This window comes from Myodes glareolus, chromosome 7, assembly GCF_982192425.1.
Source record: "Myodes glareolus chromosome 7, mMyoGla1.1, whole genome shotgun sequence".
NCBI lineage: Eukaryota > Metazoa > Chordata > Mammalia > Rodentia > Cricetidae > Myodes > Myodes glareolus.
Window position 1 is genome coordinate 56986729 of NC_142032.1, and position 61583 is coordinate 57048311.

General features: G+C 47.0%; 2 protein-coding genes across 2 annotated transcripts; one reads left to right on the forward strand and one right to left on the reverse strand.

The window, feature by feature from the left end:
* Nucleotides 1–18776: 18776 nt before the first annotated feature.
* Nucleotides 18777–36226, forward strand: Npas4 (neuronal PAS domain protein 4). The gene is made up of 10 exons (XM_087908219.1): nt 18777–19067; nt 19362–20380; nt 28405–30922; nt 31665–31816; nt 32002–32104; nt 32221–32494; nt 32679–32788; nt 33124–33259; nt 33391–34820; nt 35485–36226. The coding sequence occupies exons 3-10, from the start codon at nt 30748–30750 to the stop codon at nt 35511–35513; spliced, it is 2409 nt and encodes an 802-aa protein (XP_087764345.1). The 5' UTR covers nt 18777–19067; nt 19362–20380; nt 28405–30747; the 3' UTR covers nt 35514–36226.
* An 11985-nt stretch (nt 36227–48211) lies between these two features.
* Nucleotides 48212–51271, reverse strand: Mrpl11 (mitochondrial ribosomal protein L11). The gene is made up of 5 exons (XM_048458390.3): nt 51067–51271; nt 50602–50697; nt 50142–50235; nt 49897–50056; nt 48212–48478 (listed from the first exon to the last, which is right to left on the reverse strand). The coding sequence occupies exons 1-5, from the start codon at nt 51187–51189 to the stop codon at nt 48373–48375; spliced, it is 579 nt and encodes a 192-aa protein (XP_048314347.1). The 5' UTR covers nt 51190–51271; the 3' UTR covers nt 48212–48372.
* Nucleotides 51272–61583: the final 10312 nt, after the last annotated feature.

Consider the following 61583-nt stretch of genomic DNA (forward strand, 5'->3'; position numbering starts at 1 on the left):
CAGAGACCTTGTGACTCAAGTGCTTCCTGTAATTCCCACATCTCAGACATCTGGGATTAAGTGTCCAATACATGAATTCATACAGACAATACATGAATTCATCCAGACAATACATGCATTCATCCAGATAATACCACTGTTTTAGCTTCTTCCAGCTGTTCATAGATCTTCCTGTTGAGATCTTAGACTCGGAGGAGGAAGGCTCAGTTTTGATTTATTTTCTGTACTGTTTCCTTCTACAGAGTAGGCACAGTTGGGGCCTGGAGAGATGGCTCAGGGCCCCAGAGGTGGTGCTGTTCTTGTAGAGGACCTGAGTTCGTTTCCAGCGGCTGGATCAGGTAGCTCACAACCGCCTGTAACTCCAGCTCCAGGGAATCTGATGCCCTCTTCTGCCTTTTTTAGACTCCTGTATTCACATACACACACTCACATACATATCATTTAAAATATAAATGTATTTTATCAAAGACTGGTGAGATGGCTCAGCAGGCAAAGGTACTTACCACCAAACTTGATGACCCAAAATCCCAAAAGCTTCTGACCTTAGGAGTTTTGGGTAAGGGAGACTCCGTATGTAACATCTTCCGGGCTCCCCAGGTCAGCCCCCCTCCTGTCACTCAGCACAGAAGTTGTGGGGTTGTTGGTTTTTGTTTTTTGTTTTGCCATAAGCCCCCTCAGAATATAGACAGATGTTGGGGTGGGGGTGTCACCCATTCTACAGTATTCTTTCCCTCATCCAAGTTTTTACTTTATATATTTTCAGATTAGCCATGGCCCCAAAATATTACATGGAAAACAAGCAAACTTTCAGCAAGTTCTTTTCAGCTTTATGTATTTTTGTTTATGTGCATAGGTGTTTACCTGAACATGTTTTGCATGATCTGCATGCAGCATCCATGGAGGCCAGGAGGGGCTGTCAGATCACCTGGAACTGGAGTTACAGTTGTGAGCTGCCATGTGGTCGAACCCAGATCCTCCTGAAGAGCAGCCCGTGCTCAAAATGGCTGAGGCTTCTCCCAAGCCCCAAGTTTTTTGTCGTTGTTGTTGTTTAAAGGAAGATCTTTTATAATTTTTAGACATCTATTCATTGGTGTGTGTGTGTGTGTGTGTACCTATCCAAATTGGAGATCTCTTGATTTCTTTTGCCTGCTGTCTCCTAAAATGGTCCTGTAGGTGTTGCCTGTGATCGCCGCAGGGTGGCAGTCTATCATTGGTTTGCAGACTGCAAAAAAGTCTCGGTTGTCAACCTCATTCAGGAAGGCCCTAGAACTCTCTCAAGTTTTAAGACGGAATAAGTGTGTTAGAAAAGAGAACCTTGCAGAAAGCAACCATAATGCTCTGCCATCACTTTGCAAGGAATATTAATACATAAACGTCCCACGGATTCAAAATTGCAGCTGAGTTGGACCAGGGCAGTGGGAACCTGAGCCTGTGTGAGCTGTGGGAATCTCCAGCAGGAAGTGTCACAGGCATTAGTTCCAGTCAATTCCTTTGCTTTAAGGGCTACTAAATCAGAATGCTGTTGTCCTTCCCCTGTCTATTTGTTGAAACCCTCATCACCAATGTGATGGTGAGGGATGGGCTGGGGTTTGGGAGGTGATTAAGTCAGGGGAGTCAAGAATGAAACTTTTTTTTTTTTTTTTTGAGACAGGGTTTCTTTGGGTAGCCCTGGCTATCCTGGAACTTGCTCTGTTGACCAGGCTGGCCTCAAACTCAAAGATCTGCTGGATGGCGACCTGCTGTCGTCACTGAGTGGGGAAATGGAGTCTATTATTTCTCTGTGTTGGTGTCTCTGACACACTGGGAATATGCTTTCTCTAAGTAATAGCAACCTGGCGAGAGAGCCTGCTCATCCTTGAACCTCGCGTCCTTAGCGCCTGTCTTAGTTCTGTTTTCTCTCATTTATGGTTGGCTCATATAGCTTCTCTTCTCTCAGTGACAAGAGATTCACTAAGTTTAAAGGTGTACGTCACCACAACCGGCTTTAGTCCATCTCTTAAATGATTTTAGGCTGTCAGCCTTTGAGGGGAGAATGCTATGAGGACCAGCAGGGTTGGGGACTACTAAGAATGACCCCTCTCTCGCATTCTGTTTTGGATTCTGCCGTGTGTGTGTGTGTGTGTGTGTGTGTGTGTGTGTGTGTGTGTGTGTGTGAGAGAGAGAGAGAGAGAGAGAGAGAGATCTTCCTCTAGCCGTGTTTCTTCAGCACCCCTATTGAAGCTGCCCTGGAATTCACTTGCAGCCTCCAGTTCGTGAAGATTCTTTCATTTCAGATCCCAAGTGCTGGGATTCTAGGGTGAGCCACTGTCCTGGGCTCAGTGACTCAAAGGAGAAAGGCAAGCATCATACCTGAGGCCAAAGGGGGAAATGTACTTAGCAGGTGTGAGCTGCTTCTCAGCTGAGTTGTTCTCTGGGTTTAGCAATCTAACTTCAAAGGTGGTGGAGAAATAAAGTGTTTTGTGTTTCCTTTTTTAAAATATTTATTTATTTATTTACTTACTTACTTATTTTAGTCTTTTTCTAAAATGGGATCTCATTGTGTGGCCCATGCTGGCCTGAACTCCCTAGGCAGGCAAGGGTGATCCTGAGCTGGCGCCCAACGTGGGGCTCGAACCCACGACCCTGAGATTAAGAGTCTCATGCTCTACCGACTGAGCTAGCCGGCCCCACATGTTACATATGGTGCCCACGTGGACAACTGAATCCACAGAAAGCTTGGGAAAGCTTGGGATCGAATAGAGTAAAGCATGTTTTGTTGATAGCAGCAATTTCTCGGGTCTACTTTGCTTGCTAGAGGCAAGCAAGGCTCTCATATAAGAGAGGCTTCCTGACTCAGCTTTAGCTGCAAAACCCTGCAGCTCTTTTAAGAGGTCCTGCCACAAAACATTTAAACTGTGTTGAGGAAAAGCTGAACGCATGCTTTTCGGTTTTCAGCCATAGCAGGAAAAAAGCTGCGCTGTTTTAAAATGCTGGCTGTCCTGCCAGGGCAAACTCTGACTCTTTCAGGCAGGCAGTCCGACTGAGTGTGGTCTGTGAGCAGAATGCTGCAGCTTGCTGGCAAGGACCTTGAAACGCCATAGAGTTGTGGCAGTAAAAGGCTCCAGTGGTACCTCTACCATGAGTCTGGCCGTCAAAGCCACGGTTTTAGACTCATATAGCCAAAAAAAGAAAAATATACAATAAAGAGAGATTCAAAGAGGAAGAAAACCTCTAAATGGTTTACAGTGTGTATATGCAGGCTAAAAGTTAAAGTTCTTAAAGTTAAAAGGAAAGAAAGAGAGTAGTTGGGTATGGTGGTACACACCTTAAATCCCAATGCCTGGGAGGCAGAGGCATATTGACCTCTGTGACTTCAAGGGACAGAGGTAGAGATTGACCTCTGTGACTTCAAGGTGTGGTAGCACACACCTTTAATCCCATTGCCTGGGAGGAAGAGACAGACAGATCTCTGAGTTCAAGGTGTGGTAGCACATACCTTTAATCCTAGCACTGGGGAAGCAGAGACACGTGGATCTCTGTGAGTTCAAGGTATGGTAGCAAACACCTTTGAGCCCAGTACTGGGGAGGCAGAGACAGGAGAATCTCTGTGAGTTCAAGAATAGCCTGGTCTACAGAGTTATTCCAGGACCAAGATATATACAGAGAACCTGTCTCAAAAAGCCAAAAATTAAAAGTAAAATTAAAAGAAATAGAGGTTGAAATAAAGCTGCATAAAGATGAAAAATACACAGAGAATCTTGATACTGTATGTTATTATGCTCTCTTTGAATTGTTTAAATGCTGAGGAAAAAGAAACAATTGCTAAAAGACTTTTGTTTATAAATGCTGCTGAACTAACCCAAGATAGACATTTTGAAAATACCTTGGCTTCAAAACTGAAGTCAAAAGGTATGTTACTTTGGAGAAGAGATTCTGCTTTTGTTTCCACAGAAAATGAGAGGCTATGGATTTATTCAGAGTTAAGAAAAATCATCTTTGACCAAGGGAGGCCACCTGAGAAATCGACAGGAACAGATGGCCCAGATGACAGAGTTCTACATCCAGAACTGATTCAAGACTACAGCCTGAGATGATCAAGACGCCCAGGATACTTCAGTCAGGACTTGATTATAACTCTAAGTTTTCTTTAGGTCCCCATAAGATTATCAGCGCCCCCAACCAGCAGGAAGTAGCCTGAAATACTACGCCCACATTCCCAACAAATGGATTATGGATATTTTCCTTTGTTTAAAAAAAAAAGAGGGAAATGGTGCGGGAGAATTATCTGTATTCTGTCAATCATATTTTAATAAAACGCTGATTGGCCAGGCAGGCAGTATAGGCAGGAAAGCCAGACAGGAAGTAGGGGTGGAGCAAAGAGACTGGGAGTATTCTGGAAGCAAAAGCTCTCTCTCAGCCATTCCTGTACAGACCACCGAAGAGGCAGCATGTAACTTGCCCAGCAGAGAAAGGTACGGAGCCATTATGGCTAACATAGATGAGAATAATGGGTTAATATAAATTATAAGAGTTAACAAGAAGCCTGACCTAATGAGCCAATCAGTTTATAACCTTATGGAATCTTGTGTGTGATTTTCCTTGGGACTTGCTGGCTTGTTGGGGTACTGGGCAGGACAGAAACCCCAACAAGCCAGCCCCCTCGTGTTACATATGGTGCCCAACGTGGGGCTCGAACCCACGACCCTGAGATTAAGAGTCTCATGCTCTACCGACTGAGCTAGCCGGCCCCACATGTTACACTGAGCTCCTGCTCTTCCTGCCTCTCACTCCCAAGTGTTGGGGTTACAGGTAGGGGTCACCACATCTCACTTTAAAGTTAAGAGTTTCTGAGCCTGGAGAGGTGGCTCAGTGCTTTAGAACAGTTGTTACCTTCCCAGAGGACCAGAGTTCAGTTCCCAGTGTTCATATGGAAGCTCACACCAACTCCAGGGATCCAGCACTCTCTTTCGTTCCCCGTGGGCACCAGGCACACACATGATGCACATAAGAACATACTCAGACAAACACTCACATGTAAAACAAAAATGAATCAAAATTAAAATAATTTAAATAATAAAGTTAGATTTTAAGTGAAAGTTGCTATGGTTGGATAGGAGTCCTTCAAAGTCCCATGTGGTCACCAGTCTAGGTCACCTTATTGGGAGGTAACAACTTTTAGGACATGGGGCTAGTAAAAAGAAGTTACACTAGGGAGCTGGAGAGATGATCCAGTGGTTAGGAGTATTGTCTGCTCTTCCAGAGGACCTGGGTTCAATTCCCAGCACCCACATGGCTGCTCACAACTGTCTGTATCCAGGGGACACAACACCGTTATACAAACAAACAAAAATAAGTCATTAAAAATTAAAAGATATCTAAAGAGAAGAGTTACATCATTGAGGGTATACTTGAGAGAGTTGGGGGGCCAGGCTATCCTAGCAGCTGACAGAAATCTAAGCGAAAATGGAACAGAGCTAAACAGACAGTCCTCAGAAAAACCACAGCCTTCTGCTGGCTCAGCAGGTGCTCTATGGCCCCTTGGCTGGCTCAACAGGTGACCCCAGTCTCCTAATAACTAAAGATAGTGTTCCCTACCCTGCTGCTGGAAGGCCCCTAACCACTAGAACCTTTCACCAATCAGTCCCCAGACTAATCTTTCCTGTAAATGGAGACTGTGCTTTTGTTTTCAGGCTGCCTAGACCCAAATAATCACACCACACAGAAACTATATTAATAATACTGTTTGACTGATGACTCAGATGTATTTCTAGCTAGCTCTTACATCTTAAATTATCCCATTTCTATTTATCTGTGTATCACCATGAGGCTGTGGCCTACTAGTAAGGTTCCAGCAAGGTTCCGACATCTTTCTCCTTCAGTAGCTACATGGGATCTCCTTGACTCTACCTACTCTCTCTCTCTATCTCTTCCAGCCTGGCTATATTCTCCCCTGCCGTAGGCCAAAGCAGCTTAACCAATTGATAAACAAACATTCACAGCATACAGAGGAAATCCCACATTACTTTCCTCTACCAATCAGCCCCAGATTAATTCCTCCTCTCTGGAATTCTCCTAACTCCACTTAAAAGGAGCTTGTGACCTTTTTTGGGAGTTGCCAAGTGCCACCCCAATGCTGGAATTAATAAGGCACTCTTGTTACTGCATACATGAGATGTTGGTCTTCTTTGGGGGCTTCTCTCAGATCCTAACACACTCTTACTACTGGACCTGACACCCTACCATGTTTCTTGATTTGTCTCCCTGCCACCATGAGGTGAAGAGAACCCTGTACCTCCACTATGGCACATGGAGTCATCCTAGGCCTAAAGCAATAGGGCCAAGCAGTTATGGACTAAAACCTCCAAAAATGTAAACCAAATTAGCCTTCTGTCCTTGCAAGTTGCTGTTACGACTTGGATGTTAAATGAAGGCTTGCTCCCTGATGTAGCTGTGTACAGAGGTGGGACGCTGGAGGATGATGGGATTGTGAGGGCTCTGACTTCAGACTGGCCTGGCCCGCCTGTGCCCAGCTCAGCGGGGCCCCGGTAGATGGTGAGGAGTCAGAGCGGGGATATAATTGGAACACGTACTGGCGCACATGCCCTTGAAGGATGTGTTTTCTTCCTCTCTTTCTGCTTCCTGTCCGCCGTGAGCTCAGCAGCTGCATTCCACCTCACCCTCCCTGCCGTCCTGACTCTCTCACCACAGGACCAGAAACAGGGAGCCAACTGTGCACCAAAAATAAATCATTGCTAATTCCAGCTGATTCCTCGGGTATTTTGTTACAGCAATGGAAAGCTGGCTGACGTGGCTGGTTACCTCAGCCTTTGGTCACCGACGCAAAGCTGAGTGACACCCTGGGCTGCTCGTCCAAAACAAACCCATCCAGCATTTGGTGGCTAAAAATGGTTGAGATGGAACTGATGATGTGTTTCACCTACAGAGAAAAGATGCCAGGGACACCAGAGTTACAGCTGGGAAATGGTGGGTGACAGACCACACCTGAAACCAGGTGGGGTCAAATATGCCAAGCAGAGTGCAGACCACATGGTGCCCCAGATAGTGCCAAGGATGGTGAGTCACCAAGAAGTGCCAGCAGTGCTGTGCTGGACTTCACAGCAGATACGCTCTTTTATGTATCTCCTGCTATATTGTTGCAGAGTGGAGACCCAAAACTACTCAATGTGACCAAAGTCTAAATTGAGATTCTGTCTGTATTGAGCAGGCTGGGGACTGCCTGGATACTGGTGCCTCTTACAGAGCAGCCTCAAATTCATTTTACAGGAAGCTTTTAAAGGCAAAGAACACAGAAAAACTACATCCTGGTTGGCAGTTGCTGGGGGAAGTAAAGCAAGCGAGCAATTTAACATAAATCAAAAGGCATGCCATTAGCAGGGCATTGCATCTCTGATATTCTAGAGCAGGCTTCAGGTTAAATCTAAGATGGCTCTAGCTGAGACAAGATGGAGGAATCTTTACCTTGTTACATTATTGTGCTCAGTGCATTGAGGAATGCAAAGAAGAAGGTAGGCCATGGTGATTGGCAGCTGTAGTTAGAGATTAACAATAGCTAAAACCTTAGGAGCCCTCAAGGAAGTGCAGACACACGCAGGTCCTTCCCTCGCCTCTCTTTCCTTCTTACTTTCTGGTTGAAACTGGGTCTTATTTTGTGTAACAGGCTGACCTCAGACTCCCAGCAATCCTCCTGACTCAACTTCTCAGTGCTGGGATGATGGGCAAGTGCCACCTGCCTGGTTTATGTAAACATTTAGAATGGATCATCATATCAATAGGTTTATTTAATCTAAGCTTAAAAAAAACCTACTGTATTCATGGTCAGGGCAGTTTATTTAATGTGTACTAAAAACTACTGTGTTCGGCACTTGGGAGGTAGAGGCAGAAGGATGAGAAGTTCGTGGTCATCCTTGGCTACAGTGGTGGCCAATCTTGGTTGTCAACCTGACCTCAGCTAGACTCAACTAAAACCCAAGCTGCTTGGCACTTGCATGAGGGGGTTTTCTCAACTGGACCTTTTAGAGGTGGGGAGACTCTCCCTAAATATTGGCCACTCCCAGGAGATGTGGCCAAAGTAAAAGGAATGAAGGAGGAAGCTTTTGAATTTTGCCTGCTTGCCCTCACTTTTGCTACTAAGTTCATCTCTCCTGTTGCTCAGACATTCTTTTCCCTGTATCAGAACCATCATCTTCAGGATCCAGCATAGGCCGGAGACCAGCTGCTTTCCAGGAACATTACAGGGCTGCTGAGCATCCAGCCTCAGGGACTAGTGAATGTGTACGCGTGTCCCGCGCTACCGTCTTGCCAGCAAGAACCACGTGGTACACATAGGATCCTTCTGCAGAAAAGCTTTATGTCTCTTGGGAGCTAGAGCATAAGCCAACATGGCGGAGACCCAGATAAGATGGAACCCATCCCTTATATAGGAAACAGACCCTGCTTTGGACGTGTCACTCTTTGATTGGTTCACTGCCCATTATCCCTGATGATGCCTCGGGAGTAGGCAGGGACGCAGCGGTAGAGAGTTACCAAGCACGTGCGCTGGGATTAAAGGCGTGTGCTACATCACCTTGAACTCACAGAGATCTGCTTGTCTCTGCCTCCCAGGCATTGGGACCAAAGGCGTATACTACCACGCCTTGAGGTCACAGAGGTCAATCTGCCTCTGCTGCCCAGGCAACAGGACTAAAGGCGTGTACCGCCACACCTTGGGGTCACCGAGGTCAATCTCTACCTTTGTTCCTAGAAGCAATGGAGAATGTGGTCCGGCCCTCCACATACGCGCATGTTTGTGTGTGTGTGTGTGTGTGTGTGTGTGTGTATACATATGTATATTCATTCTATCAGTTTCTTCAGAGAATGTTAACAACACCTACACAGGAAGTTTGAGGTCAGTCTGGGCTAGAAATTCTGTCAAAAGAACAAACAAAAATCCCAACATTTATTGTGATCAAAACAGAATGTGGCCCAACAACTATGAGAAGTTAGCAGAATAGATTACAATACCGTCTCCATTTAGATATCTAAAAATTTTACATATAGTAAAACACTTTTTTGGCATTTAATTTTATTAATTTTTCCAGGCAGCATCATTTCTTGAGTACACCGCATACTGGACAGCAGGTCCAGGGCTCCAGTGCCTGTAACATGAAGGGGCCGGCTTGTTGGGGTTTCTGTCCTGCCCGGTACCCCACAACCGGCAAGCCCCAAAGAAAATTACACAGAGATCTCCATAAGTTATAAAACTGATTGGCTCATTAGCTCAGGCTTCTTGCTAACTCTTATAACTTATATTAGCCCATTATTCTGATCTCTTTTTGCCATATGACTTGGTACCTTTTTTCAGCTGGCAGGTCACATGTTGCTTCTTCGGTCGTCTGGGCAGGACTGCAGAGCGAGTTTCCTGCTTCCCAGAATGCTCCCATTCTTTTTGTTCCACCTCTACTTCCTGTCTGGTTTTCCCACCTATACTTCCTGCCTGGCCAATCAGCATTATTTAAAACATGATTGACAGAATACAGATAATTCTCCCACACCACTTTCCCCCCCTTTTTTTTTTTTAAAAAAAAAAAACAGAACAAAGGAAAATATCTATAGTCTACTTTTTGGGAATGTGGGCGTAGTATTCCAGGCTACTTCCAGCTGGTTGGGGGCACTGATAATCTTATGAGAACCTAAAGAAAATTTAGAGTTATGATCAAGCCCTGGCTGAAGTATCCTGTGAGTCTTGATCATCTCAAGCAGCAGTCTTGAACCTGTTCTGGATGAAGAACTTAGACATTTGGACCATCTGTTCCTACTGAAGATTTCTCAGGTGGTCTTCCTTGATCAAAGATGATTTTTCTTAACTCTGAATAAATCCAGAGCCTCTCATTTTCTGTGGAAACAAAAGCAAAATCTCTTCTCCAAAGTAACATACCTTTTGACTTTAATTTTAAAGCCAAGGTATTTTCAAAATACCTATCTTGGATTAATTCTGCAGCATTTATAAACAAATACCTTTTAGCAGCTGTTGCTCCTTCCTCAGCATTTAAACAATTCAAAGAGAGCATAATAGCATACAGCATCAAGATTCTCAGCGTATTTTCCATCTTTATGTGGCTTTATTTTAACCTCTATTTCTTTTATTTTTGCTTTTAACTTTTGGTTTTTTGAGACAGGTTCTCTGCATATCTTTGTCCTGGAACTCCCTCTGTAGACCAGGCTATCCTTGAACTCCCAGGGATCCGTCTGTCTCTGCCTCCCCAGTGCTGGGATTAAAGGTGTCTGCCACCACACCTTGAATTTACAGAGGTCTGTCTGCCTCTGCCTCCCAAGCCTTGGGATTAAAGATGTGTACCACCACACCCAACTACTCTCTTTCTTTCTTTTTTTATTTCTAAGGACTTTAAACCATTTAGAGGTTTTTTTTTTTTGAATCTCTCTTTACCGTATATCTCTCTCTTTCTGACCATGTGGGTCTTTAGTTTGCTAAGGAATATGGAGAAGGCAACACTCAAAAGCTCCTATGGCATTTCAAGGTCCTTGCCAGGAAGCAAGCTGCAACAGTGTTTCCATAAACAACATTCAAAAACTCCTATGGCTTTTCAAGGTCCTTGCCAGGAAGCAAGCTGCAACAGTGTGTCCATGACCACCTACTTGAAAGAGTCAGAGTTTTCCCTGGCAGAATGGCCCAGAAAGCCAGCATTTTAAAACAGAGCAGCTTTTTTCCTGCTATGGCTGAAAACCGAAATGCTTTACTCTAGTCTTTCCCAAGCTTTCTCAGGCTTTCTGTGAATGTAGTTATCCACATGGTTGCCATTCAGTAACATAAAGGGGCCTGCTTGTTGGAGTTTCTGTCCTGCCTGGTTCCCACAGCTGTTTAGCCCCAAATAAAATCACACAGAGATCTCTGTAAGTTATAAAGCTTATTGGCCCATGCTACTTATTAGTTATGACTTATCTTAACCTATTATTCTGATCTATTTTAGCCATGTGGCTCAGTACCTTTTTCAGTGGAGCAGATCACATCCTGCTGCTTTAGTGATCTGGGCAGGAGTGGGAGGAATTAGGTTCCTCCTTCCCAGAATTCTGTTCTCATTGCATCATTTCTACTTCCTGTCTGGTTTTCCCACCTATACTTCCTGCCTGGCCAATCAGACGCCATGGCTCTCCTACCCGAGATGGACATAGGTTAGAATCTTTCCTGGTAAGCCACCACATTGTGGTGCTACACAGATTATTAGAAATGGGTTAATCAATATGTAAGAGTTAGCCAATAAGAGGCCAGGTCAGTGTTTAAAGGAATACAGTTTCCATGTTGTTATTGCGGGTGAAAGGCTAGCCGTGCGGAGCCGGGCGGGACAAAAGCAGGCCTGCTTGCCTCATCACTACAAGTGCCTGCAGTTTAGTATTATTTTTCACACATGAAAATCACATAAGCAGTGTGATAACTCAAAGGACTGTACCATCTCCCTAGAGCAGCCTCCTGCTGGTACTTTGTAGCAAGGCCCTGCCCACAGACCCTTCCAGCTGCAGATCTGCGCTGTCTCCTGTGTTCTGGGTTTGCCAGACAGATTGAAATAACATGCAACCTCTGGGGTCCCTTGCAACTGTGGTGTGCATCTGAGAGGAGAAGCAAGAATGTATTTACAGCATGAAGTTACAGAATGTTCACTACCACCCTGGGGACCCTTGAAAGATATGGTGTCTCTGTGGCTCTATCCTTGGCTGTCCTGAAATTTGCTGTGTAGATCAGGGTGGACTCAAACTCACAGAGATCTGTCCACCTCTGCTCTTCCAGTACTGGGACTAAAGGTGTGCACCAGGAAGACCCAACTAAATGTTCACAATTAAAAGGAGACAATTGAGCAAAACATAAAAGGTCCCTCAGAATCCTCACCCCAACAATCATACTCTATTTTTTTCCTTTTCCGTGACGTGGCATCTTACATATTCTGTCCATTATGGGGTTTGTCTGTCCCTAGTAAAACAAGAGTTCTTAAGGGTGGAGACTTTGATCTGGTTCACATACTATGTTTGAGTGTCTCGAGCAGGTTCTTGAATCATATAAATTACATGATTGAATAACGTCTTTGCATTTGCATATGACACATCTTGTCTGACTCTGTTTGTGGACAGGAATCCACTAAACATTCATATTGTGTGTGAAGGTGCATGCAGAGGTGAGTGTACACGTGGAGTCGGAGGGAAATGTGGGAAAGCTGGTTTTCTTCTTCCTCCTGGGGGTCTTGGAAATGGAACTTGGGTCTATCGGGCAAACACCTTTACCTGTTTAGCCATCTCATTAGCCCAACCAACGGCCTTTCATTGTCCTTGAAATGTGAGATCTGCAAGTTACGTCTTTGCTTTCTTCTTTCATGGGATCCCTCACTTCCCTTTCATGGGACTTGGCATGGCTTTTCTCTTTACTTCCTACTTTTTCCTCTTTGCTTTTTCTTCCTTCCCTCCTTCTTTCCTTTCCCCTCTCTCTCTTCCTCCCCTCTCCCTCAGTCTTGATTTTTCAAGACAGGGTTTCTCTGTGAAACAGTCCTAGCTGTCGTGGAACTCACTCTGTAGACCAGGCTGGCCTCTAACTCAGAGATCTGCCTGCCTCTGCCTCCCACGTGCTGGGATTAAAGGTGTGCACCAGCACTTCCTGGCTAGTATCTTTCATATTTTAATATTTGCACTTTTTCTCATCTCTTCTATGGCAATACTGGCTATGTTGGATTCATTTTTGAATCCTTCATCACTGCCATTTTCTCTACAGCCACTGACCACTATTGTTCCTTGTTATTTTGTCTGGATTTAGAAATAGGCATCTTGCTCAGTTCTGGTCAAAGGCCTATTAGGAAGAGTTTGTGGGGAAGGGTGTCATTCAGGGGATTGTAGAAAGTAGATGGCATGTCAAATGGAGCAAACAGATGATCAACAGGTACACCAAGACAGAGAAACAATGGTCAAGCTAGCTATAGCTGACAACCTCACCATCACCTTGGCCCAAACCTAGAAGAGGGAGAGGGCTCCATAGATAGCAGATTCTGGCAGGAGCTCTGTGTCTGAGGGAGGAACAGCAGGATCCACAGCAGCCCAGCAGGAGTGGAGCCAGTGTGGAAAAGGCCTCTGCTTTCCTTTTGCTATGCAGGCTCGTAGTGATGTGAACCACATCACCCTGGGACAAACAGTCTCTTGCTGCTACTGGACAACTTGTCCACCAGAGCACTGAGCACGGAGTAGGTCTAGAGATACAATGTCAAATGGTCAGTCTGCAGGATCTTGGAGAGAAAGTCTTCCCCCCCCCCTTTTTTCCCCCAAGACAGGGTTTCTCTGTGGTTTGGAGCCTGTGCTGGAACTAGCTCTTGTAGACCAGGCTGGTCTCGAACTCACAAAGATCTGCCTGCCTCTGCCTCCCAAGTGCTGGGATTAAAGGTGTATGCCACCACCGCCTGGCGAAAATTTCCTCTTTTAAGAAAGAGACCTGGGAGGGCCAGAAGAGATGCTCATCAAGTAAAAGTCCTGTGGCCAGGCTAGACAACATGGGTTGAAGGTCCCCTGGCCAGGCCAGAGATACAAGGATCCTGGAGACTTTCTGACCAGCCAGTTCAGTCACAACTATGAACTTCAGGTTCATTGAGAAAACTTGCCTCAAAAAATAAGACAGAGGGCTGGAGGGATGGCTTAGCAGTTAAAAGCATGCCCTCCTTTCCCAGACGACCCACATGCTGTTCCCAGTACCGACATGGTGGCTCACAACTGTCTACAACTCCAATTCCAGCAGTCCTGACGACCTCTTCTCGCCTCTGTGGGCATCAGGCAAGCACATAGTACAGAGACGTGTGTGCAGGTCAAACCACTTTACCTTTCCCTGCCCACACAACACAAGGAACAAGTGACAGAGAAAGACACAGATGCCAACCTCTGACTTTCCCATGTGCACAGAGGGTTGCACCTGAACATACATACACAGATCTGCTTAAAACAAGTAACCACCTTTCCTTCATTCAATGTTGTAAAAGTCACTTTGGGATAGTTCTCTGATACTTGCAGCTAAAGGCATGACACATGGATATTGCCAAACTGCTTGTAGTGAGGTATAGCTGCTGAGGATTACATTCTGTGGGTTCATTTTTCTCTACTGTGGATGGCACTAGTGAAGCCTAATCAGAATTCAGAACCCATTCAAAATATTTCTATAGGTTTAAAGTGGACCATGGTGGTACGTGCCTTTAATCTCAGCACTTGGGAGGCAGAGACATGAGGATCTCTGTGAGTTTAAGGCCAGTCTGGTTTACATGGTGTGTTGTAGGACAGCCAGGGCTACATAGAAAGGCCTTCTCTCTCTCTCTCTCTCTCTCTCTCTCTCTCTCTCTCTCTCTCTCTCACACACACACACACACACACACACACACACACACACGTAAACGTGGGGGGGGTTCAGTTGCTTACTGACTAGCCTGATCATGAATCTGATCCCTGGAGTCCATATAGTGGAAGGAAAGAACCAATCCCTCAAGTCGCTCAAGTTGTCCTCTAACCTCCACAAGAGCACTGCAGCAGGTGCTCTCAGACACCGACTAAACAGACAAACAAATAAACAGCTGCAAAACTGTATTTAAACTATTGGCATAAAATATTAGCATCACACACGAGACAGAATAACAACCCCACCACAAGTCAAAGTCTAAGCAGGGATCCTTCACGGTCAACAAAATCGGCCAGCTGGGGAAGCCATCAGTCCGCGGCGGATTAATGAAATCCATGCTATGTGCTTCGTCTGTGTACTGTCTTCTGAGCCGGCTCTGGGCTACACCAGCCATGTGCCAAGTCAGCAGGGTGTGAGAGAAGCAGTACTGTGTGGGTCTTATGAACTGGCTTCACAAGGGTTGTAGCTACTTGTCCCTTGTTTCACGGGGACAAGCTCTGGCGAGACCACCAGAGAAAGAAACAATGTAGAGGAAAATCCAACCGTCTTATCCTAGACTGCCAGGAGAGCCTGCAGCAGCGGATCTCCATACATCTGAGAGACCCTACGAACATCCTAGCTGATTTACAGGCTTATGTGCACTGAAAATGGATAGACTTTTAAGCTATAGTATTGGGGGAAGGGTATCTGTTAAAAAGCCATAGCTACCTGATACAAACCCCAATAACTAACATATCTGAACGTCTCAGTGCCACAAAGGTGACTCGCTAACTGTAGATATAATATGGAAAAATCGTCTCTCATCAGTAGTCTACAACGTGTTGGCTCATAAGGGTTGGACTGTAAGAATTTGCTGGACGTGGCTCACATTGACAATGCTTAGCCCAGGTCCTGCTGGTAGAAACTAGAACTAAGCAATCCCATACCCTTGTGATATGGGTTGAATGCACGATGCCCCTCCGTCATCTTGGGCTCAAGTATTTGAACATTTGATCTCCAGCTCATGGCTGTTCTGGGAGACTGTGGTACCTTTAGGAGGAGGAGTCTACCTGGAAGAAGCCCATGCTATGGGCCTTTGGGTTGCAGTGTGACACTGGTTCCAAACTCTAGGGTTCCTGAGATGACACACTGTAACCAAAGCAATGAGCTGACCCCACCCTCATTCCTTCCCTGCCTTGAATTGGTGTTCTGGTTTCCTTTCTGTTGTGACAAAAATACTCTGACCAAAAGAAATCTAGGGGAAGAGTGGGTTTATTTCAGCCTATACTACCCCACTCACAGTCCATTGTTGAGGAGTCAGGGCAGGAACTCAAGGTGGGAACTTACTGCAGAAGCCTTGGAGGGACACTGCTTGCTGGCTCACTCCAGGGCGCATGTTATACAACCCAGAACCACCTGCCTAGAGACAGTGCAGTTCATAGTGGGCTGCCCCCATCAATCAACAATCTAGACAATCCCCCACAGACACTCCCACAGGCCAATCATATCTAGACAACCCCGCCATGCACACAGACATGTCCACAGGCCAATCAGATTTAGCCACTCCCACACACATACACAGACATGCCTACAGGCCAATCAGATCTAGACAACCCCCCCACAGACATGCCCACAGGCCAATCAATTGTGGTTCTCTTCTCAGATGACTCTAGGCTGTTTCAATTTGATAAAGTTAAATAGGACAGACTGTAACCCCTGAGACATGGACCAGAGTAAATACTTCCTCTTTGAAGCAGTCTCTATCTTGTACTTCATCAGAGCAACGACAGAAGTTGCTACTGGTAGGCCACACTGAAAACCTGGGCATGGGGCAAACTGGGAGCCTCAGCAGAAGAGATGGGATGCTGGTGGAAAATTACACTTGACCATTAAAATTCAAGGGTGATGCTTACCAACTGATGCTAAACTGCAATGTCCTTGTAGCTTTTTCAAAGCCAGTAGATGTCCCAGAAGACACTCTACCAGCAGGCAGGGAAGAGCCATAAGAACAACTGTAAACACAACCCTTACAAGAGAAGCTGTATTTGGAGCCAGAAGATGCCTTCAGATGGAGGGAAATGGGTCAAGGGAAATGGTAGGAAAGCATTCAAGAGAGCCCACCTGGTGACACACCTGGGGATGTCTTGATAAAGTCACTTCTGAATGGATTTTCACAGCCTTCCAGAATTGGTGGAATGTCCTCTTAAAGAAGAAAAAGGAAACAAAGCAGAGGCATCAAGGCTTAAAAAAAGAAAAGAGTTCACTACATTGGTGTGTTCCCTTAATAAGGTAAGATGGCTTCTGATAGAACTTGGAAGTACAGGGTCTGCCTCGTGAGTTCAGTTAGTGATGCAACCAGCCCCTCGGATTCTCTTCAATAGTTTGAGTCAGAATGTGGCCATCCCTAAATGCATGAGTTAAAAAAAATAAGGTGGGAAGGGCTGGAAGGATGACCCAGTGGTTAAGGGTGCCTGCAGCTCTTGCAGAGGACCTGGGTTCTGCTCCCAGTTCCCCATGACTACTCTCAACTTTCTGTAACTTTAGTTCTCTCTGATGCCCTCTTCTGGTCTCCATGTGTACTGCATATACATAGTGCACATACATACAGGCAAACACTCATACATATAAAATAAAAATAAATACATCTTTTAAAATTAAAATATTTTTTTTAAAATAATGGGGAAGCTAGGCATGGTGGCACACATCTTTAATCCCAGCATGCAGGAGGCAGACGCAGATGAATCTCTGTGAGTTCGTGACAAGTTTGATCTACATAAAGAGTTCCAGAACAGCCAAGGCTATGTAGAGAAACCCTGTCACAAACAAACAAAAAAAAATGGGGGGAAATGCACCAAGGCAAGCACGAGTTTTGACTTTCTATGAAATCCCACTTTAAAACTTAACTAGATAATAAATACTCAAAGCACATGGCCAAAGTTTACAAATTGAATAATTGTGACTATATACCATGATGCCCCAATACAAGCTAGTAAGGACAAGCTGCCGACATCCAGATGCCCCAATACAAATATGAGCTAGTGAGGACAAGCTGCTGACGGCCAAAGACTTGCATAGAGTCAGTGTCTCTGCCCGAATAGCAAAGAAGTGGTGGACCGTGGAGTAGTTACCCACTGGTAAGTGGGCATGTCTGTTCAAAACATCGGGTGGAAGGAGGGGCCCTGTAGAGGGTTCGGGAGAAGCAGACAGGTAAAACTGCAACACAACAGCATGGGAATATGTCATGTGGAGCGCGGAGCTAGAGCTCTCCGTCCCTCTTCTGACCAGGGCCATGTTTTTATGAATAAGGGGTTCTACAGAACTCCTCATTCTCTCTCCTAAGGGGTAAGGTCCCACAGGAGTGGTGGACTTCATCCAGTTTTCTTATTCCCCAAATTCTGAGATCAACAGTCTAGAGATCCAGGCTCCCTCCTCTCCAGCAAACCATTTCACTTCTCCCAGTCAATCTTATCTGTCAAACGAGAATGATTTTAAAGAGTCCCATCTTGCTTTTCCCAAGAACATTTGAGGCTGTTCAAGAGCCGTCCATGTGAAAGTAAGAGGGTCACAGGAACTTTTTTATGTTGTGTGAGTTCTGGGGACACCATCCTTTGATGCTGTAGATTCTTGGGCAAAGTTCTCAAAGATTCTCTCAGCCTCGATTTTTGTCCCCTGTAAAATGGTAACAGCAATAGTAATTTGCAGTAGAGAGATGATTTGAGAGTGAAATGAAGAAGTATGGAAGGGTGCTTACCATCGTGTTGTCTGACCTTACCTATGAATCCCCTCACAGCGTCCTTCATTGAATTGTCCAGTAGCCTAGGTTTTCTCTCGAGCCAACGCTAGAGGGCGACATAGACGGAAGAAACTCCAGCCACAAACACTTGCCGCAGCTTCATGAACAGCCATGCAGTGGCGCTAAGGCACAAGCTGTCAGGTTTTCCGCAGAGTTCGGGAATCTGAGAATTAATTGAACGAGGGAAAGGGGAACCCTGGGAACAGAGGAGCCCTGAACCATAAGGTCAGAGATGCTTAGGCATAATAGCCCCTGGGCCTCTGGAACACAGTAGGATCACTGGGGAATGAGTGGGCCCTGGCACGCTTTCCTTCTGGTTGTGCCTGCATCCCTTCCTTCTGCATCCCTGTTAGCTGATACGCGGAGGGAGTGTGCGTCTCTGTGGACTCTTCTGCTTGTTGAAGCTCATTCATCTGTTACCGCGGCACTCCGTTGCCATGGCAACGTGATGCAGACGGAGGGGGGTGGCCGGGAGGAGGGAGGCCCTGCGTGACGTCTGCACTCCTCGCAGCTCATCTCTCGCGGCCTCCCAGTTCTTGCCTATTTTGGAAGAGAGCCGCAGCCCTTCTGCTGATGCGCGCGCGCTGGCGCCTTTTTAAGGCAACTGGCAGAGTGGCGGCTTCGCCAGAGCTCAGGAGCTGCCCCCGCCCCTGAGCGGCGGAGTTCTGGCCGGCCTTGAAAGACCCCCGGAGCCATCGCCCCACCCCATTCTCATCTTAATGCCCTCCACCTTTGAGGGGACATTTCAACCTTGGAGAGAGGAGGTCTTGCCCTTAACCCCTCATCCCTTGCCCCCAAGAGGTGAGACTCTTATAGAAACCTTGGAAGGAAACAAGATGCCAGGCCTATCCGTGCTTGGAGATCCTACAGACAAGGCCACAAGAGGGACAATGCCAGGTGAGGACCTCACGGCCTTCGGGCCTCCTTTCAGCCCCTATTTAGGTCTTTTATTCCTGGGCCTCAGCTTAAAGTAGATTGGGATCCCAGGAAAACTCGGACCTCTCACTAAACTGAAAGGCAAACTGAGGCACAGGGAAGAGTAGTGATTGACCAGTCACATGACTAGTGTCTAGGGAACATAGGCCTGAGACCAGGGAGCCTGGCTTCCTGGCCCTGGGAGAACCCCCTATTTCTTAACCCTGCAGACTACTGATACATTTTGTTCCTCTCCCTCCCTTGCTCTGCACCCAGACAAGGGCTAGGCAACCCCACCTCCGTACCAGCTGTCTCTTCTTCCCCAGCAACATCCAGATCTTAGGTGGGTTTTCTGGACCAGTGGCCTTTCTGGACAAGCTTCTGACCCCATGGACTCCATGGCCAGGATGCTACTTACAAACGTCTGCTTCCATTGAAGACTTCTTGCAGCCCACCAGCTCTCTGGAACATTCTGGAGTCAAACCTCTCCTCAACTGCCTGCAAATGCCACTTGGCTTCTGGATGGAAATGTGGCCTGCTGGGCACTGGCAGGAATCCTCAGAACCATGTGGACCCAGCCCCTTGGACCCTTTGCCCAGTCCTGATGACACCTGACAGAGGACACCATGATGTATTGGCCATCTTGAGATGGACAACCAGACGTTCTGGACCAGGGTTGGGGAGCCAGAGTGGATCTGAACTAGATTAACATTTGGGGTTCTGGGTGTAGCACCTAACCCTGGAACCTTGAATGGTACTTCCAAGGGGCACCCATTGCCAGGGCCAAGCCTACAATGCACAAAGGGGTAAACTGAGGCAGTCTTCAAAGAGACATCGTTTGCCAAGTTCACAAGGCAAAGCAGTATATTTGTTGCTGAGATTACAATCCAGAACATTGGCTCCTGACTCCAGAGGCCAGCCTTTGATTGACACACAAGGTCACTGCTCTATGTGAGCCAAAGATGTGTTTCAGGATCTACTGTCTCCAACTTGGCTGTGGCTCTTGGGTTACTTCATTCTGCACCAGCCTTCAGTCACCCAAGAGAGATGTCCTCAAAGGAGCGCCCTCTTCCATTGGGCCTCTGAGAGTCTCTGAAAGTGGGTTTTTGGGCTAGACTGTGGGGTCCATCTATGGCTGCCTGAGGGACCAAGCAGAGAGGATCTTTTTCCTTCCACAAGACTGAAGTTAAGGAAGCAGAGACAGTAGTTACTTCAGGCTCAGGCTGGGCAGACCACCCTCGGGATAAGCAGGGTCCTGTTTTGTGCATTTTGGACCACATCAGACTCCTCCAATGGTGAGTCCCCTAATGAAGTAGGTACAGACCTGTAAGAATGGCCCTGGTTGGGTTGGATCTAACGAGGGAAAAAGCAGTGAACCATTTGCTTTCCCCTGAGCTACAGCCTTAGGAAGTATTTATTTCCCCAAGTCCATACAGGTTTGGTGTTCAGGGATCTCAGGTGACTCTGCTCACCCAGATCCGAGAAGCATAGTCCCCTGGAGACTTCAGGCTCTTTCAGACCCTAGCACTGGGCACATGGGCTCATTCCCACCTGAAACTGGGTTTCAGCGTGCAGTATTCCAATTCCAAAGCCTGAGAGGTGCTGAGTCAAGTGGGACTAGGATACAGAGACACTCAGGAGGCCAGATAGAGAGGATAATACTCTAAGGCTAAGTGTACTGGTAACCTTTCACTTCAAATAGGGAAAGGGAGGCCCAGAGAGGAGAAGGGGCTTGCATGGTGTCCCCAGTGGGCTGGTGGCAGTTAGGGCTAGAATCCTTGTCTCCTGATCCTTCTGCCTGGGGCCCTTCCTCTGCCTCAAACACAGTCTGCTGGCACTGAGGCTAAGCTCACTTCCTCTTCATCTCAGATCTCTGAATCCTTGGCAGAGGAATCCTCAGCCAGGGCTGGGCCATTCAGGAGCTTTCCCCTTCACCAGATGGTCCTTTCCTCCGCAGCTTCCTGGTGTCCCCTCCTCACCCACACAGTGCTCATCCTTCCCTAGTTCCAGAAGCTTCTCCAGCAACAGACCAGAAAGGCTGCTTTTCTGCTTCTTGCTATGGTTCAGCCAAGTGTGGTTGCAGCATTTGCAGGGGTGGGGCTGTCCCCAGGTCTCTGCTCTTAGAGTCTCTTGTTGGTTGCTCCTAGGGTTTTCCTTCTGCCCCTGGCCCAGGCCTATGGGGATGCTCTCTGAAAATGCTTCCTCTGCATGCTCAGGATAAGCCTACATGTGGCATCTGCTCTGGGCATTCTAATGAGCTGATCCCCACACCAGGTACATAAGGTCTGGGCACTTGATGCACCTGTAAACTCCACATCAGTGGGGACACTCAGGTAATGTTACACAGGAATGTAAAGCTGGGGTCTGCGATGCCCACAAACCTTTGCAGAAGAGAGAGAGGAGACACCAGTCACAACGAGCTTTGGGGTAAGGGAAACAGGAGCTGGAATTTAAACTGGGTAAGAACATGGTCAGGCTGTCTTCTAGAAGATGGCCAAGGATTTCAGTTGTTGACTCCTGAGGAATACATTGGTACCGACCTGGATGCTCCGTTCTGCCCTTGAGGGAGGTGAGGATGCCCCGCTGATACACAGAAAGGGGTCTGAATCCAAACCCTCAGGATCAGTTGCTGTATCCCTCGGTTTCCTCAGGATTCCACTGATATCTTTATCCCCCTCTTTGGAGATATTTCAGCCCCTACCCTGGATGCCTCCATCCAGTATTCATAAACCAAGGATGCAGGAAACACACAGGGCCATAAACCTAACTGAGCCACTTCTGTATGGTCTTATTCAAAATTATATTCTCCTTAAGATATTGGCCACTCCCCTTCTACACCTATCCCCTACTCCGTTCCTTCCATGCCTCTGGCCTTGTTCAGAGTGCTTTGACAAGGTAGTTCACCTAGTTCTTTTCTATTTGTTTGTTTGTTTTGTTTTGAGACAGGGCTTCTCTGTGTAACTTTGACTGTCCTGGAACTTGCGATGTAGACCAGGCTGTCTTCAAACTCAAAGAGATCTGCCTGCCTTTGCCTCACCTAGTTCTTGTATCAAGGCCTTAATACAAGTTTTATTGTCCTCACATCTCAGTTTAATACTGATGCATGACATAGTAATGCCTGGCCATTGTCACAGTAGAGGCAAGACTTGGTCCGAGCCTCCCTCCAGTCCCCACCCTCTTGTCTCTCCTGCCTTGGTTGTCTTCCAGCCTCTACATGAAAATTCTGTCTGTTCAAACTCCTCTTTTTCATCCTTTCAGTCACATTTTTGTTTATTTTGTGTGCACTGTGTGGGTGGCCGTGCACCATGGTCTGTGGGTGGAGGTCAGAGGACAGTGTGTGGGAGTCAGTTCTCTCTTACCACCATGCTGGTCCTGGGGATTGAGCTCAGGTTGTTAGCCTTGGCAGCAAGCTCCATTCCTTGTTGGCCCCTCAACCCCTTTCAATCTTCTTGTCACCGAAAAAAGTATCTCAATTCTTTCTGTCTTATAGAATTTTAAAAATAATTCATTTATTTTTATGTGAATTGGTGTTTTGCCTGCATGTGTGTCTATATGAGAGTGTCAGGTCCCCTGGAACTGGAGTTTCAGACAGTTGTGAGCTGCCATGTGGGTGTGGGTGTGGGTGCTGGGAATTGAACCTGAGTCCTCTGAAAGAGTAGTCAGTGCTTCTAACTGCTGAGCCATCTCTCCAGCCCCTAGGTTTTTTTTTTCTGTTTGTTTGTTCATTTTTTACAAATATACGGGGGTACTTTGCTCCAAGCTGATGGCAGAGAAAGCAAACCACTCCTACCCAGGGGGCTCCAGTAGAGGCCAGGAAGACAGTGACCAACTCATCAATGGAACAAAGTCAAAATTGCTCTGTCATGACTGGTGACAGAAGCACAGGTATCAGGGAACCTAGAGCTGGAGATCTGACCTGATCGGGAAGACTTTCTGCGGTGATATCTGAGTCAAGATAATGAGGATAATGAGAAACAGGTGTAGAGAGAGGCAAGGGGCTTGTGTGTGCACACGGGCGGCAGAGAACAGGATGCCAGAAGATGCCCATAGCTAGAAAAGAGGGAAGTGGAGGACGGAGGCTCGGTCACCAGAGCACAGCCTGGGAGGAGGTCTGGGTTGCTCCTCACACTTTCTGACAGCCCTGGTGGCTAAAGGCTGTGTCTTGGTCACCTCATCTCAGGCCCATTCCCAGCACAGCTCCTGCAGCCATATCTGTGGGTTAAAGTGGGGAGGCAGCTTCCCCTTCAGCACTACCTTGTGTCCACCTAATTAATGCACTTGTTAGCTTCTACCACTAGGACCCACACCACACCTTATAAAGCCCCAGGACCATGTTCCAGTTCATTCCGCCCTGCTCCACCCACCCAGCACAACCACTCAGTTGGCCCCTTGACTCCCAACAACAGCTCAAACACACCTCCCTAGGGAGCCCACTGCCAACTCCCTATGCTTGGTTGTCCCTTATGTTTCAGCCCAAGTACCCCGGATGCTTCTTCCATGACAGTCTCTCATTCATATGGCTTGCTAGCATTATCTTCTTATCAGCGTGGAGGCTCCATGATGTTAAAGTCAGGCTCATGTCTCCCCCACTTCCAGCATCCACCACAGAGGCCGGCCATGTAGTGAGCATCACGTCCACCCACTTTGTCCCTGATTCCTGCCCAGTCCCATGGTGAATGCTGGCAACATGGTGGCAGGGGATGGGGTATAGATAAGGAACAAGCATGATAATTAAGAGTGATAAATGCAGCAACAAAACAGGTGCACACCTGTAATTCTAGCATTGGGAGGTAGAGGCAGGAGGAGCAGAAGTTCAAGGTCATCCTCTGCTATATAATGAGTTTGAGGTTAGGCTAGAACACATGAGACCTTGTCTCAAATTATTTGAAAGGGCAGTAAGGAAGAGGTACAGGTGGGGCTGTGAGGACAGCAGGGGTGCGGTAGTCATCACCAGAAGATCATCGGGGCAGGGAAGAGTTTGCCTGCTGAGGAAGATCACAGACAGTATGTGAGGCCCCTGAGGCAGTGGGGTGCCTAGTCTGAATTTTTAAAGTGTGTTCTATGAATTAATTTTTCTCCCCTCCTTGGAGCAGGTCCCATCCATCAGTCCTGTCCACAAGCCTTGCCCAGACACCTTACATTTTTCCATCCAGGCTCTAGTCTCCCCACTCATACCCACTCTATCCCTCCTTATCCCTCACCTCTGCCCAACCCACTTCCCTGGTTCTGACCGTTTCCATGCGTGGGTACCAGCATGTACCCTCTTCACATGAGATTTGTTGATTTCATAACCATAAATAGATAAAACGTTCTAAGTGCTTCTATGAGCAAGTAGGATTGAGGGGGTGATCTCACAATGAAAAGGCTGGAGGAGAAGGAAAACAGCCCAAAGGGGTGTAGCTGCAGTCAGCTCGATGCTTCACAAGCCAGCATTACTTGAGGGCTAGCGTTCCATCCCATAGCATGCCATGACCACAGGATTGGGCACTGCCAGAGAACCTTCTGGAAAACATTTATGGGATTGCAAGTCCACCAATTCCAAAGAACATTATAATAAGAAAGCCTAGATTTTAAAAAGAAAACAGAAAGAATGTGGAAACCAAGAAACATGGATTTTAGTTTTGAGTTCATTTCATTCTGGCTGTGTGACCCTGAGCAAGTTGATCGCCCTCTCTGGGAAGGTGTGTGTTATGCCATTGAGTCAGATTGGAGACAGCAGAAAGCCTGATATCTCACAGTATGCTCATCTTTCCTTATAAGAAAAATTGGCCTTCCTGATGACAACTTAACCTCCAATATGAAACAACTAATCTTCTCAAATGCAGTCCCAAAGAGACTAGGGATGGACGGGGTAAGCTACCTCTTCACTGCCAACTGGAATTCATACTGTCAATGGGGTATGCAGAATTCTGTATGGGAGAGACCAGGCATTCATGGTTTCTAGACATTAGTAAGGACTTCCCAAGGTCTTCTTACTTAGACGGTAAAGAAAGAGAGATTAAGTGACAGCTTGGTTTGATCTGAGATCAGAGATCTTTACAGAGAGAGACAGTGATGGGGGAGGGCTGGGGCAGAGTTGTTTCCTTGCTCTCTGCTCTAAGGATGGCAAGTCTTTTCTGTCAAGAGTCAGGTAGTAGACCTTTTGGCTTGGCGGTGTCTGGTCCCTTCCACATTTACATAATTCTGTTGCTGTGTGAAGATGGGCATCATTCATAAGTAAACTAATGGATTTGGATCTGTCCCCGTAACATTTCATTTGTAAAAATAAGCAATGGACCAGACTTTATTTGGGGCCATAATCTGTAGGCCCCACTTTTGTTCGATATGGGGGAGGGTAGTTTAAAGCACAGCATTGCCTGCACCTTGCTGTGTGACTTTGTCATTATCCATTTCTGGTCTTCATTTCACCAACTATATAATGAACATAATAATGCTAATCATATTAGTCCTGGAAAAGTGTCTAAGGGGAGGTGGATAGAATGGCTAGGAAAGTTAAGGCCCTTGCTGGCAAGCTTGAGGACCTGGGTTTGATCCCCGCCCAGGACCCATGTGACGAAGTGAAAGAACTGACTCCTACATGCACCCATGCACACCATGGCACATGTGTGTCCCTGCCATGATAGATAAATAAATGAAATAAGAAATAACAATAAGTAAATGAATAATAAATAAATTAAAAAGAAAGTGTCTAAGAAAACAGAGCAAGCCCCTCCATTCCCTTACTCTATAACTTGAGTGGTGTTAAGTCTACCATACATGGTGGTGATAACCTTCTAGGATGGAGATGCATCTTTCAATAGAGTCAGATTCTTGGTCTGCTTTACAGTCCTTGGTTACCCCATTTCTTGAGCAAGCCAAGTCAAGGAGGAAATAAGGAATCTCTCTTCCTCTCTACCATCCAGACATTTGGCAGGGTGCTGGAGTTCACTTGAGAGAGCAACTTGGCTGCAGTGGCTGGTGGCCAGGCTTTGCAGCAGGCCGTTGAAAGCCAGGCTGGCACTACAGTCAGGAGCAGTAAGCTTCTATGTTCTCCTGGCCAGCCCTAGACCTAGATTCCCTGGAGCTTTCATGAAGGGAACTTGCGTCCCCATTCATTGCATCATACAATTTAAACTGTCGTCTTGTTCTCCTGTCTGCTCAGATGATCTCTGAATGCCACATCTCTCAGCACCTTTTCATCTCTGAAGCCTAGCAAGTGATTCATACATTTTTTCGTTCTCTCTCTTCCCCTTCCCCTCCTTCTCCTTCCCTTCATCTCCCCTTTCCTTCTTCATAGGGTGCAGACAAACACCACATGCACACTGATAGTCCTCTGTCAACATCCTCGCTCCAATTTTTGAGAAAAAGCAGACAGGAGTCTCCATGATATTCTGAAGAACCAAATCCTCCACCCACCTTCCAACTTCTCAGGAGATCTTCCTCCTGGAAAATCTCTGAGAAAGATACATCACTTATTCTCTAATAGGGGTTGAGGGGTGATGTCCCTCTAGAGTCCCAGTAAAGCTGTGCAAGACAGGGGCAAGGAATCTCATGGCCTGTTCTTGCTATAAAAAGGCCTTTTTCGGAAAAAATAAAGAAAGGAATCAGCCAATCCCTTCTCGATGCCATCACCTCTTCTTGGTGATTTTTCGGGGAAGGAGTGGGTGGGTTTCCATGGCAACAGATGCGAGCTCTGCTCAGTAAAGAAGGGACCTTGATATTTTTTTCTCTCTCATTCTCTCAGTTGTGTGTGTGTCTCTGTGTGTATGTGCGTGCTACACATGCCTGTGCCCACACCAGCAATTTTTTTAGAACTAAAGAAAGCCCTTCTCTCAGCTCCCCAAATATGGAGTGATGAAAAACCACTTACTCCTGCAGGCCAGAGAAGATTCAGGATGGTTCCAGAGGAAAGGTAGTGTTCCTATGAAGTTGTTTTTCTCCACTGCAGAGACTGCATGCAGCAGAGAGGCCTTTGCAAATGATTAGAGGCTGAGAGTTAGAGAGATGCTTGGTGGTGAGAGATGAGCAAAGGACAGATGATGCAAAACAACAAATGGTGTCAGAGTGGGCAGGGGAAGGTGCACTGGTTCTCAGGAAGCATGCAGTCTATGCAACCATCCAGTGCTGTGAGAAAAGGCCCAAGGCCAGCTCAGATATGGACACACACACAGAGAGAACTGTAAAACAAGTAAATGTAAACACAAAATACAAAACTGCATGCAACACAGGAAGGTAGAGACTTAGAAAAACACAGACAAATTAAAAAAAATACAGATGCAGATACCGGTAAATGTGTAGACATGCAAGGATGCAGACCCCAGCTACAAAACACATGCACACAGATACATCGATGCAGATAGACAAGTGTGTTCAGACAGACAGGCTTGGATGCAGATACAGAACATGCAAAACAACTTCAGTCAAGTACACACAGACACACACCACACACACACACACGCACACACACACACACATCTCCCCTTCAATTGTTCAAGCATCCTATAGCAGGAGGGCAGAACTGCAAATGCTGCATGCTCACCCAGTAAGTTTGGCTGGGAGTCTCTTGTACACCCCCACCTTTTTCTTCTAGACACACACACACACACACACACACACACACACACACACACACACAGAGACCCAAAAGCCCCTTTCCCAACTCACTCCTTGCCCACTTTCCCATAACCAAAGGTTGTGATGCCTCCCCCATCTCAGACTTCCAATTCTGTTCTGCTGCTGCTGCTGCCTGCCGCTTGGTGGGGGGAGAGAGTGGGGTGACTCAGCCAGGCCAGAATGACTCACACTGACAGTATTTTTAGCAGCGGCCAGGAGCTCTCTAGCGTGCCAGCCGCCCCCTCCTCCTGCCTGCTATTTCAGAACCGTCACTGGTGATATAAATAGCTCTTCTCCCACGGCCTGAAGCGGCTGCCAGGCTATTTTTGGTTCTGCACAGTTAAAAATAGTTTCATGGAGGTGGGAGGCAAGAGGAGAGGGAGCTGGCCTAGGGAGAGGAGACATTGGGGGCACACAGAGCTTCTCAACTTGAATCAGAGTAGTCAAACTAGGATGATCCCTCCTCCACCCCTCCCTCGTTCCTTTCTAGACCCTTCTCCCATTCCAAAGTTCCTTATCCCTAGTCCATTCTCCTGAAAAAAAAAAAACCCAAGAATTCTTCCCTTGAGCCTAACTCTCTTAAGCCTAGTTTAACTATTTCCTAGAGCCCAGGAGTCTTGACCCCCATCCGTGTAAAAAGCCCATATATATTCTCAGGAAAGAAGATGGCAGCTGCGTCCTGCCACCCTAGTCTATCCTGAGGCCCACCTCTGCTTTGATTTAACAGGCAGACCATGGCAAATCTGATTGGCAAGACAATATTCAGCACCACGGACAGTAGCCGCCATCCCCGCGCTGTCATAGCCGGGCTGCTCGAACTGCTTGGAAGGGAGACTCGCTGGACCCGGGAGAGAGACACAACTTAGATACCAAGAATGTCTCCTAGCCAAGGCTTAAAGCATCTGTCTGTGAGGAAGAAAGGCTAGGGATGAGCCTCAGTACTAGAATGCTCGTCCAGCATGCACAAAGCCCTGGTCCCATCCTCAGTATTGAGAAGCAAGCAAATCCACTTGACACATGATGGTTTAAGCAGATGTTTTCAGTCTCTACTAAAATGGTACAAAACATCAGGATATGGTCTCTACAACCATGTACTTCTTCTTTCTCCCCCTCCCCCCACTGCCTTTGGCATCACTGGGGATTGAACTCAAGCCTTGAGCATGCTAGAAGTGTGCTCTACCACTAAACCGTAGCCCCATTCCTGCAGGTATCCTCTTCCAACACTCCTTCCCCTCACTCCACATTGCTTGTGTTGCTATCACCCCTTTCCAAGAGGAATGGGGGTTTTCTTGACCACAGAATTTTCTCTCTGGTGTCAAAATTCATCTTTACCTCTGTGGCTTTCTACAGCCAGGACTGTCCCTCTCCCCCAAATTTTTAAATTGGTCTTCTTTTTTCCGGCCCTAAAAGTGTTTTTACATGTGCTTACTCTAAATGAGATTTCAGGCAAAAAGTTTCCATAGACTATTGCTTTCTCCTTCATGAGGTTGTGGGATAAAAAAGGGCACCCATTCCCTCTGTAGAGAGCAATTGCATATAGTGACTAGGAAGGGCACCCTATGGAGATAAACTGGACAAAGACAGATAATTTAGCCAAAGGTGCAATTTTTCAGGAGCTTGGGGAGTCCACAGAAGCAAGACAGACTGCCCAACATTCAATGGAGGAAGGAAAAAAAAAAAGGAAACACACACACAGCAAAAAGTGGAAAGAATGAGGAGCCTTGGCGCTAAAAATGGAGCAAGAACCGGAGGGAGATGGGAAGGGGAGCCTGGCAGAAAATAAGGGTCTTGGGTAGGTGCAATAGTCACGGAAGGCCCAGCAGACCCTGGTTTCTTGGCTGCCTCCCCCTCTTCCCCGCTGAAGCGGTGGGGGGAGCTCTCCCGAGCAGTGCGGAGGCCGCTAGGCCCCGCCCGCCGCCGCCGCAGCCGCAGCCGCCGGAGGATTCCTGTCCTAATATGGAGCTGGGATTCCCCCAGCCCCGCCCCCGCCCCCAGCCCGCCGGAGAGACTGGGGCTGGCAAGAGGGCGGGAGAACAGCTCGCCTTGGGGGCTGGCAAGCTGGAGAGGGTGCGGGGAGGCCCAAATGCAGACCCAGATCCTCACCAGGCCCTGGGTCCTTGCCTCAGTTTCCCCCCACAAATGGCTAAGGTTAACTGATAAAGGAATGAAGAATCACTGCAGATCACAGAGGTGATGTTTGTATTCCTGTGTTGCCCGGGTTATATGATCAAGGCCGAATTCAGTTGGTCTCCTCCCCCCCCCCCCCTCCCAGGACCACCATTTCACTCTATCCTAGAGATTTAGACCTTCAGGCCAGGGCTTGGAGGGGAGGAGGGGATTATTTATTTGAAAGTGCTAAGGGATTTTCAGATTGAATAGACCCTAGAAAAGACCCCCAGATGTGATCTAACCCCTTCCCCCAAACCAAGGAAAGTTTCTCATGTGACTTTGACCTTTGCCTGGCAGATAGGGGCAAATTCTCAGAGGACCCTTCACCTACCTATTCTTTGCCTCCTTAGAAAACTCAGTGTTGGTATCAGCCCACCCTTGGCCTTCTACAAACTCTCTTGCCAAGGTCTTCAGACCACCCTAACCCGGGCACTATCCCTCCTCCCAATAGAACACAATAGGAATTCTGGGTCCCTGCACTCCCTGCCTGGCTCTGCACAGATCTCGCCAGCCGGCCCCCTCCGCAGCCTTCTTCTCCCCCCCTCCTCCGCCCCCTCCCTCTCCTGTTCGACGTCACAAGATGACGTAGGAAGCCAGGGAGGGAGGAGGAGCGCCCCCCCTCCCCAGCCAGTGGCTCCCGCTGCAGCTTGCTTTAGCCCAGCCTCCCGCCTCCCGCTCCCCCCCCCCGTCTCTAAAACGAGCCCCCCACGCCTGCCAGGAGCTATATAAGGCAGATCGAGGCAGGCGAGGGGGGCAGCGCTGCCGAGCGGAGCCCAGGAGTGGAGCGGGAGCGAGCGAGAGCCTGAGCGAAAGACCGGGAAGCAAGGAAGAAGCCTCCGGTGCATCGGGACAGGATCGCAGGTGTTCGGGAGCCGGAGCCGGAGCTCCACAGCCGGCAGTCATGTACCGATCCACCAAGGGCGCCTCCAAGGCGCGCCGCGACCAGATCAACGCCGAGATCCGGAACCTCAAGGAACTGCTGCCGTTGGCTGAAGCGGACAAGGTCCGGCTATCCTACCTGCACATTATGAGTCTTGCCTGCATCTACACTCGCAAGGGTGTCTTCTTTGCTGGAGGTGAGCAAGCTTGGGCTACCAGAGACTATAGCTAACAGGGACCAGGGATGGAGGAGCTGAGGGAACGCGCTGAAACTGCCGCTTGTCTAGGACAGCGTAGTGGAAGACTGGAGAGAAGGGACTTGGGGGACTCCAGACTTACTACTTTTTCTCCTGAGCTCTGTCTAAACTAGCCTGACCGATAATGGTTCTAGCCAGATTTGTGGGAGATGGAGAGCTAAAATAGAATGGTCTAGGTTCCCATTGCCTCAGAGGCACTTCAGGAATCTGGAGAGTGGACGGAAGGAAGCCTGGCAGGGAAAGCCTGCAAAGGCGAAGTCTGGGGAGAACAGCCAGAGCTAGGATATGCTTAGAGGGTCTTTCTCTATCTGGGGTGCTGTCCGAGGTCCTGAAACCAGCCCGCCTATTCACTGCTGTCCGCGGTGCTTAAAACGGCCGTCTTTTTCTAAGAGGCGCTGTCCGCGGTGCTGAACTCCAACCCCTTTGGGAGAGCTCTGCCCACAGTGCTGACCGCTCAGTGTTGCAGAGGTTCCCGCGGGGCTCGGAAGTCTGAGGGCTCCCTGGCTAGATAGTTTGAGCAACAGGTTTCTTGGCCAAAATCCACAAGCATAGGGTCAACAGGTGTTTGCAGAGCTAGGTCTGCTGCGAGAATTTCCTGTCTTCTCTGCAACTCAGATGATGTCCTCTGCATTTCTGTTTTGTACCCGAGTACCCTGACTCACCGGATCTTTTCACCCTACAGGCACTCCTCTGGCTGGCCCCACGGGGCTTCTCTCAGCTCAAGAGCTTGAAGACATTGTGGCAGCACTACCTGGATTTCTGCTTGTGTTCACAGCTGAGGGAAAATTGCTATACCTGTCTGAAAGTGTGAGCGAGCATCTGGGCCATTCTATGGTGAGTACTGAAAGTCTTTGCATCTCGGGTTGTGGCATATGTGGGATAAAATGAACTCTCCCTTACTGAGAAACTGAAAGTTCCTGGAGGTGTGAGGGGGTATTCTTCCCTGAGAAAAGCTATTGGTCACAGATTGGCTCTTACTGCCTTCACTAACGATCACCTCTTTTTTTTCATCCTTCTAGGTGGACCTGGTTGCCCAGGGTGACAGTATCTACGACATCATTGACCCTGCTGACCATCTCACTGTTCGCCAGCAGCTCACCATGCCCTCCGCTCTGGATGCTGGTATGGGCTTCTTCTCTGTTCTCCATTCCACTCCTCTGTCCCCCTCCCCCGTGCCAACCATCTACGTTTCCTCTGGTGCCCACTCTCTTAGTCAGTTTTTCTTTTTGCTCACCTAGATCGTCTTTTCCGTTGCCGATTCAACACCTCCAAGTCCCTCCGGCGCCAGAGTGCAGGCAACAAACTGGTGCTTATTCGAGGTCGATTCCATGCTCACCCACCTGGAGCCTACTGGGCAGGAAACCCCGTGTTCACAGCTTTCTGTGCCCCACTGGAGCCAAGACCCCGCCCTGGCCCTGGCCCTGGCCCTGGCCCTGGTCCTGCTTCACTCTTCCTGGCCATGTTCCAGAGCCGGCATGCTAAGGACCTAGCCCTACTGGACATCTCTGAAAGGTAAGCCTAGAGGTTCAAACTCCAGTAAGAAGGCAGGGCAGAAAGAAGGGTACTTTAGACTCTTGACCTTAGATTCAGGACAGGGAGGATGGGGCTTAAGTGGGCAGAGAACCTGGGAGGGAGTGAAGTGCATGCATCAAGTAAGAAAAACAGAAAGCTGACCTCACCCTTTCCACCTTCCCAGTGTCCTAATCTACCTGGGCTTTGAGCGCAGCGAACTGCTCTGTAAGTCATGGTATGGACTGCTACACCCTGAGGACCTGGCCCACGCTTCTTCTCAACACTACCGCCTGTGTGAGTGTCCTGAGAGACTGTGGATAACACAGGAAGCTGGGAGAAGGCATGGGAGATAGGCCAGGAATGGGCTGTGCTCCACACTGACATTGAGGAGACACTGAGCCCCACAATTTTGAAGACTAGAGAGTCAACTTTGGGGTGAGAAGTCAAAGCAGTATAAGACAAAGCTAAGAAGCATCGCTAAGGTCAAGGTGGGCCGCCTAGAGGTACAGGTCAGGGTAGTAAGAGAGAAAATTCAACTTCCCTCAATCCAGTGTAGAGGTGAGAGAGGTGGGTGTGTTGGTGGTGCTGCTTGATGGGCTTGCTAACCCTGTATCTCTCTTTCTCCTCAGTGGCTGAAAATGGAGATATCCAGGCAGAAATGGTAGTGAGACTTCAAGCCAAGCACGGAGGCTGGGCATGGATTTACTGCATGCTGTACTCAGAAGGTCCAGAAGGTCCTATTACTGCCAATAACTACCCTATCAGGTAAGCTGTAAGATACAGGGCAGTGGAGAGAGGAGGAGGAGCTGAGGTCAGCACAGAGAGAATGCAGCTCAGAAAACGACTCTGGTAATGGACAGCAAAGCCTTACAAGCCTCTGCTTCTTTCCCCTCCAGTGACACGGAAGCCTGGAGCCTCCGCCAGCAGCTAAACTCTGAAGACACCCAGGCTGCGTATGTCCTAGGAACCCCAGCCGTCCTACCCTCATTCCCTGAGAATGTCTTCTCCCAGGAGCAGTGTTCTAACCCACTCTTTATGCCAGCTCTGGGACGTTCCAGAAGCACTACCTTCCCCAGGGCACCTGAACTAGGTGTGATCTCAACAGCAGAAGAGCTTCCCCAACCCTCCAAAGAACTGGACTTCAATTACCTGCCATTCCCTTCGAGGCCTGAGCCTTCTCTCCAAGCAGACCTGAGCAAAGATTTGGTGTGTACTCCACCTTACACACCCCATCAGCCAGGAGGCTGTGCTTTCCTCTTCAGTCTCCACGAACCATTCCAGACTCACTTGCCCACTCCATCCAGCTCTCTTCAAGAACAGCTGACGCCAAGCACCGTGACTTTCTCTGACCAGTTGACACCCAGCAGTGCAACCTTCCCAGACCCACTAACCAGTTCACTACAAGGACAGTTGAGCGAAACCTCAGCCAGAAGCTATGAAGACCAATTGACTCCATGCACTTCTACCTTCCCAGACCAGCTGCTTCCCAGCACTGCCACATTCCCAGAACCTCTGGGGAGTCCCACCCATGAGCAGCTGACTCCTCCCAGCACCGCATTCCAAGCACACCTGAACAGTCCCAGCCAAACTTTCCCAGAGCAACTGAGCCCCAATCCTACCAAGACTTACTTCACCCAGGAGGGATGCAGTTTTCTCTATGAGAAGTTGCCCCCAAGTCCTAGCAGCCCTGGTAATGGGGACTGCACACTCCTGGCCCTAGCTCAGCTCCGGGGCCCCCTCTCTGTGGATGTTCCCCTGGTGCCTGAAGGCCTGCTCACACCTGAGGCCTCTCCAGTCAAGCAAAGTTTCTTCCAGTACTCTGAGAAAGAGCAAAATGAGATAGATCGTCTCATCCAGCAGATCAGCCAGTTGGCTCAGGGCATGGACAGACCCTTTTCAGCTGAGGCTGGCACCGGGGGGCTGGAGTCACTAGGAGGGCTGGAGCCTCTGAATCCCAACTTGTCCCTATCAGGGGCTGGACCCCCTGTGCTTAGCCTGGATCTGAAGCCCTGGAAATGCCAGGAGCTGGACTTCCTGGTTGACCCTGACAATTTATTCCTGGAAGAGACGCCAGTGGAAGACATCTTCATGGATCTCTCTACTCCAGACCCCAATGGGGAATGGGGCTCAGGAGATCCTGAGGCAGAGGTCCCAGGAGGGGCCCTGTCACCTTGCAACAACCTGTCCCCAGAAGATCACAGCTTCCTGGAGGACTTGGCCACCTATGAAACCGCCTTTGAGACAAGTGTCTCAACATTCCCCTACGAAGGGTTTGCTGATGAGTTGCATCAACTCCAGAGCCAAGTTCAAGACAGCTTCCACGAAGGTGAGTCCAGCCTATTGTCCAAGAGCATCTATCCCTGTCCTTCCAGTCAGATGTTGGGCAGATTAGGTGAATCAATTCCCACTCTCTAAACCTCGGTTTTATTAAGTGGACAATATCATCTACCACTAAGGTGGGCAGTGAGGGTAAAGACAATGCAAATCTCTGTAAGAAGGATTGATAGACCTGGCGGGCCAGAGGAGGTGATATGGGATAAAGTGATGGACAATCCTTACATAAAGCCTGAAAGTTTGTGAGGGACCTAGACTGGTCACCACCCCTATTTTCTAGACAAAAATAATCAAGGCCCCAGAGTTAAGGAGACTTTGCTTAAGTTATACAAAAATTGATGAAAGCTAATGCTTCCTCTAAAGGGGATGCAGAGCAACAGTTGATGGAACTTGGGGAAAGAAAGGATGGTGCTGAGCCCCTAGCCCAGTGGCCCTGTGCTGTCTAAAGCTACAGCCACAGCTTCCTTCCATCTGTCCATATTGCCCCTGATCTGCCGACTCTGGAGATCATTCCCTCATTTGGCAGACATCTTTGAAGCCCATAATGTATATCAACATTGTACACAGCCTGAGTCCTTCAAGGACCCTTTTTCTTAATAGGCTTGACTAATCAATCTCTCCTCTCTCTCTCGCCCTCTCTCTCTCTCTCTCTCCAGATGGAAGTGGAGGGGAACCAACGTTTTGAATAAGTCTGTGACTTAACGTCGTCAAGTATGGCATATTGTCATCAAGACGTGGAGCCGCTCTCCACCCCCCCGGGACTGTTGGGGGGATTCTGGGGGCCAGAGGGGGATATATCTGATTCTCCAGGCCCTGAAGGACTAGGGGGGAGGGGGGAGGGCAAGGGAGGGAGCAACTTTTTAAAATCAAGGAACTTTGAGCGATCCCAGTTTCCATTTCAATCTGTATTCACTCGTAGTGAGATTCCTTGAATGGATTTCAAGCGGAGAATGGGGGAGTCTCACTTCCCCACCGCGCTGTCCCATGGGTCTGGGCCAGTTCTCCACTCCTAGAGGCCAAGCCACCTCTGGGTTTTGGTGGGGGAAAGGCATGGCCCACCAGGGGCTAGCCTGTGCCCTGAGGGGCTCTTGACACCCACGTAGAATTCTCTACAAAGCAGTAACGGGATTTCAATTCCGACGGACTCTGCCGCCCTGGCGGCCCTTCCTGTGACTTTTGCGCCCCGCGCCTGGGGTGGGGGGCGCGAAGAGACGCTACATTCCTTTCCGATGGAGGAAGGCAGATCTGCCGTCACACGTGTGCTTGCACGAGTGCGTGTACCTGGTGCAGGACTCACCCGGCCGCCCGACTGCCTGGGCTTGCCCAGGTAGTCACCTCGTGGTGCTGCGGTGACTTTGTAGCCAACTTTATAATAAAGTCCAGTTTGCCTTTTTGGTACCTCTGGTGTCCTGTACTACTGTGAAAAGGGAAGGGTGGGGAGGAAAGAGCACAAGGAACCCAGATGGGGTTCCTGGGGAGAGAGACCGGGCTGACCTTCTCTCAGTCCTGGGATCTCTTCATGAACTTGTTCATTTCTCCATTGACTCTCCATGGCCCAGTCTGTGCTAGAAGACTGAGTATTTGTCCGAAGCAGATGCTACAGTGAAGACACTGGAGTCTTCTCTCTGCCCTGGGTTTGCAGTGTTCACAGTGTGATGGGGAGCAAAGGGCCTGGGGATAGACAAGAGGGCCCAGGTTGGCGAAGGTCCTGGATATGGGTTTAAAGTTTCTGGTCTTTCTGTCCTGATCTGGTAGGATACTGATTTCCTTATGGAATCTTAGATCTTTAAATCGGAAGCTGTAGCCTGTTAACCTCACATAGGGCTTCTCAGTGAGCAAATATCTAAATCATTACAATAGAACTTCACTTCACTGATAAACCAACTAGATGATAGGTGCCCCCACACACACACAGTTAGTGAGAGGTGCAGGTGAGCAACATCTTGGCTGTTCTCTCAGCTCCAAAATCTAGTGAATCACCACCTTAGGTTATCTCATCACAGACTCCCCAAGAAGGGCAGTGTTGGTTGGAGCAGGAGTCCAAGTAATCCTCTCCTTTGAGCCCCTCCAAGTCTGCAAAGTAGAGCAGAGTTGTGACAAGTCAGTGGAGGAGAAAATGTCATAATATGGTATTCAACTCCAAACTCAAAGGCAAAATAGCCACAGGTATGGTTAGTGGCAGGCAAAGGAAAATCTGGAGGTAGAAAGACCCAGATTCATATCATATTCTGACCACTTGTGTTTTGAGTGGGGCCTAAAGCTTTCATCTTCTCACAGATACAGTGAGGGCAACGACAAAGACAGCAACCTAAAGGCCCTGCCAGGACTGGACAAAAGTCTTTTCCAGCTCAAGAAGCGCAACAAAGACTCAAGTTGTTTTGACCTACAAGGCAGTGGTGACCTGGAAACTTAGAGAACTTCTTCAAGGAAAGGACAACTCCAGGCTCCGATCTTTCCACAGAAACACAAAAGTCCTAGCTCCTTCTCATTCCAAAGCCCAGCTGCAGAGCCAGGCCCTTCAGAAGGTCCTTCCCTCACAGAAATGAGGGTATTCACAGGGACTTGACACCCTTTCCCACCTTTAGTGAGTATTTGGTGGAGTCAAAAGCTATACTATCACCGGGCGGTGGTGGCGCACACCTTTAATCCCAGCACTTGGGAAGCAGAGGCAGGCGGATCTCTGTGAGTTCAAGGCCAGCCTGGTCTACAAGAGCTAGTTCCAGGACAGGTTCCAAAGCTATAAAGAAACCCTGTCTCAAAAAAAAAAAAGCTGCACTACCATCTCCAAGAGGACCCTGTCTTTGTTCCATTCACTCCTCACCACAGGGACAGCGAGGTGGCAAGATGGATAAAGTTGTTTGTGCCAAACATGATGATCTGCATTTAATCCATGATGAAAGGAGACAACTGATTCCTGAAAACTGTCTTAGATTTCTAACGCACTCCAGAACACACACAAGACTGTGCGCGCACACACACTTACATGTACACTGTACATATAACCACACACACATATCCCACACTGCACACATACTACATGTACATCACACAACGCTGTACACATGCACACATTACAAACACCACATATACTATTTCAACTTATAACTAAAAATTTAAGAAATTGGGGTGTATTTAGGAAATGGAACTCCTGGCAGCCGGTAACAATAGTGTATATTTTGTTTGTTGTATATTTCTTGTTTGTTTTGCCTCTGAGTTTTTTGTTTGTTGTAACAGTCCCTGGAACTTGCTATATAGACCGGACTGGACTTGAACTCATAAAGCTCCACCTACCTTGGCTTCCTGAGCACTGATTTGTCTTGATTTTGTTGTTGTTGTTTTAAAATAAAGTTATAGATGCTTATTGTATGTACATCATGCCCCACTTCCCAGTACCCCTTGTCTTTTGTTTGCTTGTCTGTGTTTTGAGACAGGGTTTCTCTTTGTAACCCTGACTGTCTTGTAACTTGCTCTGTAGACCAGGCTGGCCTCAACCTCAGAGATTGCCCTGCTTCTGGAGTGCTGGCATTAAAGGTGAGTACCACCAGCATTTTTTTTTTTGAGACAGCATCTCATTCTTCAGCCCAGACTAACCTGGAGTTCACTATGTAGTAGCCCAAGTTGGCCTTGGACTTTTTATAAATCCCCCTGCCTCAGCCTCCCAAGTGCTAGGATTACAGACTTGAGCCGCCACTCTTCTTATAACCCACCCTGAGGTCCAGCCTGACCACGCGGTCCTGAGGTGAGGAAAATGAAATAGAGAGGCAATGTTGCCACCTTCTGGAAGGAGAAGTAGCTGCTCCTTTCCTGGCTGGTGAGGCCCCTGTGACTGAGCATCATCACCTTAGAACAGACACACTGAACCCTCCTGGGGCAGAGAACTTCAGAATCGGAGTAACTGATGTTACGGGGACACGGAGCATGAGAGAAGATGTCTTAGTTACTGTTCTAATGATGTAAGGAGACGTCATGACCAAGGAAACTTATAAAATTAAGTATTTAGTTGAGGACTAGGTCAGAGTTACAGGAGTTAATCCATGATTATCATGGCTCAAAGAGTGGCATCAGGCAGGCAGGCAGGCAGGCAGGCAGTCATGGCACTGGAGAAGTAGCTGAGAGTTTACATCTGATCCACAAGATAGAGGCAGAGAGAAACCTCAAAATCAAGCCCATGTCCAGTGTTAGTGTTTCTACTGCTGTGAAGAGACACCATGACCACAGCAATTTTTTTTATAAAGGAAAACGTTTAATTGGGTGGCTCTTCAGAGACTTAGTCCATTACCTTCATGGAGGGACCATGGTGGTATGCAGGCAAGCATGGTGCTGATGACAACTGAGAGTCCTACATCTTGACTTGCAGGGACAGGAAGTGGTCTGAAACACTGGGCATGGTTTGAGCATATATACGCGACCTCCAATCCCGCCTCCACAGTGACGCACATCCTCCAACAATGCCATACCTACTCCAACAAAGCCAAATCTCCTAATAAATGCCCTCCCTATGAGTTTAGGGAGATCTATTATATTCAAACTACCTCATTCCACTCGCTAGCCCCCATAAGCTTGTAACAATATCATAATGCAAAAATGCACTTAGTTCAACTTCAAAAGTCCTTGTAGTCTATCACAGTCTCAACAACGTTTAAATGTTCAAAGTTCAAAGTCTCTTCTGAGATTCATGCAATCTCTTAATTGTAATCTCCTGTAAAATAAAAAAGATCACATACTTCCTACATGTAATGGCATATAACTTACATTACCAGTCCAAAACAGTGGAAAGGATACTGGACCAAAGCAGGACCAAAAACAAGCTGGGCAAACTCCAAACTCTGAAGCTCCATGTTGGATGTAAGAACAGTCTTCAGATCTCTAATTCCTTTTAACTTTGTTGACTGCAATACACTTCTCTCTTGGGCTGGTTCCACTCCCTATTACCAGTTCTTCTCGACAGGTACCCCATGGCTCTGGCAACTCCAGTATTCTGGAATCTCCAAGGCAATTCAGGCTTCACCTTCACAGCTTCACCCAGTGGCCTTCATTCGGGGACACCCCTGAATCATGCCTGGTCTCAGAGTCTTCCCTTAGACTTGGAGGCAAGTTCTATAACCCCTTTCTTCTTAATTCCACAGCCATGTGGCCAAAGCTTCCAGGTTCTGCTGCTTACTGGGGCTGCGACATGCCTCTCTCATTCAATTACATCTTCACCAACTTTCTGCTTTCGATGATTTCCTCACTGCCTAAGTTTGGCTGTACTGAAACTGGATCTGTAGTCCAGGCTGACCTTGAATTCAGAGATCTTTCAATTACGCTTCACCAGCTTTGTTTCAATGGTTACTTTCACTCCTTAAGCCTGACTGTTCTGGAACTCACTCTGTAGACCAGGCTGGCCTCAAACTCAGAGATCCACCTACCTCTGCCTCTGTAGTGCTGGGATTAAATGCGTGCACCACTTTACCCAGCTCTAAGCTTTTCTTTCATTCCTTTTCACAAGTTGGAAATTCAGCTGAGTGGGATCTTGTCCTGAGGTCACTACTTCCTATATTCCTTTTCTTAATTTGTTTATCTTCTTAAACATAGGACTTAGTTCCATTCCATTTCCTGGTGCCCCTTTTCTCCTCAAATTTTATATTTTGTAAATTATTCTACTCAGTTTGCTTCTTTTTATTATACATCTTCATTAGAGTTACAACTAAAAACCATATGACAGAGTCTATACTAGGCTGGTTTGAGATTTTCTATGCCAGGGTAATTAATCTAAAACTCTTCACTTTAGTCTCAGGCAGACTCTTTAGACAAGAGCAAAAGGCAGCCAGTTTCTTCACCAAAATATCACAAGAATGATCTCTAGACCTTATATTAATATTATGCTCCTCTGAAACCTCTTGAGCTAGGCCCTCATAGTTCAAATAACTCTTAGCACCACTGTCTTCCATGATCCTACTGGTCTGGCCCATTAAGTAGCTCTTAAAGCATTCCACTGCTTTCCCAAGTCAAACTCCCAAAGTTCATATTATTCCAAACAAAAACATGATCTGACCTATCCAAAAAAAAAAAAAAAAAATCCTCCCGTCCCTGGTACCAACTTCTATCTTAGTTAGGGTTTCGAATGCTCTGAAGAGACACCAAGACCATGGTAACTCTATAAAGAAAAACATTTAATTGGGATGGCAGTTTACAGTTCAGAGGTTTAGTTCATTATTGTCATGGCAGGAAGCAAGGCAGCATGCATGCAGACATGGTGCTGGAGAAGGAGCTAAGAGTTCTTACATCTTGACTCACAGGCAACCAGAAGTGGTCTGAAACACTGGGTGTGGCTTGAGCACATATGAGACCTCTAAACCCTCTCCCACAGTGACACACTTCATCAAACAAAGCCACACCTCCTAATAGTGCCCCTCCCTACGATCTTATAGGGGCCAGTTGCATTCAAACTACCACATCCAGTGACACACCTCCTCTAACAAGGCCACACCTCCTAATCCTTCTTAAAGAGTCCGCCAACTGGGGACTAAGTATTCAAATATATGAACCCACAAGGGCCATTATCATCAAACCACCACGAAGAGTTTAAGATTGGGCCAGAAAGATACATGAACTTGAGTTCAAATACATGAAATCAAGGGCTAAGAGGATGGCTCAGTGGGTAAAGGGGCAAGCTGCCAGGCCTGAAAGAAAACCTGAGTTTGATCCCTAGGTCCCACATGGTGGAAAGAGAGATTCCAGTAAGTTAGCTTGACCTCCGTGCACACCACGGTACTCATGCTCACACACACACACACACACACACACACACACACACACACACACGGTCGGAAAGAAATACTGAGTTAAGCGTTAGCTCTACCCGTTTACTTTTCTCCTGTGATAGATATTTATGATACCTGCCAAAGGCGGGAGCTGCCTTCAGTTCTGGGAACACGGAACAAAAAAGATCCCTTTGGCCAGACAGCTGCACTCAAACTGGGAACGAAGCAAAAGGTAAGATAAGGCCTAAAACTTAAAGTATTGTGCCAAAATAACTGGGCACTAATTTACACTGCCATCTTCTGTGGGAGTGACCTCAAAGATGAGAATAAAAAAATAGTGCAAGCCCAAAGGAAGCATGTGTAAGGACATCAGAATGAAAAAGTGTTTGACTTGCTTAAGAACTAAAAATGAGGTTCTGGGGCTTGAGGCAAACAAGAGAAGAGTGAATGGGGAGAAGATTGCCCAGCACATCGAGACTGTGATGAGGAATTTTGGGTTTATTTTACTGAGAATGGCAGTGCACACCTATTCTACTGAGTGTGGCAGTGCACACCTATTCTACTGAGTGTGGCAGTACACACCTATTCTACTGAGTGTGGCAGTGCACACCTATTCTATTGAGTGTGGCAATGCGCGCCTATTCTACTGAGCATGGCAGTGTGCGCCTATTCTACTGAGCATGGTAGCGCGCACCTATTCTGAGTGTGACAGTGCACACCTATTCTACTGAGTGTGGTAGTACTCAACAGGCTGCCAGTGGAGAATTCCAAGTTTCTGGACAGCCTGGGGCACATAACAAGACCCTGTCTCAAAAATCAAAACAAACCAATCCAAAAACAAACAAACAAAATAAACACAAACGACAAAAGTTCCCAAACCAAAAAACAAAGGACTGGTATCCTACTTAGGGTTTCTATTGCTATAATGAAACACCATGACCAAAAGCAAGTTGGAGAGGAAAGGGTTTGTCTTACACTTCCACATCATAGTCCATCACTGAAGGAAGCTGAGATGAAAACTCAAACAAGGCTGAAACCTGGAGGCAGGAACTGATGCGGAGGCAATAGAGGGGTGCTGCTTACTGGATTGCTCCTCCTGGCTTGTCCAGCCTGCTTTCTTATAGAACCCAGGATCAACAGCCCAGGGATAGCACCACCCACAATGGGCTTGGTCTTCCCCCAAGCAATCACTAATTAAGAAAACGTTCTACAGGCTTTCTTACAGTCCAATCTTTTTGTTTTGCAGAGGATCTCAATTCCGCTTTCAGCATTAGGTGGCTCACAATCACCTGTAACTCCAGCATCACACAGCCTCTTCTGGCCTCCATAGACACTTGCACTTAATATGCACATATAGTACTCCCATATATGCCCACAATTAAAGGTAAAAAATATAAAAAAATTAAAAAACAAGATGGAAATCTACTAAGGAACAACACCCAAGGTTGTCCTCTGGCCTTCATACAGACAGACACAAATATACACAAATTATTAGAGAAAGGTTACTGAAAATAGTCTAAATAATTGCTAAGTTAAACGTAGAAAATGAAGCCTCCACATCTCTAATCCCAGCGTTTTCTTCTCACTTTTTCCTTTCCTCTCTCTCTCTCATGTGTATGCATACATATTTGTGTATGAGTGCATGTGTGTGCTAGTGTATGTGGAGACTAGAGCTCAACACTGGGTGTTTTTTTTTCACTCACTACCTTATTTTTAAAATTTTATTTACTTGCCAGAAGGTGGTGGTGCACACCTTTAATTCCAGCAGTCAGGAGGCAGAGGCAGGCAGATCTCTGCGAGTTCTATGCCAGCCTGGTCTACAAAGCAAGTTCCAGGATAGTCAGAACTGTTACACAGAGAAATCCTGTCTCAAAGAACAAAACAAAGTTATTTACTTATGCATTTTATGTATATGTTTTGTCTGCATACACATCTGCACACCATAAGAGGGCATCGGGTCCCATGGGACTACATTTATAGATTGTTGTAAGCTCCATCCCCTTATCTTTAAAAATGTATGAATTTTAGGGCTAGAGAGATGGCTCAGAGGTTAAGAGCCCTGACTGTTCTTCCAGAGGTCCTGAGTTCAATTTCCAGCAACTACATAGTGGCTTACCTGTAAAGAGACCTGGTGCCCTCTTCTGGCAGAATATAGGCAGAACACCGCTTAATAAATAATAAATGTTTTTTAAAAATGTATGAATTTTTTTTTTATTTTTGAGACAGGGTTTCTCTGTAGTTTTTGGTGCCTGTCCTGGAACTAGCTCTTGTAGACCAGGCTGGCCTCGAACTCACAGAGATCCACCTGCCTCTGCCTCCCAAGTGCTGGGATTAAAGGCGTGTGCCACCACCGCCCGGCTAAAATGTATGAATTTTAATTGTATGAGTTTGTACATATGTCTTTGGGTACACCGGACTGCACATATGAAGTCCAGATGAGGGTATCATGTTTTCCTCTCTATCATTCTTCGCTCTTCTTTTGAGGCGGGTCTCTCCTAAACCTGGGTCTCATAAAGCTTCTTGCCACAACTGGAAACCAGCAAGTCTTAACAATCTTGCTGTCTCTGTCCCCACCCTCAGAGCTAAGGTTACAGACTGCTAGATTTCCCGTTTGATTCACAAATCATGTGGGTGCTGGGATCAGAACTCCAATCCTACTCAGCTAGGACACCTAAGAACAACATCAACGACCAGCAAAGCCTAAGGGTGCAATAGTGGTCCACATATTGCTGGTAACCAGTGGCTCTCTCTCTCTCTCTTTTTTTTTTTTTGGTCCATTGTAGTTCCCCTCCCCCCTTTTTGTTGATTTTTATTGAACTCTACACTTTTCTCTGCTCCCCTCCCTGCCTCTCCCCTCCCCACTTTAACCCTCCCCCAAGGTCCCCATGCTCCCAATTTACTCAGGAGATCTTGAATTTTCATACTTTCTACTCCCCATATAGATTAGACCTATGTAAGTCACTCTTAGTGTCCTCATTGTTGTCTAAGTTCTCTGGGATTGTGGTTTGTAGGCTGGCTTTCTTTGCTTTATATTTAAAAATCACCTATGAGTGAGTACATGTGATAATTGTCTTTCAGTGTCTGGGTTACCTCACTCAATATGATGTTTTCTAAGTCCATCCATTTTCCTGCAAAATTCAAGATGTCGTTATTATTTTCTGCTGTGTAGTACTCCATTGTGTAAATGTGCCACATTTTCCTAATCATTCTTCGGTTGAGGGGTATTTAGGTTGTTTCCAGGTTCTGATTATAACCAACAATGCTGCTATGAACATAGTTGAGCACATGTCCTTGTGGCGCAATTGAGCATCCTTTGGGTACATACCCAAAAGTGGTATAGTTGAATCTTGAGGAAGATTGTTTCCTAATTTTCTGAGAAATCGCCACACTGACATCCAAAGGGGTTGTATCAGCTTACATTCCCACCAGCAATGCAGAAGTGTTCCCTTTTCCCCACAGCCTCTCCAGCATAAGTTGTCATCAGTGTTTTTGATCTTGGCCATTCTTACAGGTGTAAGATGGAATCTCAGAGTTGTTTTGATTTGCATTTCTCGGATGACTAAGGATGTTGAACATTTCCTTAAGTGTCTTTTAGCCATTTTAGATTCCTCTGTTGAGAGTTCTCTGTTTAGGTCTGTACTCCATTTTTTTTCAAATTGGATTATGTGATGTTTTGGTGTTCAATTTCTTGAGTTCTTTGTATATTTTGAAGATCAGACCTCTGTCTGATGTGGGGGTTAGTGAAGATCTTTTCCCATTCTGTAGGCTGTCATTTTGTCTTGTTGACCGTGTCCTTTGCTTTACAGAAGCTTTTCAGTTTCAGGAGGTCCCGTTTATTAATTGTTTCTCTCAGTGTCTGTGCTGTTGGGGTGCCAATGTGTTCAAGTGTGCTTCCCACTTTTTCCTCTATAAAGTTCAGTGTGACTGGCTTTATGTTGAGGTCTTTGATCCATATGGACTTGAGTTTTGTGCATGGTGATAGATATGGGTCTATTTTCATTTTTCTACATGTTGATATCCAGTTATGCCAGCACCACTTGTTAAATATGCTTTCTTTTTTCCATTTGATATTTTTTGCTACTTTATCAAATATCAGGTGTTTGAGATTATGTCTTCTAGTCACCTCAGGAGCTGTATTCACCAAGTCTTGCCAACATGCCTGCCTAAACATGAGCGGAACAAGGGCAACACAACAGAAATGCCAAGGTGGATGAGGGAACGCTCACAATGCCTCAGCCTTCCACAAAGACAGCTAAGGAATGCGGAGAGTGGGAAAACAGCCTTCTCTAGGGAAGAGCACATTAGTGAGCCAGTGTCAATGCTCATCCCTGAAAACATAATACGAGTAGCATTGTGCAGACTGAACAGGCTATATTTAGGGATACATTTAGGGATACATATGTAGTAGGCAATGTCTATTTATTAATCTTGTGTGACAAATTTGCTGAACTAAATGTTCAGTATCCAGTCAACAAAATGCAGCATCCAGCATATGATCCACGGCAAACGCAAATGTCACCTCACCTGCCAATTCTGCTTCTCTTCTGAGAGAACCCTTGATGTTCTGGAGAATGGGCAAAACAGGAGGCCAAGGGTTTCCCAAGGACTTCTCAGGCAGGTATCTTCTGGAACTTCATTTTCCATGGAAGTCTGAGGCTATGATTCACAGCCAGTTACCCCCAACACAGCATAGCGTCACAAGTTCGTCGGAAGCTTGGGTGACGCTCAGTGATCCAGCGCTTGCTTTGTATTTATGCCCTGGGTTTCATTCCCAGAAGCACAAACAACCCCAGCAATTTTTAAAAAACAAATAACCAACCTTAGTAAGGAGCTGGGTGTGGCGGTTCTGCACTGAAGAAGCAGAGGCAGGCAGACCTTTGAGTTTGTGGCCAGCCTGGTGTGCATAGCCAGTTCCAGGCCAGCCAAGGAATCCAGTCTCAAAACCAAAACACACCCACTTGGTAGGGAGACCTGAAAGTGTCCTTGTATCTAGATGTAAGCTTCCCTGTGACCCGATCTCTCCCACAGGATCCCCTCTTTAAAGAGGAAGTGCCCCAACAAATAGACTCCTAAGGAAAGACAAGCAGTGTACTCCTAAGGAAAGACAAGCAATGCACCAAGCCTCAGTATCTATGCTATGGACCTCATCAACTGCCTTTTCATCCCTGAGAAAAAGAACACACTCACTAATCTTCTTGTTTTGTAGTGCGGAGAATGGAACTTGGGGCTTCAAATAAGCAAGTCCTACCAGGAAACTACATCCTCAACCCTGAACACAGGATTTCTCCTTGGCCTCTATTTTCTATCCTGAGACAGGGTGTCTCTGTGTAGCCCTGGCTATCCTGGAACTCACTGTGGAGACCAGGCTAGCCTCGAACTCAGAGACCCACCTGCCTCTGCCTCCTGAGTGCTGGGATTAAAGGCGTGTACCACCATTGTCTTACAACTCCCACACTTGTAGCAGCTCAGATCCTGAATTTTATGACAGGTTCCCCAGGTTCATGTGCTGGAGCCTTGATTCCCAGTGTGGTAGGTGGTGGAATCCTTTAAAAGTGGGGCCTATGCCTAGCGTGGTGGCACATGCCTTTAAACCCAGCACTCAGAGGCAGAGGCAAGTAGATGTCTGAGTTTGAGACTAGCTAGAACTGTACAGTGAGACCCTTTCTCAAAAACAAACAGTAACAAACCACAAAAAATAGAGGACTGGAGAGATGGCCCAGCAGTTAAGAGCACTCGTTTGGTTCAGTTGCAGCACCCACACCGTGGTTCACAAGTACCCATAAGTCCAGTTCCAGGGGACCCAATACTGTCTTCTGAAAGACACCAAGTGTCATAGTTTGAATGCAATTGGCCTTCATAATCTCATAGGGTGGCACTATTATGAGGTATGGCTTTGAGTGAATATGCCCTTGTTGGAGGAAGTGTGTCACTGTTGGGGTGAGCTTTGAGGTTTCCTATGCTCAGGATACCACCCATTGTCTCAGTCGACTTCCTGTTGCCTGCAATATGTAGGACTCTCGGCTATAGCTCCAGCACCATGTCTGCCTGCACGCTGCCATGCTTATTGCCCTGATAATGAACTGAATCTCTGAAACTTTACACAAGCCACACCAATTAAATATTTCCTTTAGAACAGCTGCTGTGGTCATGGTGTCTCTTCACAGCAACAGAAACCCTAAGACACCGGGCATGCACATGATGCACATACATACATGCAGGAAAACACACGCATATCAAAGAAACTGGATAAGTCTATGTTTTTAAGTGGGGTCTAGTGGAAGGTGCTGAGAAATCCCACCTTCATTAATGTTGGCAAGGAAGGGAGGCTACTTCTCATAGGTGACCCTACACATGTAACTGTTCCCACTTTACCATGCTGTGATACAGCCAAGAGAGCAATTGCCAGACACCAGCACCAAATAGATTATCTTCTCTTTATAAAGTACCAAGCTTTGGTTATTTTGATATAATAACACAAAATTAACTAAGGCACTGGGCATGGTAATTTGCTTGGCTGCACCTGTGCTCACACGAGAAGCATAAAGATCCCTGCTCACTTGTGGGGCAGCTCACACCTGTGAAGATCGATAACTGTCGGTGTTAGTTCCCATCTCCGGGGTCTCAAGAGAGAAGTTGAGGGTAGATGACAAAGGATGTTTATTTAAGCTTGATCCCTTGGCACAGCACATGTATAGAAATATATAAAGTCATGAAGTCCCTTCCTCTCCTTGGGCTCAGCTTTCTCAGTGGGTCCCCTTCTTGGCCTCTTCTTTCAAAATCCCAGAGTGTAGAAGGCTGAGTTCACTTCTTGGCAGCTTCTGCCTGGGCTGCCAAATCTGCCTCTTTTTGAGCAGCCAAAACCACGGCTCGTTCCTTCTGGAAAGCTGCCAGTTCTTCTGCATTGAGGCTACAAGTGGAGAAAGAGGTTAGTGAGTGGGGTCCTAGCACAGACCTCAGCTGCCCTGCCCTTTTCCCTCCCTGGAATTCCCAGTTTCCATACCTCTGCTCACCTGCTTCCTCTACCTGGAGCCAGATAGTGAGGTGTCTGAGAGAACCACACACTCTACCTTCCCCGACCTTGGTTCCCATCTTAACGTCCTACTTAACCTGTGCTCTCTACTATGCTGCTGGGATTTACTAGTCCTTCTTTTGAGCCACAAACACTTCACACAAGGAAGAGGCAGGGTTGCATGTAGACATTCCCCTCAAGTAGGAATCTGACCAATGTATCTCTGTGCCCCATAAAGTAAGGACTTGAAGAAACATCAAGGCCATCTGTGCTCTGCTCTGATTCCCTTGTGAGGAACAGCCGATACCAGCCTTGCTGATACTATGACATCAACAGCAAGAGGCCCATGATGACTGTCTGTTCCTGTGTCTGATGTGGTCTGGGTCAAATGCTCTCTCACTTGACAAGTGACTTCAAGGAAACAATTCCTGAGATCATCCAAAGCCAGCTGACCTGGGCAGCTGTTGGCCTCAGGATGGAGTCTGAATGTGAGGCAGCTCCAAAGCTCCCCCCTGACTGCTTCTGCCTCAGCCGGTATCCCACCCCACCTCTAGACAAGGCTCCTAGCCCACAATGAGTGTAGCTTCAGCCCCTTACCTCTCATTGCTCAGTGCAATCCCCCACTTTTTGGAACATTTCTTTCCTTATCCTCCTTGTCCTGGGCTGTTTTGATGTCACCTCCCTCAAAGAGTCCTCACTGACACACCAGATAAAAGCAGGCACTCTCTTCTCTGCTCTACCGACATCCACCAATTTCTTAAACAACACTGACTACATGTCAAAATCTCTATGCATGGATCTGCCTCTACCTTAGGACTATATATTTCTCCAGAGTGGCCAAATACTACTCCCCATTCCTGGTTATATCCAGTGTCCATAACCATGTCTAGCACGTAACACATGCTTATGAAATATATTCCAAATAAACGAGGCTTCAGCCCATATTCTTCTGTTAGAATCTCAAGTCCCTACATGTAGCGGGGTAATGGTGGAGCACGCCTTTAATCACAGTACTACTTGGAGGCAGAGGCAGGTAGATCTCTTAGCTCTGAGTTCAAGGCCAGCCTAGTCTACTGAGGGAGTTCTTGGACAGCCAGAGCCACACAAAGAAACCCTGTCTCAAAAAAAAACAAACAAAAAGCAAAAGCAAAACCTCTACATGCACGAAAATGTCATAATGAAGTCTATTATGTTTTATACGCTATAAAATGTCTTTGAAACCTGACTATTTCACTATAATAGGCCCTCTCAACGCTCCTTCCAGATTAAGAGGTTCCTGGGTGCCCTCCCCACAACACCGCTCTCAGGATACTCACTCCTTCACCACACGAATGCCCAGGGAACGGGCGGAGCCAATGATGGACCGGACAACAGAAGACAGGGGCACGTCTTGCATGGCGAAAGCGTCATCCTTAGCTTTGACACAGGCAATCTCATATATGTGCTTCACACTCACCAGGCCTGCCACCTCTCTCCCTGGGAGGGAGAACAAGCAATGCTTCAGGTGTCACTGATTTCTTTCCGGACACATCGGAATCTCAGGTGCCCCTCTGGTCCTCACCTGTCTGCCGGGCCCCCTTCTCAATCCCAGCTGCTGCCTTCAAGAAGTAGGAAATAGTGGGTTGCCCAATCTTGAGCTCAAATGTCCTGTCGGGCTTAACAACAACAAAAAAAGATAAACAAGAATTTTTTGTTTTTCTATTCGAGTCCAGGGAATTTATAATGTCCCTTTTCTTCTCCCATCAATTTGCCTTCCTGTGCTGCCTATAACACCACAAAAAACAGGAAAAGCTAATCCGTAGCAAACATCCCTGGCATTTTTATTCCTAGGCCAGCTCTACTCTGGAAGCTCCAGTGAGATGAAAGTCAGGAACCAAAATACGGCAGGATTAAGCCAGTTCAGAGAAATTATGGCCTAGTTTCACTGTGTAAATGAGAAAAGCGGAGCGTGGCAACCTGGTTAGGGTGCAACCCCGGGTGACTTTCAAGCGCCAGGAAGAATATCGAACGAAACTCTGCACCTTTACAAAAATCTTTGTAGGCAGGGGAATGCCGTCTTTGATGTCCTTTGTCTTCTCGTTGAACTCTTTGCAGAACTGGTTGATAGAGACACCTCGCTATGAGGAAGGCATTAAAAAAAAAAAGTTAAGTGTGGGAGTTAAAGGCTTTCTATCACTCAGGAACCCCTGCCCCGCACGCCCTTCGTCTTCATGTCCCTGTATTTCTATTTCTTCTACCCACATTCAACTACAGTTTCGTCCAGGCGCTTCGTCCGCAAGGTCCCCCTTAATCAGCGAATAGCTAACTGGGGAAGGTCAGAGAAGGGAAGGGCAAAAGAGGCTACGTAAGTAACAAAGACATTAAGGCCTGCGGGTGTGAACAGCGGAGACACGTTTCTAAGCGAGACTTCCCCAGCTCCAGCGCACGTTCCCGCCTATCGGCTGCCACCTTCCCGTGTCCCCTGAGCCGGGTTCCAGACACCGCACCTGCCCCAAGATGGGACCTAGTGGGGGCCCAGGCATAGCCTGGCCCGCTCTCACGATAGCCCGGATCACGCCGCCGGCCTCGGGCTTCTTGAGGGCCCGAGTGACCCGGCTCAGCTTCGACATGATGCGGGACTTTCAGTCTAAGTTCGTCTTAAAGCAGCAAGAACTACGCTCAGAGCGCTGCCATCTTGGGTCAGAGGTTAAGGGTCCTCACATTAGGCTAGGGTGAGGCCAACAAAAAGCAGCCTTGTTTCAGTCATACAGCTCTCCAACGAAAGACGGGTTAAAGAATTTTTTTAAAAAAATCTAAATTTTGCCCTCTGAAAACAGGAAGGGAGCCTGTATGGTTTCAGAACACACATTTCCCTCAGGAATACGTACAGGCACTACCTTAGACAGCCAAAACGTAATGCGGGACCTTGATTCTCCGCACGGCATTGTGGGTATGTAGTTCAGCTCCTTATCCTGAGCCTGCTATTAGCTGTGCTCCAGGTTGCCATCTGTCAGAACTTAGCGTTTGAAATGCAGCAAGTTAATCCAAGTGGGAGTCCCTGGGGTCTTCTGTTTCCTCACGTAGTTTCATGAAAACAGTACGATTGCAAGTGTAGAGTGGAAACAATCCGGCCGACCGCTGCTCTTTCTGGCTATGAACTTGTTCCATGTGAGACAGAGAGCTGAGTTTAGGTCAGGATGACCTGATTTCATCCTCTGCACAACGAATATTATCGGCGCCTTTCAGAATTACTGTGGCTGCCCAATAACACATTTCCCTAGAACAATACTTGAATCAAGAGAGCAGTTACTGCTTTTTGAACAAAGGAAACAACCTCCCCAGAGCTTTTGGGACCCTCGCCTCAATCAAACCTGATTTCCCTCCAGCTTATTAGGCATACTTTATTGCTCCCCTGTCCTTCATATTTTTTTATTGGAAGCAGTAGATTTGATGTTGCATGTTACATCACTCTGCATCCTGCCCCATACTCTCCAGAGCTCCTTGTAATTTCTTGCTTTTTAGTGAATGACGTTTGAAGCCCTCGGGGTTTGAAGCCTTTGTCATCACTCCCTCAAGTGACCTTGTGTACCTAGGCACTTTGAGACAGCAATGGCCTTGGCAGGACTCTGACCGACTCTCCTTGACCACACTGTTTGGGTGGAAGTGTCACCCCAGCCCCTGACATCCATATATCCAATGAATCTGGAATGTTTGGGTGGAAGTTTCATCCCAAAGCCCCTTCCCTGGGAGTTGCCTCGGTCCAGACTCCACCTCTGAGAAAGCCTGCCAAAGATGACCCCTCCCCAGAGATGCTCAAGACCACTGCCACAGGGTATTTAAATCGTGTCTCAGAGAACAAATATATGGTTTTCCGGTCTTCCTTCCCCATCTCCTCTCTGGGGGGCTGGAAGGCCACCAGGGGGGGATTGGCATTCATTATACCTGGGCTCTTTCTAATTTGGTTGGATTTGGTCCTGATTCGGATTATTGAGTCAGCGGGGAGGTTTATCAGGGCCCAGAAACTTTTCATACACCTGGTTGTGAAGCTCCACTCATTGTAGGTTTGATTCTCCATTATTTTCCACAATAGTATAGAACGAAAATTCTTCACAAGTTGACCCCCCCCCAGTCACCAGACTGAGACAACTTGGAAGCAACTGTCCATAAGTCAAGTTTTGAGATCCAGAAGTTGATGTTGGAGGTCTTGCTTGATCACGCTCCATCTCACCTTATTTTTTAGACAGGATCTCTCATGAGCCTGGAGCTCTTCAGTTTAGCCAGTGTGGCTGGCCATTAACTTCAGGGATCTGGCTGTCCCTGTTAGACCGCAAGTTCCGGGGTTACAGATGTAAACTGCTGAGTGATTTTACACTGGTCCCAGGTTTTTACATGTGTGCCAGAGAAACTAACTTAAGTTCCCATACTTCCTCAGACTCTTAAGTTTTGGCGTGTGTATGTGTGTGGTGATATGCAAGTATATCTGCATGTTCACGTGTATGTATGTGGAAGTTACAATTTATGTGGAAGTAGCTCTTCCCTGAACCCAAAGGCTGCTGATCCAGCTAGTCAAATTAGCTAACTTGTTCTAGGGATTATATGCTGATCACTATGCCTGCCTAGTGAACCTGAATTCTGGCCTTCATGTTCACTTAACCCAATGAGCCACCTTCCTAGCACCCATTTCCAGCTTTCTTTCTTTTTTTTTTGTCTTTGTTTTTTAAGAGAGGGTTTCTCTGTGTAACAGTCCTGGCTGTCCTGGAACTCACTTTGTAGACCAGGCTGGCCTTGAACTCACAGAGACCCACCTGCCTCTGCCTCCCAAGTGCTGGGATTAAAGGCGTGCTCCACCACCATCTGTCCCTTTTCAATCTTTCTTACAGTTAAAGCCTATACTGACCACTTTGTTACAACTCTATGAGAGACTCTAAGCCAGAACTGTTAAGCCAACCTGTTCTTGAATTCCTAATCCTTGGAAACTGAGAATTTACAAGTGTTGTTTCCGGATGCATGGTTCAGGGTAAATGGTTAGTCCACAACAACCAGCTTCTGTGTGACTTTACTGAGAAGATGTAAAGTTAGCATCTGCTTCCAGTCTAGGATGGCACCAGCAGCATGAAGGACCAAACTCAAATTCATATTGATGATTGAAATGAATTTATTGGGGGCAATTTACAGAGCTATAGATATGTAAGGACAGCTGCATTTCCCCAAAGGTTGATACTCTCTCTTCACCACACTTCTATTTTATATGACTGTAAAGTCTTTTTTATTAATTAATTTATTTATTATGTATACAATGGTCTGTCTGTGTGTATGTTTGCAGGCCAGAAGAGGGCACCAGACCTCATTACAGATGGTTGTGAGCCACCATGTGGTTGCTGGGAATTCAACTCAGGACCTTTGGAAGAGCAGGCAGTGCTCTTAACCACTGAGCCATCTCTCCAGCCCCACTGTAAAGTCTTTAACAGAATTAATACAAATTTGGGCTGGAGAGATGGTAGTGGCTGCTGTTCCAGAGGATTGAAGTTTGATTCCCAGCACCCAGACTGTGATTCGCAATCAAACGTGACTACAGTTCCAGGGGATCAGATCCTCTCTTCTGACCTTTGCAGGCGCTGGGTACACACATATACACAGACATCTATGCAGTCAACCACCCCGCGCACACACATGCACACACAGAGATCTGGGTATGATAGCACACACTTTTTGTTTTTGTTGTGTTTTTGTGTGTTTGTTTGAGACAGGGTTACTCTGTGTAGCGCTGAATATCCTGGAACTTCCTTATGTAGACCAGGCTGGCCTCAAACTCAGAGATCTATCTGCCTCTGCCTTCATAGTGATATAAAAGGCATGTGCTACTGTGCCCAGCTATGGCACACACTTTTAATCCCAGCACTTGTAAAGCAAAGGCAGGGGGATCTCTGTGTGACTTCCAGGTCAGCCAGGACTACCCTGTCTCAATATCCCCAAGACAAAGCTCATCACTACAACAAAACAAACAAGCAAGCCAGCCACACATTTATGACCTCATCATTTCTGGAGGTGACTCCGTTTAGGGTCTCACAGGGTTTCACTGAAGGCATTGGGTGGGACTATGGTCTTCCTTGAGGTTCCCCTGGGGAATGATTCACTTTAATTGGTAGAATTCAATTGCACATGGTGTTAGGACTGAGAATTTTTCTTCCTGTTGGCTACTGGCTGGAAGCCATCCTTAGTTCATTTTATTTTGTTTTTGCTCGCTTTGTTTTGTTTTGGATTTTTGAGACAGGGTCTCACTCTGCAAAGCAAGTTGGCCTTTTATTCACAGAGATCTGTCTTGTCTTCCAAAGTGCTAGGATAAAAGGTATGTGCTACCACGCCTGGCTTAACCTCAGTTTTGTGACACATAGACCCACTGTTAGACCAGGATTGATGGAGGCGTGAGAGAAGACCCTGACAGCCTCTGCAGAAGCAGATTTTTCTTTAATCAGAACAGTGAAAGAGGCTTTTAGATACTTAACCCTTCATCCCAATCAAGACAAGTGCTACGAACTTAGGGACATATTACATCACGTATTCGTGATCATGTACAGACTATCACTTTTCTAAACCTCTGGTCAGAAGCAAGGCACAGCCCCTATACATACTACAAAAGGGAGTGGGTACCAGAGCACATGTCATGGAGACTGCCTTAGATCATTATCTGATGGAGCCTTAAAGATACTGTCAGTAAATAACTGATAGCCTTTGGTAATAGTCAAGGTTAAAAGGAAGTGAAGAACATGCCATTGGGTCTCAGGGCAAGAAGATCCTTGATACATAGTGGCAGCAAATGTAGCAACACTGCTTTCTGTGACTACATGCAGAACCGAAGATGCCTAACGAGCCATGCGCCACAGCACGGATTTCTAGGTGGAGTGTGGAGAGCACCACCTCATTCTGATTTTTGCTTAGACTGCAATGTGAGAAGTGAGGTGTAAACTGATAAGGGTACTCCCAAGCCAAAAAGAAGTAGGACTGGATGGTTTTGAAAAATTCCAGGCTCTCCAGCCGGCAACAACTAAGAATGGCTTTGGGGGAAAAAATCAGAAAAAGAGACATTTTCAATTGTGGCAGAAAGTTGATATCAAGAATATGGCTATAAGGACTAGTAACATGGTAACACCTAAAATCCTAGCACTTGGAAGGCAGAGACAGGAAGATCATAATTTCAAAGTCATCCTTGGCTTTACACTGTAATAGGCCTGGCAGAAATGAAGATATTTTAAAGAGAAACCCGTATCTCTCAGTTTGGCTATCAGGCTATTAAAACAGTGGACCCAAAGTAATGGAATTTTCCCCTGGGATTTCATGCTGGGAGAAGAAAAGAGCACCACCAAGAGGGGGGATTTATCTTCCAATAAGAAATTTCAACAAGTCCCCACTCTTCAGAGCCCAGACGATGAGGATGAGATGACGCCTGAAAGTGGGCAGGGCCACACCTTGATTGGAACTGCTTGCTGCACATAGCCTTGGTCCTCTGTTCCAACTTTAATCTCATTTCAGGACTCAGAAAATAGATGTGTGTGTGTGTGTGTGTGTGTGTGTGTGCGCGCGCTCTGCCCCACTCCCTAGTGTGGCCAACATTGAATAAATCTCCTTCGTCTGCTTTCTACATTTTTTTGTTTTGTTCTGTTTTTTTTTTTCAAGACAGGGTTTCTCTGTGTAGCCCTAGCTGTCCTGGAACTTGCTCTATAGATCACGCTGGCCTCAAACTCACAGAGATCCACCTGCCTCTGCCTCCCAAGTGCTGGGATTAAAGGTGTGCGCCACCGCTGCCTAACTAGCTTTCTACATTTAATTGACTTATTGAGCATGGGTGACCGACTCGCGGCACAAGCCGTGAGCCGCAGGCTGTGATAACTGTCAAAAAGATAAAATGAGAGACAAAGGAAACAAAAAGTAAGATAACAAACGTTTACGGTTTATTTAATTTATGTAGTGGTACCGGGAGCTTGAATTTAGGCCTCACAAAGCAGGGAAATGCTTCACCACTGGGCTAGACCCCACCATTCTTTTTCACTTTCTATCGTGAGACACCCTCTCACTACATTTCCCAGGCTGGAACATCCTTGCTATCCCAGGCAGGCATGGAACTTTCCTTTCCCCTGCTTCAGCTTCTCAAGTGAGTAGCTGGGTTGGCAGGACTGTGGCACCAGGGATGGCATAAGTGCTTATTATTTCAGTTGTCAAGTTTGTTTTAAGATAGGGTCTCACTGTGCCACCTAGGTTGGCCTTGAAGTCACAGTGACCCACCTGTTTCTGCCTCCTAAGTGCTGAGATTAAAGGCTTATCAGTTTTGTTAGGTTTTTTTTTTCCTTTTCTTTCTTTCCTTTTTTTTAGATGGAGTCACATCTTGGAACTCACTATGTGACCACAATGGCCACCGATTCACAACCCTCCAGCCTCAGATTTCCAAGAGCTAGGCCTCTGGGACTACACTATAACCACCATGGCAGGAAGGAAGCTGTTTTAGGGAGAGACACTTGTGCTGTCAAACTATCAAAACAATGAACTCCAAAGAACTATAATTCCTCCAGGAATCTTATACAAGGAGAAGGGAAAGGCTGAAGCCTGGTGCCAGCCAGAGGAGGAACCTGCCTCCCGTAAAGAGACTTCATGGAGTTCTGACAAGTGATCAGGTGACCTTTCAGGGCAGATCTGACCTTGCACATTGCGTCAGTGTTGGATGAGGCCGCACCTTGACCAGGACCACTTAGCTATATCTCTTGTAGTGATATTTTGTTTATGTTTTAACAAATGAAGCTTGCCTGAAGATCAGAGTGCAGAGCTAAGCCATAAAGGCCAGGAGGTGGTGGTTTACATCTTTAATACCAGGACTCAGGAGACAGAAGTAGACAGGTCTCTGTTAGTTCAAGGCCACCCTGGGCTACACAAAATTGATCCAGTCTATTAGAGAAACAGAGCTCACACAAAGGTGATCCCAGCACTTGGGATCCCATGCCTTTAATCCCAGCATAAGGGAGGTGGAGACAGGAATGATACAACTGAGCAGCGAGAGGAATATAAGACAGGAGGAGACAGGAGAGTAGGGTAGTCTGAGGATGCAGTCTGGAGCAGTCAGTCAGAGGGCGCCGTCTGAGGACAGGATCACACTTCTGGTCTGAGAGGATTTGACAGAGGTAAAAGGTCTCTCTAGTGGCTGGTTGCACTGCTTCTCTGATCTCTCAGCTTTCAGCCCCTAATATCTGACTCGGGTTTTTATTAAGAACAATTAGAACTTGTGCTGCAATCTCTTGCCCTCCATTTAAACCTAAACCTTATGCCAGTCCCTGGAGGATGGACTTGAGAGTAGGTGTGTCTCCTCAATGTTCTTCCTTCTCTACTTCTTGCTTCTCTCTCTGTCTCTCTCTCTCTCTGTCTCTCTCTCTCTCTGTCTCTCTCTCTCTCTCTCTCTCTCTCTCTCTCTCTCTCTCTCTCTCTTTCTAGACTGGGTTCCTCTGTGTAGCTCTGACTGTCCTGTCCTGAAACTCACTTCTTGTAGTTCAAGGCTGGCCTTGAACTCAGAGATCCACCCACCTCTGCCTCCCAAATCCTGGGGCTAAAGGCGTGTGCCACCAACACCGTGCTCTTATTAGTCTCTTTAATTTCTTTAATTGGCATGTTGAGGGTGGAAGACAGAGTTTAGCTTGTTGGGACTGCCAGAGCCTGAATCCCAAAACCTCGAGTAACAGCATCTGGCTGGTGGTTTGTTATAAAGAAATTAGTAACTAATACAGTCAGACACTGAAGCGAGTTGTTCCCAACAACATTTGTGTTTAATCCTCCCGGTGACTTCCTGTGGGTTATCTGACATGTTATTTATAGAAACCATTAGTACTTTCAGTGTCAAAGGAGACATAAATTATAACATTCATTGTCTTCTGAACACACAGGCCAGCAAAAACTTGAAGAGTCCAGCCACTAACAGTTTCAGACTTGAGAACTCTTCTGTATCTCATAACTGCCCGGTTTTGTTGGGGAGCTACAGCAGCAGCCACGCACAACTGCTGGGATGTGGCATTTGTTTACACTGCCTTTGTTTGACTCTGTGAAGCTGTGTTACTGTGCCTGTGTGAAACACCTGATGAACGGCCGATAGAGAGGCAGGAGAGGGGAATAGGCAGGGCTGACAGGCAGAGAGGATAAATATGAGGTGAAATCTGGGAGAAAGGGATCTGGGAATGAGGGGAAGGAGGAGAGCTTCAGGGCCAGCTACACAACCACTCAACTAAATAGCGAGACACAGAATAAGAAGGAAAGATGTATACAGTAATAGAGAAAGATAAAAGTCTGAGGCCACAGATAAATGAGATAATTTAAGATAAGAAAAACTGGCAAGAAACAGCCAAGCCTAAGCCTGGACATCTAACTAAGAATAAGTCTCCCTGTGTGATTTATTTGGGAGATGGGTGGTGGCCCCCCCACAAAGAAGAGTTAAACGAGTAAAAGAAAGTAAAAACAACCAGCAACATTTTGGCGTTCCAATGTGGGGCTAGGGTAAAAGAAAATCCAGCAACATGCAACAGATAAAAGAGCATGACTACATACCAACAGAAGTGTTTGGGGAAGGGGAGATGGTTCAGGAGAAAAGAGGACTAGAGTTCAATTCCCAGCACCTACACCAGGAAGCTCATAACCATCTGTAGCTCCAGCTCCAGGGGATTCAACTCCTCTGGCCTCTGAGGCACCTGCACTCATGTGCATATATTCACACAAAAACAAACACATAATTAAAAATAATAAAATAAATTATTTTTTTAAAAAGTATTATCTACAAAAACAGAGCTGGATTCGCTTTGTATGCTGTAGTTTGCACAGGCCTGCTCTGAGATGAACTGTCCTCTCTTCTCAGCCCCTCCACCCCTCTTGGGAAGCAGCAGAACTCAGCACATGTTGGCTTTTCCCAGTCATTTCAGATTTCAACTGACTCTTCTTTCTTTCTCTATATTTTGGTTTGCTTATTTTTATGTGCATGAGTGCCTATCTATATATCTGTGCACCACAAACATATCTGGTGCCTGTGAAGATCAGAAGAGAGCACTGGGTCCCATGGAACTGGAGTTACAGACAGTTGTGAGCCACCAGATGGCGACTGGGAACTGAACCTGGGAACTCTGCAAGAGTAACAAGTGTTCTTAGCCGTGAGCCGTCTCTCCAGCCCCTCAGCTCAGTCTTGAGCCATTCACCCTCCTCACTTCTCTTGTTCTTGTGATGAGCTCGCCAACCTCAGGACATTTCCCTAGACACATGGCACTGGGGTGATCCAGAGACCCAGAGACCACTGTCTAGAGCCTCACTGGGGTGAGCCGGAGACCCAGAGACCACCGTCTAGAGCCTCGTTGCCTCCATCTTAACGTCTACAGAGACTCTTGGCATTTTGCCATTCTACTTGTCAAATCCACCATAAGTCCACTTATGAGCCTACTAGCTTCTCTCAGTCTTGTCCTTCTGAGGCATATAAATTCCAAGGCTTTCCCATGTCACCTTGAAGAGTTCATGGATTAGCCATGGTGGCCACAGCACAAAGTACATACACTGCTGCCAACCTGCCACTACGGTCCTGATGATCATATGAGAAGGCAGGCCAGTTCTCTTCTGCTCAGTAGCCCGAGATCCATCTTTTCCAAGTCCACCCTCTGGCCTCCAGCGTAGGCTTAAGCAGAACCCAGTGTCTCAGCTCCCCCTTGTCTCTCCCAAACACCCAGCCAGGAGTATGTGTGCATGTGCAAGTGTTCAGAGGCAAGAAGAGGGCTTTAGATCTCCTGGAGCTGCAGACACAGGCAGATGTGAGCTCTCCGATGTGGGTGCTGGGAACAGAACCACTAAGCCATCTTTCCAGACCCCTGTTTTATCTTGAGACAGCATCTCACTTGTAACTCTGCCTGACTTGGAACTCACTATGTAGAGCAGGATGGCTGTGAACTTACAAAAATCCGTGTGTGTGTGTGTGTGTGTGTGTGTGTGTGTGTGTGTGTGTGTTTTTCAAGACAGGGTTTCTCTGTAGTTTTGGAGCCTATCCTGAAACTAGCTCTAAAAGACCCCCGGAGTTGGGAGACTCTCACTCAAGTCTCTGGATAACACGACACCCCCAAGAACTCACAAGAGACCGTCCTTGCTGTAATCACACGAGGCTTATTGACAGAAACCAGCGCGCTGGGGCCAAGATTCATATCTCACGCAGGGGTAGAGGAGTTTGACCCCAAGTAACTGGGAGAAGGGGTATTTAAGGGAAGAAACCATAACTCAATAACCCAAAAGAGGTAGGGAGGGCATCATTGGAAGATTCCGAAAATACCAGCGATAATCACAAGGAGATAACTCCTGTTTCTCAAGATTGTTCCCAAGATTATAATCTAACTCTGAGGTCAGCCAGTTTCTGGAACAAAGTCACTGAACCAGCTAGCCTAGATTATTGGCTCTACTCTTCCTGCTGGTAGTCTGGATTTATCCTGGTCTTTCAGCTCTTGTAGACCAGTCTGGCCTCAAACTCACAGTGACCCGCCTGCCTCTGCCTCCCGAGTGCTGGGATTAAAGGCGTGTGCCACCACTATCCAGCTTGCTGATACTTCTTGAATTCTGGAATAAAGCTGGCTATATTCCACTCCTATACCTGGACTGTGCTAGTATAAGGTATACCTAGAACCATAACCCAGAAGAAATTTTTGAGTCTTGGCAACCCCTAAGTCCTCTACTGCAGCCTAGTGTGGGGTGGTAACAACGGGGATTCCAGTTGTTGACTCACACTTGTGAAATCTGGAGCAAGCTTCCCTCCCTCTCTTGGCCTCCATTTCCTCATATGTAAACTGAGGTCTCTGATAATAGTTCAGTACATGGTCATGAGTGCCTTCTCTAGCAGACAGTGTTGGAATAACAGATTGCCTCCATACTATAGGCCTTCAGAATTGAAAACCAGTGGGTGATTTGTGTGGTTTTCTGGGTGAGTGACTTCTAGGGGGTTCTTGTATAACCAGTGAGTATGTTTCTTTGGCTGCTGGACCTT

Coding starts and splice junctions, on each gene's coding strand:
- Mrpl11 (XM_048458390.3), bottom strand. CDS start 51,189: ATGTCGAAGCTGAGCCGGGTCACTCGGGCCCTCAAGAAGCCCGAGGCC. Junction 50,698..51,066: donor TAGGTCCCATCTTGGGGCAG/GTGCGGTGTCTG, acceptor CCTTCCTCATAG/CGAGGTGTCTCTATCAACCA. Junction 50,236..50,601: donor CTACAAAGATTTTTGTAAAG/GTGCAGAGTTTC, acceptor GTTGTTGTTAAG/CCCGACAGGACATTTGAGCT.
- Npas4 (XM_087908219.1), top strand. CDS start 30,748: ATGTACCGATCCACCAAGGGCGCCTCCAAGGCGCGCCGCGACCAGATC. Junction 32,789..33,123: donor TTCTCAACACTACCGCCTGT/GTGAGTGTCCTG, acceptor CTTTCTCCTCAG/TGGCTGAAAATGGAGATATC. Junction 33,260..33,390: donor GCCAATAACTACCCTATCAG/GTAAGCTGTAAG, acceptor TTTCCCCTCCAG/TGACACGGAAGCCTGGAGCC.